General features: G+C 42.8%; 3 long non-coding RNA genes and 1 pseudogene across 3 annotated transcripts; 3 read left to right on the forward strand and 1 right to left on the reverse strand.

Annotated features, from left to right (window-relative positions):
• Window positions 1-10,640: 10,640 nt before the first annotated feature.
• Window positions 10,641-21,483, reverse strand: LOC114555388 (uncharacterized; annotated as a pseudogene).
• A 7,915-nt stretch (window positions 21,484-29,398) lies between these two features.
• On the forward strand, window positions 29,399-29,761 carry LOC114553302 (uncharacterized). The gene is made up of 3 exons (XR_003692349.1): window positions 29,399-29,464; window positions 29,551-29,592; window positions 29,677-29,761. It is a non-coding gene; the product is annotated as an uncharacterized LOC114553302 (long non-coding RNA).
• Window positions 29,762-30,552: 791 nt separating this feature from the next.
• On the forward strand, window positions 30,553-32,752 carry LOC114552756 (uncharacterized). The gene is made up of 4 exons (XR_003692234.1): window positions 30,553-30,784; window positions 30,856-30,964; window positions 31,087-31,170; window positions 32,695-32,752. It is a non-coding gene; the product is annotated as an uncharacterized LOC114552756 (long non-coding RNA).
• Window positions 32,753-47,349: 14,597 nt separating this feature from the next.
• On the forward strand, window positions 47,350-52,094 carry LOC114561392 (uncharacterized). Its single transcript, XR_003693354.1, has 3 exons — window positions 47,350-47,435; window positions 47,523-47,578; window positions 51,852-52,094. It is a non-coding gene; the product is annotated as an uncharacterized LOC114561392 (long non-coding RNA).
• Window positions 52,095-72,089: the final 19,995 nt, after the last annotated feature.

Below are 72,089 nucleotides of genomic sequence, written 5' to 3' on the forward strand. Positions count from 1 at the left end.
TGTATCTGCTGTAGGCACTGAACACTGACTACCCGAAGGAGCTGCAATATACCTTCAAAGTCATTCAATAGGTTCAAAGAGCACTGCTTTGCAAGACTTCAGGGCCTAAGAAATAGAATTCTTTGTGAAACTGTGTAGGCACTACACTGAGACAAAAGTTGTGTTAAAGCTACCAATGATGCATTGGTAGAACATGATCCCACATTTTTCTTATAAGTTGTGTTCCGGTTTACTAAATTCTCTCATGACTAATATTACACTTATACTGAGAATGTAGAGCAAGAAATGAAAAAGGCTGGGGATTGGAGGTCTTAATTGCAAAGTCTGTTTTACGCAGAGTCAAATCTAAAAATGAACATATTTTGTCCTGATTTTGTTTATTACATTTAATCTATAATAATAAAACATTGACATTTATTTAAAAATACATTTTTCTATCTTTGTAAGTTCTCATAAGGCCTTTTGGCCCCACATTTTAGAATGCATTTTTACATGCAAGAAAGTATAGAATAGAAAAAGTATGGAAATATACAATTACATATTACAAATACATAAAATATAAATTATTTAGAATGGAAAAGCTGTACAGATTCACGTAGGACGTGCAAAAAAGAAAATACAGTGTCATCAGTGTAAGGTCTTTTGGTTTTTGATTAATCACTGTATTAGAAATCACATGCACCCTTTTGGCCATAGAAAGAGCGCATGAAGAGCTTTATTTAAAATTTTCACCCAAAATGTCACTTACGCCCCTCGTGTTCTCACCCCTTGATATATTCATTTTTTCAAAACACTAAGCCCAAAGATGTATTTGTGCACATTCTAGACAGGGATGCTTTACCCACAAGCTTGAGTTGTTACAGGACAAAAGTTTGATTTTTGATGGGATCTGTGCTGGTGTATACTCAAAGGTGGTTTTATTGGCCATTTCATTAAACGTTTTGAAGAACTTGAAATGGGTTTACTTTCTTTTAAACAGCCAATAAACTTTAGAGATGAGACCTTTCTAAACCTAAAACTCAAACTAAAATTAAGTTGAGGTCTAATAAAAATAAAGAGAATTACTTATTAAGTATAGACTTAAGCAGAACTGGTTAACTCAAATAAAAATGTATATTAAAGTTGACAAAGAAAAGGTAAACTAGATATTGTAGGTAGACTGAAATGTCAATAAAGGATTTCCGCTTTGGAATCCCAGTAGAACGAAATTGAAAGATTCTTTACTCAACTAGAGAACTGAATTGTGATCAATTTACTTTTAAAACTAAAAGATTACAGTTGAATTAATATCAATTTTACATGACTAGAAAAGTTTAGTTGTTTGTAATCAATATACCATTACCTCAACTTGTCTTTTCAAATTCAGCCAACTTTATGGATGATTTGGCATAATTTCACACAGCCACAGATCACTCGCCGTACTCGTCCTTAGTGCTGCTATCTCTGACTCTGTCACTGGACCGTTGAGTCGACCTGACAAAAAACTGCATAGTTGGTGATGGCGCAGTGGATATGACACATGCCTTTGGTGTGGGAGATCTGGGTTCAAATGCCACTGCGATACATCAACCAATGTGTCCCTGAGCAAGACACTTAACCTATAGTTGCTCCAGAGCAAGCAGCCAGGGGCATCGGACTGGGGGGAAAAATGGGAATGAGTACCCAGGACCCTCATGTGAGGAGGGCCCAAATAGATGCTAGAATTAATAGCTGTGGATGCGGGGAGGGGCCCATAGAGAATTTTGTGCTACACCCCTGCGTGCAGCCTCTGACATATGTAGCAACTGTAGGTTGCTTTGGATAAAAGCGTCAGCTGTAATGTAACATAGGCGGAGCTCGGCTACATAGGCTGCGAGCCGAGCTTCAGAGCTAAGGCGGGGCTACAGAAGGTGTCCCTAAAGAACCTGCATATCTAACAGTAGTTCCGCATTATATTAGTTCTGCATTACATTAATTAATTTGCATGCAAGTTTTATTTATTTTTATACCGTGAATTCATGCACCGAACCGTGATGCACCATGCACCGAACCATGACGCCCGTACCGTTTCGGTGTATATATATACACACCTGAGAGTAATATTATCCTGTCTAATATGTCAGTGACTGTCATTGCTTTGCTTTAGAAGATGTTGCAAGTTTAGTCAACTATTCCCTCTTTATGTCAATCACAGTGCAGCTCTGCTCTAATGAAACCTCACAGACATTTAGGGTGAGAATGCGAGAATATTCTTTCATAGAGTTTCACTAAGATAACTTCATACAAAGTGACAGAAATAGTATGAAAAAGGAGAGCTTGAGAGACAAGTTTAGACTCTGCTTACGTTTTAGCTCTGCGCAGCGTGAAGTGGGTATGAATGTCAGATTATCTGTTTCCTAAAGTAATGGAAATCAGGTTCCTCCAGTAGAAGTTGACATGTGTTACCAGTTACTGCAGAAAGCTGCGAGTGTACACACTAAATGACCCAAACATTAGCAAATGTATTTGTCCAGCTACACCTGACTTCCCGCACTGAACTCCTCCAGCCCCTCTGAAAACTAAACCTGTTTGATTAGTGATTCACTCGGACCTTTAACCCGAGTCTTTAAATTGACTAACGAATTGTGAGTCTCTAGTATAATTAACTCGGATCAGTTGACAATTCAATCTAAAATGATAACAGCGCCACACACAAACCTCTCGCAACATTAGCTACTACTAGTCCTAGCCATTTTAGCTGCCAAAAACTTTATAACTTACAATTTCAAAGGCAACAACAACTCCACAAGTCAACTCAAGCGACTGAGCAGAAAGACAGTCCGAACTTCCCGACCCGCAGACTCAGAGCTGGAAGCTCTGCAGACCATGGGATTCACTCGAGATCTCATGAGTTCTCGATGACTTGTGAGTTGTTGATGACTTGTCAGTTGTCAGTGATTCATGAGTTCTCGCGTGAGTCAGTCAATCAAGCGAATCAGCCGGCTATGAGTGGATCAGTAGCAAATGAGCGAGTGAAGTCTCTCCTTGAGCTCAGGGTAAATCAAATCAAAACAAAAGCCACTCTTTCACTTCTGAAATAACATACAATGTTCTGCACGTAGCCTAGCTAGGCCTACTGTAGGTTTGGTGTATAAATGTAGTATGTTAAAATGCAATAAGGTCGAGCAGACAGTCCGAAACATTGCAAGCTTGCCTCGGCTTGAGCCGATATAGCATACAATACTGACTCAAGTGACTTGCACAACCCGGATCAGTTTAGTGAGTGACTCAAAATAAACCGAAGCCTTAAAAGGAATTGAGTTTGCCAGGCCTACTGAAAACACTCTTCACTCAGCCCAATCATTCCAGACGGCTTAAAGACGAGAGCTGGATTTGCCCTGTTTGATATTTGATCTGATTGGTCAAGTCATCCAACCCCAGTCTCTCTCTCTCTCTCTGCTGCTATGTCTCTCTACCACTGAGTGATAGGTAAGCCTGCTGGGATTCTCAAGCTCCTCTAGTCTGTCTGTCATAACAACCATCCCTCTCCATCTGACCAAAACCCTGTAGTAAGAAAAAATGTCCAAACACAATACGGACACTGCTCAATGGATGCTTACTTAATGTGCTCATATTATGCTGTTTGGCTTTTTCCTTTTCCTTTATTGTGTTATATATCTTTTTTGTGCATGTTATAGGTTTACAAAGTCAAAAAGCCCAAAGTCCACCCCAAAGGCACTTACCATCTCCAACAGAAAACACTGTTCACAAACTGCTCTAAACAGCTCTATTGTAGTCCAGCCTTTACTTCCGTGACAAACGTGCGTCACTTTGTAACACATTATAATGCTTGCCTAGCTGCTAGCGTGGCACGCCCTCATACTCTGCTTCTGACTAGCAGTGCTTACCTGGGTACTGCGCATGTGCGACTTCCAACAAAGATGGAACAGAAGTGAGATGCCTCACTCTGTAGATAAAACAGAGAGCTCGACACAGGGTTAAAAGAGGAGCTGCAGCAATGTATAGTACAACAAAAATGTTTTTTAAAAATTTAACCATTCTGGTACAACCTCAAAATCCAATTATGAAGCTGAAAAGGAGCATAATATGAGCACTTTAACTTCACGTGGATGCCTTTGCATCGAATTTTAGCATTTTCACACAGCCTGGACACAGCACTCACACAGTCCTTCAAAACTTCCCCATCAGCCTCATTGGGACTTAGAGCTGGGCAATATATCAATATTATATCGATATTGTGATATGAGACTAGATATCGTCTTAGATTTTGGATATCGTAATATTGTAATATAGCATAAGTGTTATTTTTTCCTGGTGATGTCATTTTCTGAACTTACCAGACTGTTGTAACTGTTCTATTATTTGCCTTTACCCACTTAGTCATTATATCTACATTGCTGATGATTATTTATCAAAAATCTCATTGGGTTAATATTTTGTGAAAGCACAAATAGTCAACCCTACAATATTGTTGTGGTATCAATATCGAGGTATTTGGTCAGATATATTGTGATATTTGATTTTCTCCATATCGCCCAGCCCTATTGGGACTGATATTAAACTTTATTCCAAAGTCTTGGCACTACACTACTGGCTTTAATCAGTTAACTATGTTCTATTTTTCAATATGTTTCCTGCGATTTCATGGCAGGGATGCCGGCCAAATGGGTGTCTATGTGAGTCATGCAACTTTCGGCCAGCATGTGACCTGAAGCTGTTCTCTAATTGGTTTCTTAAAGATTCTCCCTTCAGATGCAGGTTGCTGTGTCCCTGGCGAATCAGAATTGGATACATGTTATTTTATCCACTCCGAATGGTTGTCGACGCCTGTCATTCGACAGCCCAAAACCCGCCCAGATCTAACGTTTAGCAAGCAACTTGAACTAGTAGGCTAGTAGTGACAATGGCGACAAGTAGCGTTACACCTGCTGCAGCAGTGAAATAAAATTCAGTTGTGTCCTTAAAACAAATATCCTTTACAAGGAGGTCAGCTGGCGAAAAAAAGAGGGTAAAAGACTTCAGACCCAACCGTCCAGATCTCCACATTCAACAACAGACTATGGATCGAGGGAGATCTTATACACAAAGCTTCTCCAGCACTATGTATGGAAAAGCGGGGAATTGGCTAACTGGATGTGGTATGAGTAATCTCTTCTTTTGCTTTCCCTGTCTGTTATTTCAAAGTTCTGGAAAAGAAATGTTGTGGACAACCACAGGGGTACGGGACTTAAAACATCTCTCCGAGAAATGTAAAAGACATGAGAGCAGCCGCAGCCACTTTGATAATAGCATGAAGCTACATCTTTTTAGAAGACTTAGCATCGCGGAACAGCTAGATAAAGGCTGCAGAATTGGTATCAGAAAGCACAACGAAGAAGTAACAAAAAACAGACACATCTTATCAAAAATCATCGACTGTGTGAAATTTTGCGGAGCGTTTGAGTTGGATTTGCATGGCCACGATGAGAGTGAGGGCTCCGATAACCCAGGGATATTCCGTGGCTTGGTGGACTTTGTTGCTTCACTTGATAGTGCATTGAAAGAGCACCTTGAGAGCGCAACGGTGTTTAAAGGAACATCGAATGAGCTACTGTGTATGCTGTCTGTTGTGAGGGGACAAATCATCAAAGAAGCCCAGAACAGTGATTTTATCTCAATCCAGGCAGATGAGACATGGATATTGCTACACAGAACCAACTTGTGCTTGTGCTGCGCTACATTGATGATAAACACAATGTGTAGGAAAGATTTTTTTAATTCATCCCTCTGCAGTCAGCAACAGCTGAGTCCATTTCTACAGCACTGAAAGATCGTCTTGTTGCCATCCTTTCTGAGGAACAGAAAGGCAAACTAATCTGCCAGGCATGTGATGGAGACAGTGTCATGAGGGGGGCACTGCAGGTGTCGAGAAGAAAATACAGCATGTGTACCCAAATGCCCACTAAATCCATTGCTATGCACATCAGCTAAATCTAATAATGCAGCAGGCCACCTCTCACGTCTCCAAAGTGAGAATTTTTTTTTCTGACCTAGGTGGATTTGCCAGTTTTTTTTTCCAGATCTCCTAAGCAAACCAGTGTCCTTGATGAAGTAGTGGCTCATAGACTGGCAACATCCAGAAACGTGGGATGGAACTTTCACAGTTGTGCTGTCAATACTGTGTTTGAGCACAGAATGGACCTCATTCACTGTTTTGAAAGACAGTCCAGTGAATTTGACCCCAAACAGTCAGAATAGCAGGAGGCTATGCTAAGCTACTGGAAGATCCAGATTTAAACTTCTTCCTGGAACTTTTCCACCACATCATGCCAGATGTGGACCTCCTCTATGCTAAGCTCCAGAAGAGGAAGATAGATTCGGTCCATATAAAAGGATGCATCCAGCAGTTCCAACAGGACATTCAAAAGATCAGGTAATAACTGTATACCTGTTATAATGTGTTTATTATGCTTTGCTACTATTATTGCAATATAATAATAATTATGATCAGTGTTGGGTGTAACGTGTTACAAAGTAAAGTAACGCGTTACTACTGAAAATTTGGCAACGAAACGTAATTCCTTTTTCAATTCGGCGCAACGTTACTTTTCCAGGGACAGATTTGACAGCGACACTGCCTTCTGAGCTGCACGCTCACAAGCTCCACAAGGTATGTGACAGAGGCTAGTAGTAGCGGAGCAATGCTGCAGCCAACACTAGCTAACTTTAGAGATCATTTTTAGCTTTGTGGATTTTTACTGGATGGCGCTCTGAGCGGAGAGCTGTGACACACGCCACTACATCGCTGAGGACTGGCGGTTAAATCGGCCGTCCTACAAACAAGCATGCCAGGCAGACACAAAGCTGACAACCTCACAGATGTATGCGGTGGAGATGGGATCATACACACCGCTGTGGACTTGTGTCGGTCGCATGGACACGCAAGCACTTCCAGAAAAGAGGCTGCATGTGTCTATGACAATGCACGGACCATCGTGGCTGCGCCACCAGTACTACAAGTAGATATGGACATTACATATTAACACTGTGTAACGCCGATGATCTGCCGATGTGCATTCAACCCACGCTGGACTCGTTCATAATGAATCAGCCGTCACTCTGAGTAGAGAATCTGCAATGTATCCTAGTTCAGAAAATTCACTGATAAACCATAGATTGGCTTTATGGTCAAAGATAGCTTTTGTATAATTAATTTCAGTCTCTGCCAGAGACACCTGCTTTTAAAAGTAATGTAAAAGTAACGAGTAAAGTAAAAAGTTACTTTCCATAGGGGGTAACTAAGTAAAGGATTACTTTTTAAAGAAGTAACGAGTAACGAGCAAACATTACTTTTTAAAAGTAACTTCCCCAACACTGATTATGATGATTAATTAAAAAAATCTATATCCTTTACAGAGATTCTCTCCATGCAATGGGTGTGGGGCAAAGCAGTGTCTCTCAGCAATTGGGGAAACGTCTGGCTTTCAGTCAGCAGGACCATGAAAGGATTGCTGCAGAGGTGAGTTTATGTTGTAGAAATTGGTCACGGTCCATGTGTAACAAAAAGTGCCAACAAAGCAAAAGTATTTGTTGCTGAAAATGCTGCTGTTCACTGGGTGCTTGACTAGTATAATCATTGTTTTTTTTTATTTTTTTATGTGTTTTAATTGTTACTTTAAAATAAAGTATAATTAAGTACAGTAATCAAGTAAATGTATTTAGTTACTGTCCACCCCTGTTCAGGACTGAAAACGATTTTCAATGTGTCTTTTTTATCTCTCTGTCTGTAGGTCTGTGATACCATACTGGGCCACTGCAGGGAACAATTCTCCTTCACAAACCACCTTGTCAGTGCCACCTTGCTGGAGGGATACCGGTTCGTAGAGTACTGCTCTGCATTCCCTGAAGAAGCACACCTTGAAGGCCTATCCAATGCTCAATGGAACCAAGCTGAAGACCGAACTTGGTCTCATCTACAGCAAGGAAGAATTAAAATCCTGTTGTGGTGCTCTGGATCTCTCACAATAATCTGTCAGAGGTGTTTTCAGAGACTGTAACCCTCCTGAAAATCATCATCACCACACCCATGACCACTGCCGAGGCAGAGAGGTGCCTCTCAACTTTGAAAAGGGTCAAAACATTTTTGAGGAACACTATGACCCAAGAGAGGCTGAATGCCTTAGCCACCCTCTCAATGGAGAAAAAGCTGCTGACTGAAATAACTGAATTTAACCAGAGTCATTGACAAATTTGTCAGTTTAAAAGTAGTAGCCAATGTTTATTTAAATAGGCAAATGACTCAGTTCATGTTGTGCTAAAGCGCGCGCGTGTGTGTGTGTGTGTGTGTGTGTGTGTGTGTGTTGTCAGTTTAAGCAACATTAGTGTTTTTGGTTATTGATTTAGATTTGTGTGTGTTGTTCCTGATATGAGGTGCCTCAGATTGTTTGACTCGATCGCGCAAAACTGCGCCCTCATCACCAGCCACCACTTTAATGGAGAGGCTTGTTTTGGGAGCCAAATTCATTGACATGGTACGTACTTTATATGTAAATCCCATGGCCACAGTCTCAACCAATGGCCTGCATTCACAGCCATTACCCATAACGCAGGGCTCTAGACAGGGATGCCTGCTATCTCCCATGCTATTTGAGATCTCTCTTGAACCGTTAGCCCAGGCCATAAGGCAAAATAAAATATGTAATGTCCAGATTAAATACAATAACAACTCAATATCTTTATTTGCAGATGATATTTTGCTGTACATATCTGACCTTCAGGACTCTGTTCCAAAAATTCTTAAGCTCTTTGTCGAATTTGGCTCACTCTCCGGCTATAAAATCAATTGGAATAAATCTAACCTTCTGTTGAACAGACAGGTGACATCAGCTATTAGTGACACAATACCAACCCAAAGCAAAATTACATATTTGGGCATTACCTTTCACGCATCGCTACAGCGAGTTGTCCAGGACAACTATGAAACTATACTAAGTAGTGTTCAAAGAGATCGGACTAATTGGTCTGCGCTGCCAGCATTGCTACATTCCAGGATTGCTGTTGTTAAAATGAACATAGTTCCTTGTGTGAACTTCTTAAGAACAATGATCTTACACCCACCAATACATTTCTGGAAGAAACTTGATGCCGTAATCCGACAGTATATTTGGAATAGTAAACAACCTAGGCTAAAATACTCTACCTTGCAACGTACCACGAACACGGGTGGTCTGGCCCTCCCCAACCTTAAAGTGTAGATAGAGCCTTTCAGCTACGGGCCCTCAGAGTGTGGATAGACAACTCATTTACAGTTCCATGGAGAGGGTTTATGTTATACTAGGCTGCATTACAGAGCATATTAATATGTCAGAAAGCATGGCAATATCTAAAAACATCTCATTAAAGTTTGCTTGTCAGGGGACTGTCATGAAGGTTGTGGAGAGGAATAGAAACCAGTCTCTCCAGGCAAGCACAGGAAATATGGTCTGATCTACAGTATCTTTATTCTCCATGCCAAGTAGCACTTATTCTCTACTGGCACCCCAAAGTAAACATTTCTAAACTACATAGGCCTAATTTGGACCTACCTAAATTAAAACTTTAAATAATGTTGCTTGAGGCTGGTTGTGCAATAGCTTCATGATATAATGCATATAGGGTTGTGTGTAGGTTGTTCTTTGTGGAAGAATAGCAATAGATTGTGGCTGTGTGATGTATGATAAAACAATATGTCAAGTGTCATGTGTGAAGCATTCTGAGTTAAGGGGCCGTGTTCATTTCACAGAATTCTGTGAGACCAGGTTGTGTGGCTTCAGAGCACAGTTGTGATGGTCAGTTCAATGAGAGAAACTGATATGCTGAGGATCTTGAAAGCTGAGGCCGTCACAACTGCCAGTGCAAAATATAGGCGCAAAAGTCTGAGCACAGCTAAAAAGGTGAAAAGACATCAGGGGGCCTACATATAAAACAGGTGTGGAAAATTAGGCTGTAGAAGATATCTAGGCCAGGGTAGCAGTTCTACATGGGACAGTTTGTGTGTGTGTGTGTGTGTGTGTGTGTGTGTGTTTGTGTGTGTGTACACTGTTTTTTACTGGGGTTCTGTATCAGTTGGAGGCCATAAATGCTGTGTTTTAAGTGTTGATATGTTTTAATTGGTTTGTATTGTTGTTGCTAATGATTTGATTTAAGTAAATAGTTGTTTCTACTAAAAAAGTATGAATTTTTACAATACAAATCTTTAAAGGCCGTTTTCTCAAAATGTTTTTTTTCTCATACTCTGAGCCAGAAATCTCCACTTTAGCAGTACTTACATACACCAAACTTTCCAGTTGTGTTCCTATGTATATTAGAGGTGTGAATCTTCACTGATCTACCGATTCGATTTGATTCCGATTATCATGTCAGCGATTCAATTCGATTCGATATCTCAATGCATCATGATGCGTCAAATACATTTTTCTATTAAAGCCATGTAGGATATATAATTCATAGCTTTTCAAGCTTCAAAAACAAAACATTCTGCAGTGCTCTAATACTAAATAAATTGGATACATACAACTACAGCACTGAGCACATGGGACTTCCTGAATGTGCAAAACACTATGCAAGAAACATCTCATGGATGCACTGGGACGCATCCTCAGTGATGTATCCTGAGATCATTGGGTGTTTCGGGTCTCACAACATCATACACCCTCGCCCAGGCAACCCAGCCGGGGTTGATCAAGCCCCGACTTGCGTCCCAGTAGCAGTCCACGGATCAGCCCTCTTAATCCAAAGCCACCTTTTGGTTGTCTCTGAGGCTTTGCTTGCGGATTGAATGGCCCTCTTCTTGGCCGCCCCTGTCACGCCCAAACGACTTTGCAAAGTGAAGGTCCTGCAAAGCCTCTGCAGCCAACTTCTATAGGCTCATAGGTTTTCCAGCCTCTCTCCCTGCACTCTTCCACCAGTTCCTGGTACTTAGCATGTTTCCTCTCATAGGCTTCCTCAATACGCTCTTCCCAGGGCACCGTAAGTTCCAGCATGATCAGATGTTTTGAAGCCTCGGAGGTAACTATCATGTCTGGGCAGAGACTTGTTGTTGCAATATGCTGAGGGAACCTCAGGTCGACCTGCAGCAGCCAGTCAGAGGCTTTGTGGAGGAGGCCTGTTGTTAATTGTGAGCATGCCTGGGGTTTCTCTCCAGCTTTGATGAAGGGGACTGCCTTCTTTGGCGCATGATGGTGTTTGCTGGTGCTGATGGCTAAGGCTAAGCTCTCAGCAATTGCCTTAAGCACCTGGTTGTGGCGCTAACGATAGCGACCATCAGCCAGAGCCCTTGGGCAGCTGCTGAGGAGATGTTCTAAAAAACCTCTTCCAGAGCAAAAAAGGCAGCAAGGTGTCTCGCTCTTACCCCAGACATGGAGGTTAGCTGGACTTGGCAGGGTATTGTAGACAGCTTGTACCAGGAAACGGACCCGATGGAAATCTGCCTGTAAGATGTTTGCCCAAGTTATCCTACGCTGCAGTGTACTCTCCCACCTTGTCCATGCCCCCTGCTACCGGAGTCCCACAGCCCTGCTCACTTGCTCTTCCTCCACACCTGCTCGAATCTCTTCCTTGAGTAGATGGTGTCTTTCCTTGCCACAAGCCTGGCTGACCAGCGTCTTTGGGAAATAGCCCAATCCCACTCTGCCTGTTGCCACGGTGCCCACCAATGCCTTTTGTCTGAGGCGTGACTCTGCCACCTCCACTGCTTTCCCAGCCTTCCATTTCCTTTCCGTCCTCACCTCAATGCCGGCTGATGACACCTTACCGTCCCTGGAATGCCTGTACTGTAGGACTTCTAGGGTGCGTACCACCATGAATTCTTCAGTAAGGCCGCTGAAGGGCAGCTGCAGGATGCTACTTGTCCCATACAGTGCAGCACCGGTAAGACTGCATGGAAGGCCCAGCCACTTCCGAAGAAAGCCAGTGATCTTCCTTTCTAGGGACTCAACTTCCCCTTCTTCAGTGCCATGGACCTTGACTTTGGAGGGCTTAAAAACTCATCCTTGCAAATGTGATGAGTCTCTCAAGTCCTTGTAGGATCCACCTGCTCCCTGGGACCGATGTTGTTGTGATGGTAAGGTCATCCATTTAGGCTCTTATAGGGGGCTGTCGTACGCCTGACTTGGTTAAGGGCCCTCTACATTCCACCTCGACTGACTTGACCACCATGTTCATGGCAAGAGCAAAAAGAATAACATAGATGGTACAGCCTGTTATTATTCCTTTCCCAATGCAATGCCATTCTGATGTTCCTGACCCAGAAGTGACCCGCATCCTGAAATTATTGTAGTAATCCAGGATCAGGTCCTTGATCTTACTGGGAACATGATGGAGGTGTAGAGCGAGCTCGACCAGTTTGTGCGGTATGGACCCATAAGCGTTGTCCAGGTCCAACCACAAGACAACTAAGTCGCCTCTGTTCTCATGGGCCTCTCTGATGAGCTGTGTACCTACACCAGTGTGTTCCAAGCAGCCGGGAGCTCCAGGAATCCCCCCCTTCTGCACTGAGGGGTCGATGTAGTTGTTCTTGAGGAGAAACTCTGTCAGTCTTCGTGAGACTGAAAAACACCTTCCCTTCAACACTCAGTAGTGAAATAGTTCGAAACTGGTTGATGTTTTTCAAGTTCTCCTTTGGGGATCCACACTCCCTCAGCCCACCTCCACTGGTTAGCAACTCTTCCTCTTTGCCAAATCACCTTCAAGATCTTCCACAGGTGCCGGAGAAGCTCTGGGCAGCGCTTGTAGACCAAATAAGGTACTCCACTAGGGCTTGGAGTAGATGCCGAGCGAGCTGCCTTGATGATCCAACATCCCTCAAACTTGGCTCCCTCAGATTGAACTCTGTTGTTGGGGGAGCGGGGCTGATGAGGGCTTTGTTGGGCTCCAGCTCTTGCTCTCTCATTGAATCACTCACTGTATCCTGGAGGAAGTGATTCACTTCCTCTTTTGAGCCCTCAAGCCAGCCACTGCGCTCGTCTCCAAGCAGTTTTTTTGTGAATCCAAAGGGATTGGCGACGAAGGCCATTCGCTTCCTGACTCTCTTCCCCGTCTCCGGTGCCACTTTGCTCTGCGGAGGATCATCAGCTTCTTCCATCCATCCATCCATCCATCCATCTTCGTCCGCTTATCCGGTGTCGGGTCGCGGGGGGAGCAGCTCCAGCAGGGGACCCCAAACTTCCCTTTCCCAAGCAACATTAACCAGCTCCGACTGGGGATCGGCGTTCCCAGGCCAGGTTGGAAATATAATCCCTCCACCTAGTCCTGGGTCTTCCCCGAGGCCTCCTCCCAGCTGGACGTGCCTGGAACACCTCCCTAGGGAGGCGCCCAGGGGGCATCCTTACCAGATGCCCGAACCACCTCAACTGGCTCCTTTCGACGCAAAGGAGCAGCGGCTCTACTCCGAGCTCCTCACGGATGACTGAGCTTCTCACCCCTATCTCTAGGGAGGCGTCAGCCACCCTCCTGAGGAAACCCATTTCGCCGCTTGTACCCTGGATCTCGTTCTTTCGGTCATGACCCAGCCTTCATGACCATAGGTGAGGGTAGGAACGAAAACTGACCCGGTAGATCGAGAGCTTTGCCTTCTGGCTCAGCTCTCTTTTCGTCTGGCGGTGCGATAGATTGAATGCAATACCGCACCCGCTGCGCCCGATTCTCCGACCAATCTCCCGCTCCATTGTCCCCTCACTCGCGAACAAAACCCCAAGGTACTTGAACTCCTTCACTTGGGGTAAGGACTCATTCCCTACCTGGAGAAGGCATTCCATCGGTTTCCTGCTGAGAACCATGGCCTCCGATTTAGAGGTGCTGATCCTCATCCCAACCGCTTCACACTCGGTTGCGAACCGATCCAGTGAGTGCTGAAGGTCGAGGCCGATGATGCCATCAGGACCACATCATCTGCAAAGAGCAGCAATGAGATCCCCAGCCCACCAAACTGCAACCCCTCCCCACCCGACTACGCCTTGATATCCTGTCCATAAATATTACAAACAGGATTGGTGACAAAAGCGCAGCCCTGGCGGAGGCCAACCCTCACCTGAAACGAGTCCGACTTACTACCGAGAACCCGGACACAGCTCTCACTTTGGTCATACAGAGATTGGATGGCCCTGGTAGAGACCCCCTCACCCCATACTCCCGCAGCACCTCCCACAGTATCTCCCGGGGACCCGGTCATACGCCTTCTCCAAATCCACAAAACACATGTAGACCCGGTTGGGCATACTCCCAGGCTCCCTCCAGGATCCTTGCGAGAGTGAAGAGCTGGTCCGTTGTTCCACGACCAGGGACGGAATCCGCATTGTTCCTCCTCAACCCGAGGTTCGACTATCGGTCGAACCCTCCTTTCCAGCACCTTGGAGTAGACTTTACCAGGGAGGCTGAGAAGTGTGATACCCCTATAATTGGCACACACCCTCTGGTCCCTTTTTTAAAAAGGGGAACCACCACCCCAGTCTGCCACTCCTTTGGCACCGTCCCAGACTTCCACGCAATGTTGAAGAGGCGTGTCAACCAGGACAGCCCCTCCACACCCAGAGCCTTGAGCATTTCTGGACGGATCTCATCAATCCCGGGGCTTTGCCACTGTGTAGTTGTTTGACTACATCAGTGACTTCCGCCTGGGAAATCGGCGACAATCCCCGTTATCCTCCAGCTCTGCCTCTAACATAGAGGCGTATTAGTCGGATTCAGGAGTTCCTCAAAGTGCTCCTTCCACCGCCCCTATTACCTCCTCAGTTGAGGTCAACAGTGTCCCATCCTTACTGTACACAGCTTGGATGGTTCCCCTTCCCCCTCCTGAGGTGGCGAACAGTTTTCCAGAAGCACTTTGGTGCCGACCGAAAGTCCTTCTCCATGTCTTCTCCAAACTTCTCCCACACCCGCTGCTTTGCCTCTTTCACGGCAGAGGCTGCAGCCCGCCGGGCCCCGGTACCCTGCAACTGCCTCCGAGTCCTCCGGGATAACATATCCCGGAAAGACTCCTTCTTCAGTCGGACGGCTTCCCTGACCACCGGTGTCCACCACGGTGTTCGTGGGTTACCGCCCCTTGAGGCACCTAAGACCCTAAGACCACAGCTCCTCGCCGCAGCTTCAGCAATGGAAACTTTGAACATTGTCCACTCGGGTTCAATGCCCCCAGCCTCCACAGGGATGCACGAAAAGCTCCGCCCGGAGGTGTGAGTTGAAAGTCTGTCGGACAGGGGCCTCCTCCAGACGTTCCCAATTTACCCGCACTACACGTTTGGGCTTACCAGGTCTGTCCAGAGTCTTCCCCACCCCTGACCCAACTCACCACCAGATGGTGATCGGTTGACAGCTCTGCCCCTCTCTTCACCCAGTGTCCAAAACATACGGCCTCAGATCAGATGAAACGATTATGAAATCGATCATTGACCTTGACCTAGGGTGCTCTGGTACCAGGTACACTTATGAGCATCCCTATGTTCGAACATGGTGTTCGTTATAGACAATCCATGACTAGCACAGAAGTCCAACAACAAACAACCACTCTGGTTTAGATCAGGGAGGCCGTTCCTCCCAATCACGCCTCTCCAGGTGTCTCCATCATTGCCCACGTGTGCCTTGAAGTCCCCCAGCAGAACAATGGAGTCCCCCACTGGAGCCCCATGCAGGACTCCAGTCAAGGTCTCCAAGAAGGCCGAATACTCCGAACTCCTGTTTGGTGCATATGCACAAACAACAGTCAGAGTTTTCCCCACAACCCGCAGGCGTGGGAGGCGACCCTCTCGTCCACCGGGTAAACTCCAACACAGCGGCGCTCAGCCGGGGCTTGTGAGTATCCCCACACCCGCCCGGCGCCTCACACCCTGGGCAACTCCGGAGAAGAAAAGAGTCCAACCCCTATCCAGGAGTATGGTTCCAGAACCGAGACTGTGCGTAGAGGTAAGCCCCACCAGATCTAACCGGTAGCGCTCCACCTCCCGCACCAGTTCGGCTCCTTCCCCACAGAGAGGTGACGTTCCACGTCCCCAGAGCCAGCGTCTGCCGCCCGGGTCTGGTCCGTCGAGGCCCCTGACCTTCACTGCCACCCATGTGGCATCGCACCCGACCCCAACGGTTCCTCCCACAGGTGGTGGGCCCATGGGCTGGAGAGATGGGAGCCACGTAGCTTGTTCGGGCTGTGCCCGGCCGGGCTCCGTGGCAAACACGGCCACCAGGCGCTCGCCCGGCGAGCCCGCCCGTCTGGGCCTGGCTCCAGGCGGGGCCCCGGCTTCCTCCGGGCAGGGTCACTCCATCTCTACCTTGCTTCTTCATTGGGGTTTTTGAACCATTCTTTGTCTGGCCCCTCACCTGAGACCACTTTGCCCTGGGAGACCCTACCAGGAGCACAAAGCTCCAGACAACACAGCCCTCAGGTTCACAGAGACACACAAACCTCTCCACCACGATAAGGTGATGGTTCACGGAAAAGCTTCTTTTCTCATCAGCTTCTTCCGCAGGATGTTTTGCAGCTCTGCTATTGGTCGCCTCTCCTCAGCAGTAGCTTTCTTGTACTGTTTCTTGAGGGTGCGAAGCTCCTGACGCAGGTGATGTATCCTGGTGGCCCTGCGGTTCATGGTGTAGGGGGTGGTCTTGGTTTTTCCCTTCTCTACCTGACCAAATCTTTCTGAGGCATAGCTGATATGATGGTAGTCATCGTTTGGAGTCGGCTGTCAGCATCTCCTTTGGCTGTGGCTTGGATGATATTGGACACATCCTCGTCAAACTGCAGCCACTCACTCCGTTTGCTGGCTGGGGGCCATTAAATCCGTTGCTGCAGAACTACTCTGCTGGGATTGGGAGGCTCTGGTACGTGGAGGGACTGGGCTCTGTGGGTTGCCTCCTGGCCGGGCTCCTCCTGTGTCTCACCAGGTTCAGAAGCTGTGCATTGCACCTCACTCTCCCGCTCCAAGCATTTCATTCTGGCCTCATGGATTTTTAGGCCACGATGATTCTCGCACAGCTTTCCGCAAATGCATGTCACATTCGTTGTCTGTCCATTTGCATGGGTTGTTAACCTTTGATCCGTCCGATTGGAGATCTCATCCTCCCCCCACCCCCTCTCGGGATCTCCTAGGGGTATCTTTCTGTAGGGCTTTCCGTAGCTTGTTTTGGATTCTTTCTCACAAAAGACACAGGTTGGGGTGCTAACCCATACTGTCCCAGGTGCTGTCTTTCCGTGCCGTTAACTGTCTGTCCAGTAGTCGACCAAACTATTCTTGGTTGTCACCTTGTCTATTCCTAGGGGTTACTGGCTGAGCCAGACATTAACTATGCAAGAAACATCTCATGGATGCACTGGGACGCATCCTGAGTGATGTATCGTAGGATCATTGGGTGTTTCGGGTCTCGCAACATCATACACCCTCGCCCATGTGACCCAACAACAGAATATGTAAACAGAAATGTTATTAGGCCTACATTAAATTAAATAAAAACAGAAATAATCGATTATGAGCCTGCCGATTATCGATGCAGCATTGTCCATTTTTTTATGGCTGTTGACAGTATTTTCTGATTAATGGAGTGATAAAAAGAGATATCCAAAATACCCTCTGTAAAAACCTTTGACTCTAATATGTCAACAAAATGAAACAAGAATTTTGAATCTGGCTTTATCCAATCTTCTGGAAATATATGCAAATTAGCACATATTTAATGAGATAATACCTTATTTGCATATTGAAACATAAAAATTCTAAAAAATTGTAATACAAGATATTTGTCTTAATGTCAGAATCAACTGGGGAAGTTTAATGCTGATATCTATTAGTTTTTTCTTCTATTTCTTTCTTCCTATTCACCTGGGGTGTCTCCCCTAATATTTGTGCCTGTGTCCCTGCTGCAGTGTTAGTGCTGTAAATCTCCAGCAGGGTGGAGACCAGACAAACATGCTTCTTTTAGACAACAGCATCATCTTCCACTCCACTGGCAACAGGGAGTGAAACAGGAAGGTCCTGTCATTTATGTACGTCGACACAAAATAGTCATTTTTAAAACATAAAGAATTCCATATTGGATTGACACATTTTTTTTTTTGCCATTTATTTCCACAGGACAGATGAAGACATGAAAGGGGAGGGAGAGGGGGAATGACATGCAGCAAAGGGCCACAGGTCAGAGTCAAACCCGCAGCCGCTGCATCGAGGAGTAAACCTCTATATATATAAGCACCTGCTCTACCAACTGAGCTAAGCCGGCCATTGGATTGGATAGACACATTTTAGCGTTTAAAAAGTCTAAATTTGTTTACTGTACTGGTACTGTACTATCCCTGACTTTATTACAATTACCATTGCAATTACAGTCCTTATCAATGATAACATTCACAAAAAGTAGAACAGATCTGCAACAAGAAACTCTGCATCAATCTTGCAATGCTCCCATGTTCTTTGTCTTTTTGCAGCAGGCAGTGTGTGTTTGGACTGAGCCCAGCATTTCCACAGCAGCTCTGAAAGTCATTAAAGCCTCCAAGACACACAACTGGCTTTCATTTTGTCATTATGGCCCCCGTGAAGGCCCTGATTGTTGGAGGCGAGCCTCAGCCAGTGAAACAGTGCCATGGAGGGGGAGGGGGAAAAGGATGACGGAGGGACCACACATGTCTTCATGGACAGGGGATCCCCCGCTAACCCATGGACTTTACTGAGGCCTGTGGGAGTCAGCTGCCTCTGTAAAGTCATGCTGGACAGCACACGGTAGGCTAGTATGTGCAGTGTCTAAATGTGTTTTGTGTTTGAAAATGTTGGCGTAAGAGTTCCAGTGTTGGATCTCGTCCAGTTAAAGTTTCGGCAGCAGTGTCTAAACATGGTTGTTATTAAAAGTAGTCTTCTTGGAATGGATTGATCTTGGCTTGCCTCATAGCAGGAAGGACCTGGGTTGAATAACGGCCATAGATCTTTCTGTTTGGAGTTTGTATGTTCACCTTGTGTTCAGAAACATCAGGTCTGTGAAATATTGGCAGTTGTTCAGGTTTCCTGTCTGATAACTTTAGGCTGTGTATTTCTGTGCAGTGGAGATGGCTTCTTATGTTCACAATCACATCTGCACTGGCATCAGAAAACGTGTAGGATAAAACGTAGCCCAGTTTGACCAATCACAGTTCTTGTGGTCCCCATGTGGTATCGCTGTAGCCACCAGAGCTCCAACCAGTAGCTACATTTTTGGCTACAGGGAATGCACATCTGTATATCCGCCATGTAAATCATCTATTTCTTTCATTGCATCACATTAGCTCATGTGTGTAACCCAGATAGCAGTAGATAGTTATTTTTTCCTCCCCAATGTGTCTGTGTGGTTGTGCAATGTTTTTTTGTTTGTTTTTTTACTTCTGCTACAGCAGCTTGTACAGTACATCAGGACCTTTCTGGTCTGGTTGGAGGGTGTTAGTGTGGGAGAGTATCCGTTTGGCCACCGCCTCCCTCTGCCTCAAAGATAACAATGTTATCATGGGTGGAGGAGCCAGGAGGGATGAGGAGAAGAGAGGACAGGAGGGGTGGGACTCTGCTCCACCTCTACAAATGATATTCTTATTAGGGGTTCAAGCATGAATGGCTGAATTCCAATTGGCTTGGCTTAAAAAGTATTTCCTAATTAATCTGCATCTTCGCAATGGTCTTCTGCTCTAAAAATGTCAAATGTTACAACTTTTTCTTAATTTACTCAAATCCTATTTTCACAAACTGGTCTGAGATCGTTGGGCCAATCAGCCCCAAACTATGTCAGAAGCATCTACATACTTTGCTGATCTAAAGTTTTAAGAAAATGTTGATAAGTCAATCCGTTTTTATCAAAATAGGTAGTTTAAAAAAATAAATCATGAATGTCTTGAGATGTCAACCTGACATTCAAGAAACATGTTCAGGAGTTTTTACTAAGCTTATGTTTTTACTAAGCTTATGTTTTAAAGCGCGTTGCTTCACAGGGGCCAACACAAATGCGAAAAGTTTAGATCTCGTAATTGGCTGCATGGATTTGCATGAAGTTTGGTTTGTATGATCTAGGGCAGTGGTTCCCAACCTTTTTTCCTTGGCGCCCCCCCTACTCATGTCTAAGAAAAGCTGAGCCCCCCCCCACCCAAAACCGAAGTTGAAGTAACTCTCGAGATAGAGCCTCTCTTTCTTTTTTGATACAGAGGAGTTATCAGCACTGTTTCTCCGCCATGTTTCATTCATAAAATAGTGATGCCGTAGTGGCAGGAAAGACGAGGATACAAGAAAATATATAGTTTTCATGCAGACTTTTGTATACATTATATATTCTAGTGTATTATAATTTGTTTAACATGTGCAAAACATTTTTTTTTTACCTCAACCTCAAACCAGATAAAGACTCGCGCCCCCCCTGTGATCTTTGCCGCCCCCCCTGGGGGTGCCCGGACCCCAGGTTGGGAACCACTGATCTAGGGTCATGTCTCAGTGGATGCATAAAGTTTGGTAATGATTGCTTAAAGTGGAACAATTACAACAATTTTAAATTTCAGCAGAGGTGGAGGTGTGGCAACTTATGCTACTTCTACATTGACGTCTTTTTGTTAAGATATGTTTTCATCATAATAAACATTTGGTTATAGGACATTTCTATAGACCTCTGCTGGGAATTGGTACGGGTACAGATTCAATTATTGGCAAATTATCAAAGATGTTTTATCAATATTAATAAAGTTATGAATATGTGTATTAATAACTTTACTAAATTGACAAACAATCAAAACGGGGCACCACCCTGGAATCAGGGACCAATAACTGAGCTGTGAAACAGTCTCATTGGTGGTGTTCCCTTTAAAATACAAATCTTAATTTATCTGATTAATTTATCTGGTATTTTTGAAGGAACAAAAGAAGGGGTGAAGCAGACATGTCTCTCTCTGTGTGTGTGTGTGTGTGTGTGAGTGAGAGAGAAAGAGGGGGGGGAGGCGATGAGACCTGATGGTTAGCTAAGCCACGCGGTCAAGATCTGCTCTTCGTAGTTTAACCCAAAGCCTACAAAAATGGCTACTCCTGGTAGCTGGCTGTTCGAAATGGTGCGTGTATGAAGCTTTGTTACACACCACGTGACCAGGGTTTAGCCATTAGCTTTTCAGGCTAACGTGTTACAGGCAAAAAGCAAGGGGTTAGATTCTCCTCGGAACGCGTAGCTCCTATGGCAGCAATTTTTTTTTGATGCTAACAAGCCATCACCTCCTGTTAGCATTCCATTGACTGCCATTCATTTTGGCGCCACTTTGACAGCAAAGATGAAGCGTTTAAAGACTCTATTTGTTGTTTGTTTATTTCTAAAGAAACACAATGATGTATAAAAGGCTCCATTACTTTGTACCTCACGTTATTGCTGCGTAGCAGGCATTTTTGTAAAAATAGGCTAACGATTGTGTCATAACCACGCAACTTACTTTTGCGCAGTAGAGAAATTACCGTACAGTACAGGAGAAGCTTGCAGGCAGTTTTGACTCACATTAGCTGTTTAAGTTTAATTACTAATGTTAACTAGCATTTTAGTTAGCAATAATTAGCCTGTGCCTATGTTATCTCCTTACGCATACCTACGCTCTCCATCTCTGCAAGATTCTGAATTATTGAGATTTCTCTTGGCACAGCTACCAGAAGACTTACAACTTTCAGACAGGTTGCTCACATCACATCTACGTCTTCGAGCTCAGTTGGAGGCTGCGCAGTAATGCTCAGCCATCACCAGAAAAGTGCTTCTAATATCCTTCACTGGTCTCCGTCCAAAGCAACGGGATCTGTTGGTCCATTTTATATATGTCAATGGCAAAAAGGGATACACAATAGGCTACTTTGCTATGGGCTAGCTGGTTAGCCTATCTGTGTATGAGACTGTGGTAGCTAGCAAGGCTAGCTGTTCACAACACATGTATGCGTGTGTGTTAGGTTAGAAAAGGGAGAGACAGAAAGTAGGGAAACACGACTAGCAATGTAGCATTTCTAGTTTAGCACAAGCTACATATTCAACACAACATCAACCATGCACCATGATCAGTGGTGCTTTCACAGAAATAGATCGGACTCGGTGGTCCCAAAATCAGATTAATAACCAAACGCGCACCAGTAGCGCTTATTAATCAAATCACATTATCATAACAGGGTAGCAGTACAGTACAGTGGTGTGTTTTTTCATGGGATCCAAGGCGTTCACCAGAACACCGAAATAAATCCACTTTTTGCTTGCGCGCTCCCTGCAGCAACGGTGTTGCAATGGAAGACAATGAGAAGATGTGTGCTCAGAGTCTTTATTTCCCCGGTCACCGGATGCGGCGTTCAAAGTCCACTGACCAATGGGAATTCAGAGTGTTTTTGAAGGTGTGTGAACTACACGCCTATAGTTCGTAGACTATTTTGGGGACTTTTTCACACGATAGTGTGAAATCTCCAGGCTGTAGCTTCTCTGAAGGCCTTCTCTCTTTGTTTGAGAAAGGGTACTCAGGCTGTGGATTTTCCACAAAGGCCACATATTGGTCATGTCTCAGAAGCCTCTGTTTAAAAGATAATGTTTAATACACTGCTGTTCGGACCCAACACCTCTATCTACCTGGAGGATTTATCGTTAACATTAACAAATTGAGATCGATCAGATAAATAGGACTTAAACCAGCTTAGTGCGATTCCTTTAATGCCAACTAAGTGTTCCAGTCTCTGTAGCAGGATGGTATGGTCAATAGTGTCGAATGCAGCACTAAGATATAGTAAGACAAGTACAGAGACAAGTCCTTTGTCTAAATTCTGACTGAACGCAACTCTGCCCTGGGAACTACGCGCGGGGGAAGAGGGTTCGCCTTTGCTCTGGCTGCAGAACCGGGTATTTTCTGGCTAGAATTGGATTATCCCCCGTCGCAAGGAACCGGAGCGCAACCGTGGGACTTTGATTCAATAACGGGGGCCGCGACTGGAGGACTCAGCACCTGTGGACTAACGGTATTTGGGCCACTTTACCGAGTTTGACTGGAGGATGCTGTGTGTAAGTTTTGAAACCAACCGTTGGAGGGACATCTAACCAGACTGTAAGGAATGATGAATGCTGGCTACACAGTCTACAATCTATATTTTTGAGGACACATCATTGGGCAGAAAAAAAGGAACATGATGAATCCTGAAGATGTGTTATGTAAGTTTTGTAAGTAAGCTTTAAAGGGACACTTAACCAGACTAAAAATACATGATAAATGCTGGCTGGTCAGTTTACAGTTTAACAGTTAAGCTAGACTGAAAGAACATGAGGGATACAGTCTGTTCAGCTCATAGTCTGCTTATTGATCCAACTAAATTGGTCTGTTTTTGACACAGCTTAGTCCAGAAATTGTTTGAAGGTGTTTATAATATTGTTCATGTTTAACATAAGAATTCACTAGACCTGTTTCAATTAACCTATGACTTAAGAAAGGAGGTGTAGTTTTGAGCTGGAGTTTTGCGCAAACTGCATTTGATGTGGTCACACATCTTACAAATAGGGGAGGGGGTCTGCGGTCAAAGAGGGTTAGGGGATTTATTTTACTTTTTATGTTTTTGTCACACCTTGCTCAGAGCTAACCTTTGCTACAGATTTGTCAGCAAAATCCGGTAGGGTACTCGAGACACGTATGCGTTTCAATTTTGAAGATGGCTGAGCTATCAATCCTTTCAGTTAACATTTCAGTTTATCTCGAGCCTACTTCCATCTCTAGGTCGCGGATCATGCCTTTTTAGCAGGCTACTCTCCCTTAACACCTGGCTCCAGCTTACATGCAGCATTCACAAGCTAGGTTTTATTGACAATTTTAATCTGTTTTGGAAACGTGGCTCCCTGTTCAGCAGGGACGGGATCCATCCCAATACACGCAGAAACCAGGTGCTCCGTGAGAATTTGCACCACGCCTTGCACACTCAGAACTATGATTGACTGTGCTCCTCTGTGCTTGCTCCTTTGGAACAACCACCCGTTCGTAATCCCATAACCACGGTGTCTGTTCCCCGACTGAGATCGATTAAATTAAACATAAACAAAAGAGGTGCTATACTGAACAACCTAATTGGAATTAAAGTTTTTTTGGATTGCTTACACACTAAAATTAAAAGTAGTACACTATTAGCAAAACCTTACACTCAAGAAGCAAAACATCAGCCCATATTTGCACAACTATAAGCACATTGTCAACCTCACACTTGTTGCAAAACTCTACACACAGTGATATGCAAAACACTAAACACACTTAACATACATTACACACAAAAATCTAACATGAAGTCACTTCCTTGCAATACCAAAGCACTGACTGTCAAATTACCGCACCTTCCAACCAATTGGTTCAACACAGTCATCAGGTGTGCAAACACTTGTTTGCCTAATTGTAGACACACCAATCAGGTGTGTAAGCACTATAAAAAGCAGCAGGTGAGTTCATCGGTCTTCAAGTACAATGGAAAGAGTCAGTGAAAGAGTAAGACGGGGAGGAGAACGAAGAGGAGGACAAGGAGGAGGAAGAAGGCGAGGAAGAGGAGGAAGAGGAATCAACAGAGGAGGAATCAACAGAGGAAGAGGAAGAGATGGAGGCCATGCTAGAGGTAGAGGAAGAGGAAGAGGAAGACAAGAAGGTGCTCAAAGAGGACCGAATCTGACAAATGAGATCCGCGCAACACTGGTTGACCACGTTGTCAACCATGGCCTAACGCTGAGGGAGGCTGGAGTGCGAGTACAGCCAAATCTAAACCGATACACAGTGGCAAGTGTGATAAGAACATTTCGACTGGAAAATAGGTATTGTAAAAATATCATCATATCAAACACATCTGCACGGTTTCAGTAACTGCTTACAGTACTGTATTCTATGCACTATCAGCACTTCTGTTACCTTTTCCTGTGAAATTACTGTACTATTGTATACTGTTTTTTTTTCTACATAGGATTGAGGGTCAGGAACGACAAGGGGGAAGGCCTCCTATGTTCACAGAACAGCAAGAGAGGGGGATAGTAAACATGGTTTTGGCCAACAACACTCAATCCACTCCAAACTAACATTGTCAATGACCACGCCAGTTTCAACAATATCCATCAGGTCTCAACATCAACACTGGCACGCATCCTAAAAAAAAAACATATTCAAATGAAGCAAATTTATCGAGTGCCTCTCGAGCGCAATTCCGACAGGGTGAAACGACTGCGGCATGATTATGCAGAGGTATGTATTCACTTTAGCAGTGTGATCTTGCATACTGTCTCATAATCTTTTACTGTACTGTAATATGTATACTACATCTACACTGAACTACACAATTTTGCCTGACACTGTTCTTCAGAGAGTTTTACGAATGGAGAGGAGATCCAGCATGAGTCTGGGTTCAACCTGACGAGAGCACGAAGGAGGGGAAGAAACATCATTGGCCACAGGGCTATAGTCGATGTCCCAGGGCAACGTGGGGGTAATATAACACTCTGTGCAGCCATTACACAGAACGGGGTCCTCCACCGCCATGCCCATATGGGCCCTTACAACACAGCACTCATACTTACATTCTTGGACCAATTGCACAACATAACCGCAGCAAATCAAATCGATCATATGCAATACATTGTTGTCTGGGACACTGTCTTTCCACCGCTCTGCTCTGGTTCAGAACTGGTTTCAGCAACATCCACATTTCACCGTCCTATATCTTCCACCATACTCTCCATTCCTCAACCCTATAGAAGAATTTTTCTCAGCATGGCGGTGGAAGGTATATGATCTCCGTCTCCAGGCTGAGGTACCCCTCATCCAAGCCATGGAGGAGGCCTGTGACCAGATGGAGGTAGCAGCAATGCAAGGATGGATTCGTCATTCAAGACGTTTCTTTCCAAGGTGTCTTGCTAATGACAACATTGCCTGCGATGTTGATAAAATTCTCTGGCCAGATCCAGCTAGGCGAAGAGACAATGTCTAGTTTTGTTGTTTGTTTTTTTTACAGTAAACTTACAGTACAATACGTAAAGTGACATTTTGTTACAGTATTATGAATCTCCATGTCAACATTTTGGGCGTGTTGAGAAATAAATGAGTTTCTTTAGTCTGCAACATTGGTCTTGTGTAGTGTTTGGTGAATTTACATTATATTTGTACTTTGTTGATGGTAGCCTACGCTAATCATAGGGAAGTAGAAGTACTAAAAGTGTTTTAGGTTTATCACAGAAGAGTGTAACTCATGCAAACAGAGTATAGTAATGTGAAACGTGTGTGTTTCCTATGGTAACAAAGTGTGGTTTTTAAACAAAAGTGTATAGTTTTTACAAGAGTGTTTAATTATGCAAAGTATCTGTAGTGTTTTGCTAATTGGGTGTGTGGTTTTGCTAATTGTGAGTAGTGTTTTGAAAACATGGGCCCTGTTTTGAAAATTGTGCTTAAGCAATCCAAAACTTTAAAACTGCACTGACAACAGAATAGGAAAATCAAATGTGGACTATTAAACATTAGATATCTGTCTTCTAAAGCAATATTGGTAAACTAATTGATATCAGATAACCAAATTGATTTATTTTCTCTCACTGAAACATGGCTGAGCCACAATGAATATGTTTGTCTAAATGAAGCCACTCCTCCCAGTCATAAATACTCAAATTCCACGAGGCTCAGGCCGAGGAGTGGGAGTTGCAGCCATATTCGACTCAAGCCTGTTTTTAATCCTATTAATCCTAAACCTAAACTAAATTATAACTCATTCCAAAGCCTTGTTCTTAATCTTCAACACCCAACGTGGAAAACGGTACAGCCAATTACATTTGTTGTTTACCGCACACCAGGTCCGTATTCTTAATTTTTATCTTATCATGTATAGTCCTTCAATCAGACAAAGTACTTATTGAGAGATTGAGATTTTAATATCCATATGGACGTTGACAGCAATAGCCTCAGTACTGCTTTCAATTCACTACTAGATTCAATTGGTTTCAGTCAGAGTGTGCATGGGGCCACGCACTGTTTTAACCACACCCTCGACCTTGTGCTAGAATATGGAATCAAAATTGAAGATTTAATAGTATTTCCGCAGAATACTTTATTATCAGATCATTTTTTAATAACTTTTGAATTCCTATTACCAGACCATAAGAAATTAAATAAAAGTCTCTACACTAGATGCCTATCTGACAGTGCTATAGCTAAATTTAAGGAAGATATTCCAACAGCATTTAACTCAATGTCGTGCCTTAACATAACAGAGGACCTTTATGTTAACTTTAGTCCCTCCCAATTTGGTAATTTCGTAGACGCTGCTACGGCCTGCCTACGGACAACTTTGGACTCGGTCGCTCCTCTCAAAATGAAGACAATGAAGCAAAGGAAATTATCACCTTGGTATAACTCCCAAACTCAAATTTAAAACAAATCTCATGAAAACTTGAAAGTAAATGGCGTTCCACCAAACTAGAAGAATCTCATATAGATTGGCAAGATAGTCAGAAAAATTATAGGAAGGCCCTCAGAATTGCCAGATCAGACTACTACTCATCACTAATAGAAGAAAATAAGCACAACCCAAGGTTTCTTTTCAGCACTGTAGCCAGGCTGACAGATAGCCACAGCTCTACTGAGCCTTCTATTCCTGCAGCTCTGAGTAGTGATGACTTCATGACCTTCTTTAATGATAAAATTATAAAAATTAGAGATAAAATAAAACCAGTAGGGCTGTCACTTTACGTTTGAAAATTGATTGCACAATTGATCGGACCAACCAACACAAGTTTTGAAAACGAAAATAGGGAATCGATTTTAACGGTCTTTTCTCGGAGCGCGTCCAGCTCGTCACGATACGCCCGCAGCGAACGCGCGTCACACAGCAACGGCAGGCTCTGACAAACACAAATAACAGCAAATTATATTTCTGCATAATGTTTCTCTTTTTACTACAAAAGTGTGAATTCTGCCAGTATTCACACAGTCTCATGCATACAGATACATATTCGGGTTACAATCGCCTACGTAGGCAAAATTTGTTTGACATTTCTAATCGTAAACACAGCCATGTTGAAGACTGCAGTAATGTTTTTCATTGATGTTATGGTAGTCCACTCAGCTTATTGTTTTTCTAGAATGTTGCACTCCTGTTTGTCATTGTGCACGAAACTTCACGCCAATAAATCATCAGGAATATTGCTGACTTGTGCGCGTCTCAAGCGCCGTCTTTACATTCGTCCTAATGCCTGTTAGTTGTCCGTGGATTTGTCCATATTTGGCGTTAAAAATGGAAATGTCTTAAGACATAGAAAATCGATTTTACAATCGATTCAATGAACACTTATGTCTCAAAAATCAAAAGTGACAACCCTATAAAAGCATATTACCCGAAAAGGTGCCACTGCTCCTCTTTTACCTTGCTCAGGTTTTTTGAATACCCCAACCACAATATCTTTTGCTGTAACTCCCAGATCCCACATATATCCATTAGATGCATTAGTAATATATAAATGCAGATATATTGCCCATGAAGTTCAGCTTTATTGGAAACATGTTTAATATTTTATTGTAGATTAATTTAGTGTAAAAGTCTATACTATGAAATGTACAAGTCATTATCTATTTTGTTGTAGCTTTCAACAATAATACTCCCTGAAGACTACAGTGAATTTCTCAGGGACAGTCAGAGAATGCAAGAGAGCACAAGAGAAAAGGTCGAGGAGAATATTGCACGGTCACAAAAAAAAATGACAGAGGCATTTGCAAAAAGAGTTCAGAAATAGTACAGAAATGTGGAGTTTAAAGAGGGAGATGAAGTACTCTTACTGAACATGAGAAAGAGAAACAGGAAAGGAGGGAGAATGGAAGCAGACTACACTGGAACCTACACAATTAAGGAGATTTCAGGAAAGACAGCAACTTTACAAACACCACAGGGTGTCTGTCTTAAAACAAAATATAACATCAGTCACCTGAAACCTTTTTAAAAAATAAGTGCCAGCTCTCAGGTCCAAGCTCAAGCCAGCTCTCAGGTCCCAGCTCAAGCCAGCTCTCAGGTCCCAACGCCAACTAGCTCTCAGGTCCCAGCCACAGCCAGCTCTCATGTCCCAGCTCAAGCCAGGTCTAAGGTCCCAGCTCAAGCCAGGTCTAAGGTCCCAGCTCAAGCCAGGTCTAAGGTAACAGCACAAGCCAGGTCTAAGGTCCCAGCTCATGCCAGTTCTCTGGTACCTGTTTGGAATAGTGCTCAAGAACAAGGTGCAATAGAAACTCATAAGTTACTTCCGACCTGTTGGTCGTTGGTTTAGACCGGTTCGTCATCAAGTTGCATGTTTCTCCCATGACCCGTTCCTGGTCATGGTTGCATGTGTTCTTTGTTGAAAATGTAAATGGTACAGTTTTTCATCTAAATATTAACAAGACTAATTTGAAATGTTCTGTGTTGCAGTCCAAAAACTTTGGTCTTCTAAAGATACAGGACAAGTGGAAGCGGTCGTGGGACCATACAAAATTTATGATACCTCTTTTAGAACACTATCGGGACACGGCTGGCTTTCAGATGAGGTGAAAGTACATCCATGTGATATACAAGTTTAATGTTTCAGTGCTGTATCAAATTAAATTACTAACAACTTTTTTTGGTTACACAGATCATTGATGCATACCTGCACTGCATTATGAAATTAGTCAAGGTAATAAATGAAATTTCACTCCTTATCTGTGTTTTCATTCTGTTGTTAGAAATACTGGATTTTAACAGACCAATACTGTTACAGGTACCTGTGCATTGTTTGGACGCTGTACTTGGGTCCTCTGTCTTTCATCGTGGCCATTTCAGAGTTGTTCAAAAGGTAATATGGTTTTATTACAGACTATGTAACCTTATACACATGCATGTTGGAACTTTGGATTTTAAGTGCTCTCTTCTATTTTTAGATGAAGTTACCCACTAGCCTCGTGAGACCGTCCTGATCTCGTGAGCTCCAGTTTTTCACTCGCAGATCAGTCTGGCATCTTGAGATAGAGAAAATTTGGAGCCGTTAGCCGCTCTAATTCTGTTAGCCGCTCGCTAATGCTTTTTTTCTCTTGGATCCTTCTTTTGGAATATGGTCCGGGAACCTGAAATGGTGCCTTTTATTCCTAAATTAGTTACACAAATGGCAAATATCCTTTACCGACATGTTGCTTGCATGCTGAGCTAACGAGCTATGCTTTGCCTGCAGCAGCAGGGGCAGGCTTGTGGTTGTATTTTCATACGCTTCGTGGATCTGATTGGTTGATTTGGTCCGTCTATCACCAACATAGGTGATAGACAGATGGTTCATCTAATCAACTAACCAGTATTTCCGCCCCTTCCCAAAAGTTCTCCAACGGAAAGTTCCCAGATGGATATGCCGAGCAAATGCGAAGCAATCCATCTGGCGGAGTCAGGTTAGTTACCCACAGCCTCAACTTGGATTTGTCCTGTAAATGTTGGTCACTGGATTTTAGTGGTACTTTTCTTGATTCTGTATTTACCACAAACTTTATTGGTAGTTTTTGGTGTGTAAAATCTTTAGGGATTGTTTTAGGATTAACTAATAATTTTTTTTAAATTTCAACAGATTGTCAAAATGGATGAAAAATCCCTCCTTGTGATAGACCCCCTCGGTAATGAAAATATGTACCAGAGAAAAATTCTTCGGAATTGGAGGTGATATAAAACAAGCCTTTCTTACTGTGTTTGTAGACTTATGTATTTGAATATGTTTCTGAACTAATGACTTGTACAATAACAGAAATTTTTGGAAGACAGGAAATGTCAGTGAAGGGCCGTGGACAATCCAAACTGCAAAACACAATCTGCAGCAGGACGGCTCTAGTTGTGGAGTCTTAATTTTGATGGTATGGATATTATTGATATATGTAATTGGGGTGAATGTGTGTTACTTTACACCTACCCTGACTCTTTGTAGTTTGCAGAGCTCATTCTCCAAGGTAGAAGTATCTGCGTTGCTCAAACAGACACAGAGGAGGTCTCAGCCGCAAGAGTCAAAATTGCAACCACTCTTCTGGAATGCAAAGGTATCCATTAATTATTCATGTCAGACTTGTCCTTTGACAATAGACTATATTCAGGATAAATTGTGCTAAAGTCTTGCAGCAAATGTCTTTAAATTAACATTGCTTGTGTTGCACAATTTCAGTTTTTCATTTAAGATGGTGTGGAAGATCTCTGTGTTTCCTGCAACATGTTGCTGTTTGATGCTGAGGAGGATTTCACAGAGATGGTAATAAGACAATAGGTTATATACTGACAAACTGGCAACTTTCACTATCCATCCACTCAGCTTTTTGTCTTTATCGGATTTAAATCAATTCTGATACACCCGACAGTTGCAGAGTCGTCTGAGTATTTCTGCAAATAACAGGTCTCTGACTTAAACTGGAAGTCAGTACAGGGTGAAAAGGAATGGTGAGAGTACGGTCCCCTGTGGTGCTATTGTGCTGCTGACCACCTGGTTAGACACACAATCCTTCAGTCTCACAAACTGTGGTCTGTTTGTCAGGTAGTCATTGATCCAGGCGATTGTTGAGGGCTTCAACTGTGTCTTCTGGAGTTTCTGACAAAGCAAATCAGGCTGAAGTGTGTTAAATGCACTGGAGAAATCAAAGAACATGATCCTCACAGTGCTGCCTGCTTTGTCCAGATGACAGTGGGTTGGTTGAAGCAGGTGGATGATGGCATCTTCAACGCCAACTCCACTATGATAAGCAAACTGCAGGGGGTCCTGATATGTTTTAGTTTGCTTACTCAGGTGGGGCAACAGGAGTCTCTCCAGGACCTTCATGATGAGGGATGTCAGGGCAACAGGTCTATAGTCGTTGATGACTGATGGGCGACTTTTCTTTTTACTGGAACAAGGCAGGATGTCTTCCACAACACTGGAACCTTCTGGGTTAGGCTAAGGTTAAAGAGGTGCTGTAGCCATCCATCTGGACCTGCAGCCTTGTTCCGGTGTTGTGCCGAATTTTGACCCCCTGCCAAATTATTACCTCCCTCGTTGAAGTCAGTACTGATTGCCTAATCCTAACCCCACCCCTAATCCTAACCCCTCCCCCACAACTAATCCTAAACCTACCAATACTAGGGGGGTAATAATTTGGCGGGGGTCGAAATTCGGCACAACACCGGTTCAGTCTCTCCAGCTGCCTCTTCACCTGACTTCTAGAGACAGTGGTAGGTGAAGGCAAATGGAGCAGCAGCATCTCCTGGTTTGGTTCAACGATGCTGTGTCCTCTTTTTGCTTACCTGCAAGCATTTTAGTATAGTGTTGTGACATTTTCTTCATAAGGGATGGCAACAAAATCCTTTGGTCTTTTTATGAATTGATTGCAGCTTGTTAACAAGCAGAGCAGAACGCAAAGCATTTTGTAAGACTCTTCTCCCTCACTCATATCCGCTCCCCAATCCAGCCTACATGAACATTAGATAAAATGTTCTCAGGACTGGTATGGCCTTGTAAGATGTCATGGTGTCTTCTGGGACAGTCCACTGTTCTGTAGTAGTCAGTAATCAGCAATCTGACATTCATAACTGCTTTCACTAAAGCAGGCAATACAGGCATCCTTGAAAAAATTTACATTACAATAGTCTTAACTATGGCTATTTAAGGCTCTTGTAGCAGTAAGAAGAAATGTATTTCTTCTTACTGCTAGTACAGCTGAAAAAAGTTCGTAACAATTCTTCAATGCTTCATTGATTATATATTGCACTTCTAAAGTGAATTTTTTTTTTTATTTTGTCTTTAAAGGTGCAGTGTCAAGATGGACGCACAAGGAGTGTACCCCTGCAACCCTTGCCTCAGAGCATTTCAAGTGTAAAAAGTGTATGTTAAATGCATAATGTTTGCCTCAAACTGTTGAAAAGTTCTATGTTGTACATATTGTACAATATGTACCTATTTGAAATTTGTATTAAAATATTTTTCAACCAGTCTATAAACAATGAATGTTTTTATAATGTATTTTCTTTTAGTAAGATACACAGAAATAGGTTATGAAGGGGTATGCTGGTAAGTGTGAAAACTAACAAAAAAGGATACCCCAACACCCCTTTATAAACTGTATTTTTATTAAACAAAAGGGGCTATCAAAACAAACACTGGTATGCTGTTTTGACAAAGTATGCTACATCGACAGAACACCGGTGCTCGGAAGCTCCAACGGCGGCTACGAGTTCATGTCGCTGACCAAGCCGTTCAACCGGTTCTCGCTGTCGCATCTCCTCCAGCGGCAGGGCTCCGAGCCGGCCACGGAGAGCCCCACTTGGTGCGTGTGTGTGTGTGTGTGTGTGTGTGTGTGTGTGTGTGTTGTAGTAAAGAGAGAGATTGGGAGAAGGAAGTTTGTGTGAGGTGGACCTGGACACCACAGACCCAAATCTTCTCAGCTGTTGCTATTGTCATATTCTGAACTGTCTCTTCATGTGGCACATTATGTGTGGCACATTATGTTTGGCACATTGTATGGGTCACTTCTTATATATAATATATTATATATCATAACAAGGTAATACAATGTGTATCATCAAGTGATGACTGATTAACAGTAATGTAAATGTTAAATGTCCTAATACCTGTTGATACTACAACAATGCAAAGTATAGGCTCTTAACCTTGCAGTTTTGCACATATGTAAGACTCAATTTCTCCATTTCTTTGCAAAAAACTCTCCAGAAATTGCAATTTAACGGATTATTTAAAAAAAAAAATGTCCCTAGGGCGAGCCCCCCCAACATAACAAATCCAAATTTGATCTCTGTACGTAAACATACAATTTTGATTCCATGGTGTGGAGCTGTGCCTCAAACTCACTAAGCCTTGCCTCCAGAGTAGCGAATAAACTACATGTATTACATGTATCTTTATCACTAAAGGAGGCAGAGGAATAGCTAAACATTTGACAAACAGATCAAGAGAGAGATGGAGAGGGAGAGGAATTAGCCAGTGCTAATGGCTAAGCTGAAGTTGCTAACAGCATTTTTACAATAGTGAGATCAGCGTGGAAGTTGCTGTAAGAGAAGAGAACTATAAGTGCTTGAGTATAACTGGTGTAGTTTAAATTCAAACCAGGCAAATAGTCACTAAATTAAACAATAAAGCAGAGTTGAGTAAGTTTTTGATGGAGCAGCAAACCAGCTTCCGTAACACGGGAACACCGGAAGTGAGAGAATACGCTTACCGTAAACGTCAGCACGTCAGCTCCCAAAGGTTCCTTGACTGTGCTTTGTTGTTTGGCAAACATTTGGCAAACATTTAGCTGTTCCTCCAAACTCATCAGTCATCAATTACACAGGGATTCCTCACTTCAAGTGTCAACAGGGAGATAGAGACCATCCCCCACATTTTCTCATTACAGTATATACTTTAACTATCCTCTATATTTAAAACAGCTTTTAGTTCCATTCAGATCATCATATTCACTTAGAAACAATTTTTTTTGTTGCTGTATGCACCACGTTCACTGCTGCTGTAAAGGAACGCGGCTGGGTAGGGAGGTGGTCGGTGTGATGGGTGGCCATTAAAACGCAAGATTATCAAGCCAGGGAGCGGAGTTCGCTTCCTGGGGAAAACGTAAGACTTTCACCCAGGAAATGAGTGTTCCTTGGGAGTGTTTTAATCTAAACCACGATCTTTTACCTAAACTTAACTAGTCGTTTTGGTTCTTAAACTTAACTTTCGTGGCCGCATAACGCTTACTATTATTGTCTTTTTTTTTAAGATTATTTTTTGGGGCTTTTCCCTTTATTAGACAGTAACAGTGGATAGACAGGGAAGGGGGAGAGAGATGGGGGATGACATGCATTAAAGGGCAGCAGGTCGGAATTAAACCCACGCCACTGCAAAAGACTCAGCCTACATGGGGCGCATGCTCTTACTTGGTGAGCTAGAGGCCGCCCCATAACGCTCACTTTTTGTCGCCTAAACTTAACGTAACGTCCGCCGAAATGACCGGCCGTGCTTTGTTCCCAGCTCAAAGTCACCTATTCTCAGGTTAACTGAACCACCAACTACTGCTGACCTGACGGAGCACCATGGGGAGCAGCGGAGCCGGCTCCGCAGATGTCTGTAGCTGTTAAACACATCTACTACAGTAACTGCTTATACACAAGTTTTCGTATGATATCTTATGTTTTGATGTGCATACATTTTCGTACGTTATCATACAAACCCGTTTATGAGAATGCGTTGATGAGATAACTTCAAAGTAAGAGACAAAAGAAAGAAGCAAAAGCAGGAGACAAAGAGAAAATCCAGTAGAGAGTACTTGAAATCTGCCTCCATTGAACATACAGTTCTAGAGAATCAAAAGTCAGAGTCCCCTCAGCAGGGGCGGATTGGCCATCTGGCGTACGTTTTTGCTACATATTCTATTGCATTTCATGCTATTGTTATTACTAGTTTGTATTCATGTGTATTCTAATGTTGAGAACAGTCAGCGAGAAAACCTTTAGCTGCAATGTTTACTTCTTCTACTGTGTTCCTTAACACAGTAGCAACACACATGTTACTGGAATCACTACAGCCAGAGACCCCTGGTTTTCCAGTACCAGTGCTGTGAGGAAGGATGCTACAGTTTGGGTTTGTAATTAACTCTACAGTAAAGGGGAACACATATGACAATAATCCTAATGATGTCTACATGTAGATACATTTAAACTTAACTGTACATTAGGTCATAATTATTAATAATTAATTATTTAATTATAATTATTAAAATTGCAGAGTTAGTCAAAAAAAGATCAACAGAGTGTGTCAACAGAGAGAAACAAGGAGAATCAAACAGACATTGACAACAAAGAACAACATACTGTAGAGAATGACAGTAACAGCATACAAATGGCATAAACAGACAGCACACAGACTCTACAACATCCTCAGATTCTTTTTCTTTTGTTTTTTACAGTATGTGTAAATTTGTTATAAACGTGTGCTCTTTAAAAAGTAGTAAGCATTACATTACTTCACAGTCACTTACATTAAATGTTTAAAATTCTGTTACATAAGGTACTGCTTATATCATCTGTACACAAATGTAATTAGTGAATGCACATCTCCATGGGTGGGGCTGCATGGGCGTGGTAATGTGGGCTGATTTTAACCTGTCATAGTTGAAAAACGACAGTTTGGTGGGTAAATAGGACATACATAGAACCTCAAAATCCCATTGACACCTCTTTCCTCTGCAAATCTCACAATTTGAAACTGCTGCTGAAAACGGGCGAATCTCAACAAAGCAAAAAGTTGACGTCAACTTCTCAACTCCTCCTCATCTGGCTCTTTGTCTGCGTCTTTGTCACGCCCCAACATTTACATAGGCTACACAACTGACCTCAGGTCAGTTAGTCGTCTGAATCTAGGTCACGCAGATCTCTGAAATTGTATACATTGTTCATCTGCTATTTTACCACAAAATTCACTTTTGAGACTTTTTTTATGCGAGAAATCAAAATTGATGGCTAATTGAAAATTTGGTAGGACAGTATCGGACTTCACAAGCTCCACAATCTGCCTGGACAGGCGGCGCTATGTAGGACTTTAGAAAGAACAAACTTTGGAAGAACCTCGGTCGTAAATGCAGTGTTCCAGACTGTAAAACGGAATAGCCTACTGGCCCAGAGAAAAGTGTTTAGAACGAGTATATTGGACAATGGAGCGGGAGTTGTGGATCTAACGCAGCGCTGCAAAGGCACTGGCAGAGGACATTGCAGGTGTTCACTCTCCGCTCCCCGCGCTGGTGGAGGTTTTTTATGTTCCATCAATTATAATGAAAGTGTCAAAACATTTTGTCTTGGCTACAGCCACTGCAGCCCGCGTCCAGGCATGTAACAGACAGTGTGTGTGTGTGTGTGTGTGTGTGTGTGTGTGTGTGTAATAAGAGACTCCAATGTATGCGTATGTGGGTCGCTCAACCAATCAGCGCACAGCTCATCTAAATATTCATGAGCATACCATATTTGGAAGAAAAGCTCTTGTTCAAAATAGGGCCATATTCACAGGGTAGTTAATGGCCCACAGAAAATCACTTGCGCCATTTTCAGCCCAACCAATGTTACATACCCTATTAGGAGACCTTAAGGAACAGTGTGAAATACCCTATATAATCATTCTATCACCCCTTTAAGACTGACAGACTCTGAGAAGTTTGGACAAAGCCTGACCCCACACAGTGATCCAAGTCACCCAGCAGTCCTCTTTGATGTCTAATACTGGACTGCAGCAGGCAGGAAGCACCCTGATACCAATCTGATCCTTTCTGCACGGCAATTTAATCCCCCTTCCACTGTTTCCTGAAGCACAAGCTACCCAAAAGCGATATGATAGGCGCTTGATTTTCAGCCCTAAATTGAATTAAGGTTTGAGCCAGAGACGTGTTTCCTTACTGCCTTAAAGCTTCTGGTTTGAGTGAAAAGCCGTCCTCTTTTTTTATTTCAACAAGCTGTCTTTCATTTCTTCACAGCAAATTATTGTCTTTTGAGTCAATAATGGTTCTACTTGGGTACGTAACATTCTCTATAGAGTAGCCATTGTTTCTATATGACTCTATAGTGGGTCTTCAGAGGTTTTACATGGAATGAGACTGCATAGGTGTGGTGGATAGCTGGTTTAAGCATTTACATTTGAAATGGACCCTAGTCCAAAAGTGCCCCCAAATGCATCCAAAACTTAAATCTGTGGAACTGTGTAGAGTTTCAAAAGTCCGAAGGGGGTACATTTTGTGATTAAGTGGTGCGTTAGGGTTCTAAAAACGAGGGAGTTTACCTTTAACAAATTTGTATTCCCTAAACCTAAAGTTGCATTAAAGCTTTAGTGTGTAATTTAAATTGTGTGAATTGTGTCATTATTTAGAATTCCTCATGGGGGAGACTGAAACTACGCACTATGGCCTTAATATCTGGGGTAATATCTTTGTATTAACAATCAGTCAAATGACTATTTGTAATGTGAAAGGGGTCACTCATAGTGATGAACCCACCAAAAATTATCACCCGACAACTCTGCAGTTCCCTTCAGCTCTATGAAGCATTTTAGCACCTTTAGCTCATCAAGCCAGCTTGTTTTGGTTTTACTGCCCGCAACTGTTTTTGTAGATATTTCCCCCGATATAGACCAAAAGCAGAGCTGAAAGAGAGTGAATAGTGGACTCAAACAGCAGTCCTAATGAATTATCATGTTGCTCTGCAACTGCCAGTGTAGGGATGTACAGTGTAATACATTAATTATCTTAAGTAAAATTTTGAGGTAGGCCTACTTGTACTTTACATTTTATACAACACGGATGTCTCCTCTTTTGAAAGACAACACATCCCATCAAACAGTACACATAACCTGTATTTATGTTACCTGTGTTACGAGGGAGACAGAACAGACCTAAATGCACAGCTCAAAAAAAACAAGTTTATTTAAAATAATAATAATTGGGGAAGGAGGTGTGGGGAGGCGGACAGCAAGGACAGGAGTGAGGGCACGGAGACGGGGATAGGATGGCGAGGGATCTCGGGGAACGCGGGGGAGCCGAGGCCGAGGGAACCGAAGAGGAGGCACTGGAGTCCGGGGAACAGAGGAGCAGGAGAGGGGAAGACTGGAAGCAGGAACAGAGGCAGGATGGAGCAGGGAGCCGTGAGGAAGGGACCGAATGGTGAGGCCAGCTGACTGGAGACACGGAATGGTTTGGAGATGATGACTGCAGGGAAAAAAACACAAAGAGAGGTAAGATGTAAGGTACAGACAGAGACAGGTAAGTACTAAGCTTTCTAAAGGAGCTTGTAGCAAGTTTCACCCGAGTGGCTGAGAAAACAATCAAGTGAAGGTGATGAGTGGATCCGGAGTTCAAATACTGGGCTTGATTGTAGATGGCTGGCAGGTGTGTACCGCGGGAGAGGTGATGGTGGAATGCTGAACAGGTGTGTGTAATCAGCTGGCAGTAGCAGGTAGGAGGGAAGGGGGAGAAACACAGGAGACACAGAGAGAGGCAGGGCCAACAGAGAAACTGACAGTGGAAACAAAATAGGAACTAGGAATCTGGAAAACAAAACAAAAACTCACAGCCAGCCGACCCCAACCATCACAACCTGTGTCTTTATACTAACCCATTTTTATGTCAAGAGCAGCAGGGATCTTCAACAGGGGGTCCAGGATACTATGCAGGGGGGCCTCCAAACTATTGTTAATCTTTGAACGTTTTTTTCAAAATTTAAAAGCCTAAACATAAATCCAACATATTATTAACAAATATAAATCCCCACTGCTAACTGGCCTATTGGGTAAGGTGGTCACTAATGCCATCCACAGATACAGTTAATCCTAATGTAACCAAGGTTAAAAATCTATATTAAAAGAGCTAAGTTTATATTAAAAAGTAAATTCATGAAGTACGTTATTAATGTTAAAGATTAAAAACTGATATTTGTCTAAATAGCAATTCAACCGTGATAAAGAGAAAATAAATAGGAAGTTTATTTTGAAGGAGATGGGTTGGAGACGTGCTGTCAGCCAATCAGAAAGAAGTTCGGACTGTTGACCTGCACAGAGTTCACTTCCCCTTGAGCTGCTGGAAGAACACAGAGCAAATCCCGCGTCGAGAACAATACCTACCTTGTGAAGATATTGCAATAAAAGTTGTTAAAATTGATTAAAAACACTTTGAAATAATCCAGTGTGGAGCCCTGGACCTGTGAACTGACGTCACCCTCACGAAGAAAACGCATCGGTCAGGTTTTTTTGTTGGACCCTTTGAACCTTTGATCTACCTGGATGTTAGAGCCTGAATAGAGACGTTGATGGCGAGCCACAGCCCAGAGGAGAACTAGAGATACAGCGCCTGCAGAATTCGACACTTCCTTACACACACTCACCACCAACTGCGTGGTAGGACAAACTCTCTCCACTTCCACAGTGGACTGAACTGAACTGAAACAGAATTGAAGTGACTGAAAACGGGGGAAATTCTGAACTTTAAATCACAGCTGTGAGTTTTGTTTACATTTTTTATTTTTCTACTTACCCGGGTAAGATTTGTGTCATTTGAAGACTGTGCAATTTTTATGTTTGCTTATCCTTCCCATCCATGCAATAAAAAGGGAAGCGTTTATTGTTTCTCAAAGAAAGTACAACTGTGTTTGAGTCTTTCCTGGTGTATTGTTTGGTTAATACTGGGCTCCGTAGTCAAACATAGAACTACTGGTCCCACTGGCCATAAATAATTATTATATAGAGTAATCCATTTCTGTTTCCCACCTCTAAAGGGTTACACTAAGGATTCACTGTGCCACATGTATGTTTTAACACTAAAACCTGATTTATAAAATCATGCCAACAATTATTAGCCTATTTTAATTTTATTTGAATTATTATTTTATTTGAATTTTTTTGATTTCTTTATTTTAAAGGGACAACACACATTAATGTAAATGTGCCAGATTTAGCCATGCAGGCAAATTTTCATCTGCAGCTGTACAACAGTACAACACATAAAACAAGAACACATAGGCATAGACAAGTAAAATGACACAACCACTATTCCAGATAATGACAGAGAGGTTGATGGCATGAGGAAAACATAACACAAGTAGCATATACAGTAGACGGGTAAAAGTGCATAGATGCACATTAAAACACATCAACAACACAGAAGCACGGAGCACATAAGCACACACAGAGACATTACTACAGCGACAAAGACAAACACTCCCTCATTTTTGGCCGGATGTCCGTCAGCTTCCTCTTTCTTTGTGGATTCATGAGGACTATGGTTAACTGCTAGACTATCAGCTAGACTATCTGTCCAATCTGAGTTTTCCGTTACACAACTAAAACAACTTTTGAACGTACACGTTACACCATAACAAGGTTCTTCCTGAGGCTATTTTGCAGAAGCACCGTTACTCTGTCCGGTGCTTAGCACCGCCCAAGACGATTGTAATTGGTTTAAAGAAATACCAATAAACCAGAGCACATTTTTCTCCTATCCAGGAATGCTGTTTGGACTAGCCAGACCCTGCATGCTAGTAGCAATGATGACATTTTGAAGGTTTATGCTAATGGTTACCATAAGTATGCAGGAGACAGGAGAATACGGTACGAAAAGCTATTCATGGAGGGACTGATAAACAAAAAAAAACGTTTCTATCAAATGATACCAGTTTCCAGTAGCGATGGCTATTACTGTCCATTCAGGTGAGTTCGGGTTATAGTCATATTGTCAATACACAATATGACTGTGTCCAGCTGTGCAATGCAGTGTAATACTACTCATGCTTTTTTTTTCAAAACTTTATTTATTGAGTTTTTGGTCGTTATTAATAAACAATAAAATCCCCTCCCTCCCTTCCTTAACCAACAATCCTCTCGGAGGAAAATAAATAAGTGAGTAAATAAGATTAAAAAAAGGATAAAAAATATATGGTAATAATTAAAAAAAAAAATAATTAAAAAAATTGCACATCATTAAGTACATTGAATGGAAACAAACAATGGGATAATAATAACTATACTGCTCATGCTTACTAAGGAGGTGTTCTTATTTAAAGCTCTGCTGCTGGATTTATAAAAATCTTCACTTCCTGTATCTCAGAGCTCAAAGATCACCTATACAGTCTGTTAAGAACAACAAATGTGAAAGCTCTCATGAACTGATAATCCATTCACGCATGGGTTTTATTAAATGTGGAATCTGGGAAAACATTTATAGCATTTTTACTTTAAAGGTGATCTATTATGCTTTTTCGTATTTTCTGTCATATCTATAATGTTAAAATGTCAGATTTTCATGTAAAATGTGGCCAAAGCTTCAAATAATGAGATAAACGTATTTCAGAGAAATCCCTGTGAGCTAAAACGTTCAGATTTTCCACTGTTCTGAACGGTTATAACGTTTTCACAAGGAGCCGAGCTTCTATGATTGGTCATCTGCTCCAGCGGAATGAATCTACTGCAGTGTTTACATTGTCACACGTAGCTACATGCTAAGTCAGGGAAAACTGTAATCTTGGCTGCCAATGTTCATTTCTCCCTAATTCTCAGGTCACATTACTGCTGAAACATGTCTGGTTGTGTAGTATTTGGTTCGGAAGCCTTTATCTGTGGTTTTTGACGGTAGAAATTGCTGCTATATCCCATTACAATCTATTGCTAACTACAAGTAGCTGCTTGCTAACGCCAGGGAAAGCTATAATCTTGGCTGCCAATGTTGTTAATTTCTTCCCAATTTTGGGTCACATTCCTGATGAAACATGTCCAGTTGTGTCATATTTGGTTTAGAAGCCTTTATTGGTATTTTTCACAGAACGAAGTCATGCTATAAAGAGACATGCGCTCCTACAGAGCGTCTCATACAGAGGGTGAATACAGGTGCAGCAGCCATGGGCAGTATGACAAAAAGAAAGTGTTTCTTTAACATTAAAGTATGTAAACATGTTCTAGTACAAGTATTAACCTGAAAAGGCTATATAATAGGTCACCTTTAAACAGCTTTTCTTCCCACCTTTAAAGCTCTGAGTGGTTTGGATTGAAACATCAGCCATCTAACACACACACACACACACACACACACACACACACACACACACACACACACACACACACACACACACACACAGTCTGTGCTCTGGATTGTTTCCTCTCTCTTCCACTTGTTACATCGTTAAGCCTGTTAATGCTCTCACTATTCCTCTCCCACATTATCTTTTCCTCCCTCCCCCTTTCCCTTCCCTCCCATCACTGTTTTGTCTACTTAGGCAATAAAAGCCTGCCTCCCCTTCAACACATGAAACCACCACCATCCTGCCATGGGAAGAAGTCCATTTTTGTGGGCGGAGGCTGTGGAGGAATCTCACTCTGTGGACTTATTAGAAAGACATTGACACTCTCAGACACACATGCTAACGGCATTCTCTGCAGGCTGGCACTTGATGACAGACAGATCAGAGCAATAAAGCTTCCTCTGAACAAAACCGGATGGGCTTGCAACATACTTCTTCCCATGCCCTCCAATTGCAGAACACAGTGTAAATAACTAAGGGATTGTTCGTTATTTATTTTAGGGGCCACTGGAGGAGTTTTGGGATCTTTAGTCAAAATTGACCTGACCCTCCCTTCACCATAAATAAATTTTGGATGACCCTCCAAAATGATATGGAAAAGAGACATGATCCTCTCAAACAACTTATTGATGCCTTGTATACTGGTTAGCATTTTGCAAAGATGTACAGATTCCCATTGTTTTTGTACAGCCATGACATATGTGACTTAACCTCTACATTCTCATCTTACGCATCACACTCCTCTGTTATGGTGGTCATTTCAGTAGATTTACTCACTAACATTGTTGTGGAAACACAGTAAGCATGGAAACACACACTTCCTGCATTACTGCATTACTTCAAATACTAAGTTACTCATCTAGTAAACCAGCATTTACATGAAATAAAACAATAAAACATTGAGACCCAACAAAGCACACTGGGTAATAAGAAATTGGTTGCTGGTTGCTATGGACTCATCACTAGGCATTGTATATTTTAGCATAGGTAAAGCTGTCGAAGACGAGCGTCAATTCGGGAGCTTGCATGCTACCACTCCTTCCTTCTCAAATGCCTCGAAAAGGCTGTTGTTTGCACAATTTCACAAATAATGACCGGACCGAAAGGATATTTGAGTCAGGTATTAAAATTATGAATCCCACTATGGTCACGCCAAGACCCAGTGAAGCAGCTTGATTGGTTGGAGTTAGGCATTTGACCTTGAGTGGTTAAGGTTAGGATAGCCAATTGGTCAGGGGATAGGAGTACAAATGGGGTTACGTTACCTCGCGTAAGCATGGACGCCTGGCCAATAAATGCTATTGAAGGGTCTTGGCGTGGCCATAGTGGGATTCGGAATATCACAGCCTGGAGACCTCCCGTCTCATGCCCTCCCGGCTTGGTGCTGTCCGCAAGCTTTGACTTTTCAAAATAAAAGCTTGCGTCTGGTCCACTATGTTTTCGTACAGTGTTTTGGATGTTTTTGAACTAAACAGTATGGCAATCATGCTCAGATGTCTTAGTTACAACACGATGGAGCTAGCAAAGCAGTTTTGTGTTTATATGTGCGAACAGGATTTATTCAGTTTGGGAAATCCCACAGTCTCTAAAGCGACTAGACAAGGAGGGATCCATCTGCTAGCAATAGGGACCGAGACTGAGAGAGCTACATGGAGCTACATGGATAAATATGCACCAAACAAGCCACTTTGAAATGTTGCTGTTTTCATGAATACAAAAGTTGGGTGACCCTTCCACCTAGACTAAAAAAAATTGGATTAAAGACATGACTCTCCCCTATTTTCCGCCAGTGGTCCATTCCATAAATACCAAACGGTCCCTAAACATCTGTTGGAAAATAATTGGCACCGACCTCAACAGCATTGGGTATGTGTATGAGGCCAGAGCCTCACAGAGGGAAATGGCTATTTTGGCTAACATCACTCACCCACTACACTCTTGAGTTTTGCCTCCTACCATCAGGAAGGATGCATACCTCCCGAAAACATGGCAGGTCTAACAGATACCTGAGATCATTTGTACCATCAGCTGTTGGGTTTCTCAACAAGCTATATGTCATCTGCCATCCCTGCCCATGTCACAGCACATATTATTTTAAGTTTTTTAAGTATAGTGTATCTCATGTTTTTGTGTTTTTGTGCGAATGTGTTGGCTACTTGTGAACCAAATTGCCCCGTGGGGATATTAAAGACATTTCAATTCAATTTCAATTTCAATTTAATACTGTGCATATATCATTAAATGTCAAAGTCTGGAAATACAGCTGTTAAGCTCTCGTGCAATCGTTACACTCAATGGCCCTCATTTATCAACCTAATGTAGAAACCAGCGCAGATATGAGCGCAGAAATCATCTTACGACAGGCTTCACGTGGGATTCATGAAAAGTTCGTATCACACCAATCAGAGCGTAAGAACGGTCGTACATTGATAAATGCGGCGGCTGGAAACGATCTTAATTAAAATGTTACGCCCCAATATATTCTGGGTTTTGAGGCCTCGCCCCTACAATTTACGACATGGCGAGACGTAATCCGGCTGAGAAGCGGAACTTTTCAGAGGTGGAGCTTGAAACCCTGATATCTCTGGTTCATTTGCACTAACGTGTGTACTATTTGGCAGCCTGAAAACTGGTATTAAAGGCTGTAGAAAGAATGCGGGATGAAAAGAGATCACTGATGCGGTCAACAGTGTTGCCGTAGTAAATCGGACTCCAGCTGAAGTTTAGACTATTTAATTTATACATCCTTGACACATTTTCTATAGTCCTAATAGTAATATACAGGCTTCTATTATAATCTATTAGGCCTACATGTAGGTGTACCTATAATTAAATAAACACACGGTAGCGGAGTTTATGCAGTGTCTTTTATTTTACTCGTGTTCGTCGGAACGAGGCAACAGCTGAGGGACAGCGCGTGTCCTCCGCCCCCCCGTGCTGGACCCTGACCCTGTCTCCTGACAGCAGAGGGGCTGGAAAAACAAGCCAAAATAACTTGGTCAATGGCAGAAATAAATCATTCACTTGAAAGAGAAACAAAATCCTGAAGAATAAATAAAAATGTTGTGCATCGTCATGTTTCCTGTATTGAATATCATTGCCAAACATAACACTATAGGCTACCTTTTAAAAGAGAGGAATAATATCCTGTCTCCTTCATATAGCCCTCAGTTGGGGTTGTTCTGGACACTGCTCTCTGGGCATCGGGTCATCTGGCTCCATCGCTACATTTATGGCACTGTGTTTTCCTGTGCGATGTTGTGCAGAACCCCACAGGCTAAAACAATGTTGCAGACCGGCGCATAGAGGTCTTCTAAAAGAGCCAGATCTGCCATTGCTGATACGTGATCAACTGATGACTTCTCCTTCTCCTGTTAAACTGATTATATGCTGCACCGCAAGTCCACACTGACTCGAAAACTTGCGTACACGAGTTCAGACCTGAGGCCTGTACTACGAAGCAAGATTTGGCGTTAACGAGCTAACTTAAGGCTCAACCCAGGATTTTCTGTACTACGAAGGTGGATCAGTTGTTATCGGGTTCAATTGCTGTGGTAACTCATGCTGAACACCTAACCTGGTCGGGAGCAGGTTAAGTTGGAGATCAGAGATCAACCGGTGTAAAAGCACCGCCTACTGACCAATCAATAGGTCGATTGATAACGGCGTCACTATTCTTAAAGAAGATCAGGCGGAGCTCAGTGCAGAGAGAGAGAGAGGGGGAGAGAGGGGTAGAGAGGGGTGCGCTCATAAAAGTTAAAACATTTAGAGACCAACAACCCTGTTAACATGGGTATTTTTATGAAATATAGCCTATATATTTTAATGGGAGGGAATTAGGCTACATATTGGCTTCTTGAGCTGTGTATCGCTAATGCGCACATCGGTTTGAATTATGTTTTTATATTTTTTATTTGCACTCACGATCGCTTACCACTGCCAGGGTTGCAACTGAAATAAAAGGCTAAAGCAACGACAGTTTATGGAAAGCCCAAGTTAGATCTTGGTCCTGACTGATGGGGAAGTGGTATTGGAGTTGTGATTTAAACATCTACAGCGTCGGCTATTTTTTTTTTTTTGCCATCTTTCCTTCCTGTTTTAGGAAGCAGCGACTGTATTGCGTTTTGCCTGGAAAACCGAGTCTGTGTCCTTCATATTCATGTAGAATTATAATTTGCTCTCCTTATATATAACATGCGGCTCTGGTAGATGTTTGCGATTGGTCGTGGTGCCCAAACACCGCCTCTTTTATGTGAACGCGCGCGTCTCTAGATTGGACAAACCTGGATTGATTGAACTAGTTGATAACCACCTTCGTGACACTGGTTATCCGGGTTATAGGTCGTACGCACGTTTCATAAATGAGGGCCAATGTCCTCATTATCAGTCCAAACTTTAGTACAGTTCTTGACAAAACCTGCATGAAGAAAAGTGTGTTTGCCTATTAGATTTTCGTCTTCAAATTGTATCTCGGGTTGGGGGGGGGGGGTACCACTAGTTGATGCAGTGATTTTGGCAAGGTGTTAACAATCACAAAGTGGGTGGTGATGGCGCAGTGGATATGACACATGCCTTTTGTGTGGGAGACCTGGGTTCGATTCCAACTGCGATACATCAACCAAGCCCAACCAAGTCCCTGAGCTGACACTTAACCCATAGTTGCTCCAGAGGCGTGCAACCTCTGACATATATAGCAATTGTATGTCGCTTTGGATAAAATCGTCAGCTAAATGACATGTAATGAAATGTAATGTAATGTAATTGTTGTAAACATATGTAGCAGGTTGATTGGTCACCATGCTTTCAATCACACTCACTCTTTGACCAATCAAGAAGTAGCTCCATGTTATATAGGCAGGGGGTTTGTCCTCTTGACACTCTCTACTCTTTGTAACCGGAGCCACATTTCCGCTCTGGGCCCCTCGCTTCCGCTGCGCGGTGAAGGGAATTCGACAGGTAATGCCGTGTTGCTAATTTCTTTGTGTTACCTATAGGCCTCTTTTGTGTTAGGATGGGCATTACGTTGTGCATTGTCTTTTGCAGTGTCTCCCTGTCACAAACCCGACTCCTGTAACGGGACCGCGTTGAGCATGCTGTTGGTAGGTTGGGCAACTCTCTTTCTCTTGGGTATTATCATGATAAGAGTGTTTAAGTAACCAGCCATTCTATTGTAGGCCCTGTGTAGCTGAACTAGCGGCACTTCTGTGAAGGTGGTGTATTAGTAAGATAAGACAGTCTCTATGTGCTTTTCAATTAAAAGAAAGGTCAATGAAAATTTTAGAATAAAGATTGATGAGAAGGAGATAGATGAGGTACATGAATTAAACTTTTTAGGGGTTACTTTAGATTTTCATCTTAAATTTGATAGTCATGTAAAGAGACTGTGCAGAACTGTCAAAACGAATTTAAATTGCTTCCGATTAATAAGACAATATATACCCATTAAGGCAGCACAGCAGTTTATGCATTCATGATATTTTCTCATTTATTGTATCGGGGTCAGGCCAATCAAACAACAATTACACCCATTAGGTCATTATTTAAACAGGCATTAAAAGTAAGGGACCAGAAACCTGTAAGATGGCACCACTGCTTCATTTTAAGGAAGCATAATATATTGAGTTTTGACAGTTTTGTAAATTATTAATTTCTAAAACTAATTTTAAAAGTGTGTGAATAACCTTGCACCAGAAATATTCTGTCAACTAGTAGTGAAACAAAAGAGCGGAATAAGAACTATAGGGCACAATAAGTGGTAACTGTATAGCGGCAAAACGTAGAACATTTGGTCAGACATCATTTTCAGTAAGAGGCATACAATTGTGGAACGCCTTACCATTAGAAATTAAAACATTGACAGAACTCAAGGGTTTTAATACACATTTAAAGCAATGGCTGAAACTGAAACAACTCTGTGATCACTGACTGTACAAGATACAACACAATTCATACAAACATAATGTTGCATATGTTAGCATGCACAGACATATGCATACTTTTGTGTTCTTGTATTGTTAAATGTGTCTAAACTCTGTTTTATAGTGATTTCTACATTCATTTAAGTCCATATTTTATTTCATGTATGGGATGTATTTATTGTATGTGTTTTAATAGTTACAAATTTTTATATTAATAATAAGCCTAACCAGGGACAGGGGTTGCAAATTAGTCATGGCTATAAACCTGTACGCATGGCATCTACTTTGTATTTTTATAAAGCAATGTTGCATTTGTCCCTGTCCAATAAACATTAAATAAATAAATAGTGCAAAGCTCCCGGACGGGTATGTATGCCCATCTCATACCTTGTTTTGTTTATTCATAAACTGTTACTGAATTCGGTTTGTTTTGCGTACACCAGGGTTTGTAAACTGCTTCGCCGGCGCTGGTGTCTGCACTAGCCCCTCTTCCTGCGCCACGCTGCTGTTTTGTCTCGACTGATGTTTCAACGGGTACAGTTAGTATCTACATGCTTGCCGTTTCCTGTTAAACGTAAACCCTCTACATCAACGGGTTATTTGTATGAGTTCACTCCAGGCTTTGAACGCCTCTGCGCGCCTTTCAGCGCTGCATTTGCAATCGGCTGGTGTTTCTGGTATTATATTCAACATGTGACTGTTGTAGGGCCCTATGATTTCCGTGATGTGGAAAACATGGACGGAATCGCGGAATCTACACATGAAAATGGAATTCTGTTATACACGTGGAATCGCACGTAATTTGTATATATTTTGTTGACATATTAAATAAAGGATTTTTTTTTTACTTCCTTCTCATTTTTCAGTTTAAAACAACAAGCATAGAAAGGTCTCAACAACAAGCAGAACAGGTCTCTATGTCAGTACCCGATCCGTTCCACCTGCACAATCCGTTCTGCGCATGTGCAAGATGTTCACGCATGCGCAGATGGTAATACTGTTTTACGACCTGCCCGATCTGTTCTACATTAGCCTCCACCCAAGCTAACGTTAGTTTAGCTAACAGCTAATTCGGCTAACCGCTAGCCGACAAATAACGCATGCGCCGAACGGATCGTGCAGGCAGAACGGACAGCTAGATTCAGTCTAAAATAACATTAAGTCAAACATAATGGGAAAAGCAGGCTACAGCAAAATTAAGACTTTACAGTAGTAACAATAAAGATAAAGTATTGAGTGATTGTATTTTAAATAAGCACAAGTAAAGTAAAACTGACGTAACAGCTGTTATATATGTTAACGTTTGTTTTCAAGTTTTATTTTGAGGGTCTTTTAAAGTTTACATGCTGTCTCAGCTAGCGGTTAGCCGAATTAGCTATTAGCTAAACTAACATTAGCTTCCCGGTGGAGGCTAGTGTGGGAACAGATCGGGTAGTGTCGTAAATCCTCGTACCACAGCGCATGCGCGAACATATTGCGCATGCGCAGAATGGATTGTGCAGGTGGAACGGATCGGGTACTGACACTCTACCTAAACCGTAGCCAAATGGCACAGCCTGTTGCCTAGTAACCATACGTCATCACGTTCACGTTGAGTTTGTTGTGAGGGAAAAAATGTCGAAGAGAGTGGCGCCTCCCGATAAGACAACGGTGGCAAAAAAATTAAGAAACTCTGAATTAACTGCTAAATACCGGGCTGAACAATACCCCAACGACTACTATGAGTCTGGACAACGACTGTTTTGTAAGTTTTGTCAACATACTGTTGACTGGACCCGCAAAGACACATGTAACGTCCATTTGAAATCAAAAGCTCATCTCAAGACCAAAGCTAAAAAATCCCTCCATTGAGGCAATAACAAAATCAATAGATGCAGGCGTGAGTTTGTGGAAGATTTTGTTGCAATGTGTGCTGAAGCTGACATACTGCTAGAGAAAATGAAGAGGATACGTCCGTTTCTTGTTAAACATTGCAAGCAGGGAGGTGCGCTTCCAGAAAACGCCAGCAGGCAGACCCACCTGCTACGGGTCTTTGACCAGCACATGCAAAAAGTGCTGCAAGAGATCCGTGGAAAGAAAATCTTTTTTGTTGTTGACGAAACCTCTGACAACCGAGATTGCAGTGTCCTCAACATTGTTATAGGTGAGCATCCAATTAGCTATCATTTAGGTAATTTTGAATGTGCTTTGCTGAATATATTAACAGTTTCAATAAAAAAGCTGAATTGTGAGTTTGTGTCACTGAGTTTTTAAAGGTAAATACTGCTTAGAAGTGAAAAGAAAACAAGCAATTCCGAAAAATCCGAAACGGCTAAAAATAAAATAAAACACGGAATTTGAAACAAAATTAAACGGAATTTGAAAAAAAATAACGGATTTCATAGGGCCCTACTGTTGACATGGTTGAAGTGGCAACATATTACGATCAATAAGCCTTTTAACATACAGCTGCATGTAAAGGTCTGGATACCAGTATTACATTCTGATTTTGTTTTTCTTCCTTTTTTAAAGCTTAATACTGTAGATTCAAGCAGTGCACTAACCAGTTACAAAAACATGCAGACATTATGACAGGACATTTTGTTAGAAATAGCTCAAACTGTTTTCAGGATAAAGCATTAGTAATAGTGAAATTCATCTGGATTCTGGTTCTACAGTATTCAAAGAAGGTAGCAGACATGAGAGAATATAGCAGAAATAAAAAAGAAGAGAACATAATTTTGAGAATGAGATTTGGACAAACTGGACTAAATAGTATGCTTAAAATAATTGGGAAACAAAAAACTGGTATATGTGAGCACTGTAATAGTCTAGAAACAGTAGAACATGTAATTATAAATCGTCCTAGGTACCAGCAGGAAATGATGATTCTGAAAGAGGCTAAATAGAGAACAAATGAGATTTAATATTAAAGAAATATTGCAACTGAATTCAGGGCATGTGGGGTATGGAGCAATATTTTATATTTTTGGAGAAAAATAGCTATATAGTTTTATTTTATACAGGCCTATTTATTTTAGTAGTAGTGGTGATTGTAGGATATTCTGATTCACACTCCATTTCAGAAGGTGGCGGTACTGCCAAAAAACGTCAAAAGAAGTCATCATAACAGAGCAATTTATCTGTAGATATGGATTTAGCTAGTAATAAAGAATCTTGGTGACACGGTAAGTTAAGGTATACTCATCATGGTCCTTGGTTATACTATCTGTATTTCGTGATGTTGGAATGTTTAGTCTATGACAGCTAGCTATAGCCTAACGTTAGCTAGCTTGCTGTGTAGCCTATTTATTGTTGCTGAATGCGATCCCATTTACACTGTCAATGATTATGCTGTGACAACTCACAGATAATCATGTTTTTGTGTGAACATCTGTAACAGTATTCACCACTGATGTGCCGCTTTTAACACATCCAATCTGCCAGTAACAAATTCTCTCTTCTGTCTTCACAGGCAAACAAGGGACGACGCGGCAAGCAGCTGTAACATTAAAAGATCAGACACAAGTGAACTGCAAAGCCTACACAATCAATCAATGCATTTTTGAAATATCACATGTTTATTTAACCTATATACTAGATGTATACTATTATGAAAATATATGCATCAATTCGTCAACATTCATAGTAACATTACATGTTTCTTATTAGCGTCTAACTGTGTTTGTTTTTTGTCTAATAAAGACCAAATAATTTCTTGTTTTGGTCTAACTTGATAGAAAGTAAGGCTTATTATATCTTATTTATGTACTATCCATCCATCCATCCATCCATCCATCCATCCATCTTCGTCCGCTTATCCGGTGTCGGGTCGCGGGGGGAGCAGCTCCAGCAGGGGACCCCAAACTTCCCTTTCCCGAGCAACATTAACCAGCTCCGACTGGGGGATCGGCGTTCCCAGGCCAGGTTGGAGATATAATCCCTCCACCTAGTCCTGGGTCTTCCCCAGGGCTCCTCCCAGCTGGGACGTGCCTGGAACACCTCCCTAGGGAGGCGCCCAGGGGGCATCCTTACCAGATGCCCGAACCACCTCAACTGGCTCCTTTCGACGCAAAGGAGCAGCGGCTCTACTCCGAGCTCCTCACGGATGACTGAGCTTCTCACCCTATCTCTAAGGGAGACGCCAGCCACCCTCCTGAGGAAACCCATTTCGCCGCTTGTACCCTGGATCTCGTTCTTTCGGTCATGACCCAGCCTTCATGACCATAGGTGAGGGTAGGAACGAAAACTGACCCGGTAGATCGAGAGCTTTGCCTTCTGGCTCAGCTCTCTTTTCGTCACAACGGTGCGATAGATTGAATGCAATACCGCACCCGCTGCGCCCGATTCTCCGACCAATCTCCCGCTCCATTGTCCCCTCACTCGCGAACAAAACCCCAAGGTACTTGAACTCCTTCACTTGGGGTAAGGACTCATTCCCTACCTGGAGAAGGCATTCCATCGGTTTCCTGCTGAGAACCATGGCCTCCGATTTAGAGGTGCTGATCCTCATCCCAACCGCTTCACACTCGGTTGCGAACCGATCCAGTGAGTGCTGAAGGTCGCAGGCCGATGATGCCATCAGGACCACATCATCTGCAAAGAGCAGCGATGAGATCCCCAGCCCACCAAACTGCAACCCCTCCCCACCCCGACCACGCCTCGATATCCTGTCCATAAATATTACAAACAGGATTGGTGACAAAGCGCAGCCCTGGCGGAGGCCAACCCTCACCTGAAACGAGTCCGACTTACTACCGAGAACCCGGACACAGCTCTCACTTTGGTCATACAGAGATTGGATGGCCCTGAGTAGAGACCCCTCACCCCATACTCCCGCAGCACCTCCCACAGTATCTCCCGGGGACCCGGTCATACGCCTTCTCCAAATCCACAAAACACATGTAGACCGGTTGGGCATACTCCCAGGCTCCCTCCAGGATCCTTGCGAGAGTGAAGAGCTGGTCCGTTGTTCCACGACCAGGACGGAATCCGCATTGTTCCTCCTCAACCCGAGGTTCGACTATCGGCCGAACCCTCCTTTCCAGCACCTTGGAGTAGACTTTACCAGGGAGGCTGAGAAGTGTGATACCCCTATAATTGGCACACACCCTCTGGTCCCCTTTTTAAAAAGAGGAACCACCACCCCAGTCTGCCACTCCTTTGGCACCGTCCCAGACTTCCACGCAATGTTGAAGAGGCGTGTCAACCAGGACAGCCCCTCCACACCCAGAGCCTTGAGCATTTCTGGACGGATCTCATCAATCCCGGGGCTTTGCCACTGTGTAGTTGTTTGACTACATCAGTGACTTCCGCCTGGGAAATCGACGACAATCCCCGTTATCCTCCAGCTCTGCCTCTAACATAGAGGGCGATTAGTCGGATTCAGGAGTTCCTCAAAGTGCTCCCTCCACCGCCCTATTACCTCCTCAGTGGAGGTCAACAGTGTCCCATCCTTACTGTACACAGCTTGGATGGTTCCCCCCCCCCCTCCTGAGGTGGCGAACAGTTTTCCAGAAACACTTTGGTGCCGACCGAAAGTCCTTCTCCATGTCTTCTCCAAACTTCTCCCACACCCGCTGCTTTGCCTCTTTCACGGCAGAGGCTGCAGCCCTTCGGGCCCTTCGGTACCCTGCAACTGCCTCCGGAGTCCTCCGAGATAACATATCCCGGAAGGACTCCTTCTTCAGTCGGACGGCTTCCCTGACCACTGGTGTCCACCACGGTGTTCGTGGGTTACCGCCCCTTGAGGCACCTAAGATCCTAAGACCACAGCTCCTCGCCGCAGCTTCAGCAATGGAAACTTTGAACATTGTCCACTCGGGTTCAATGCCCCAGCCTCCACAGGGATGCACGAAAAGCTCCGCCGGAGGTGTGAGTTGAAAGTCTGTCGGACAGGGGCCTCCTCCAGACGTTCCCAATTTACCCGCACTACACGTTTGGGCTTACCAGGTCTGTCCAGAGTCTTCCCCCACCCCTGACCCAACTCACCACCAGATGGTGATCGGTTGACAGCTCTGCCCCTCTCTTCACCCGAGTGTCCAAAACATACGGCCTCAGATCAGATGAAACGATTATGAAATCGATCATTGACCTTCGGCCTAGGGTGCTCTGGTACCAGGTACACTTATGAGCATCCCTATGTTCGAACATGGTGTTCGTTATAGACAATCCATGACTAGCACAGAAGTCCAACAACAAACAACCACTCTGGTTTAGATCAGGAGGCCGTTCCTCCCAATCACGCCTCCAGGTGTCTCCATCATTGCCCACGTGTGCGTTGAAGTCCCCCAGCAGAACAATGGAGTCCCCCACTGGAGCCCCATGCAGGACTCCAGTCAAGGTCTCCAAGAAGGCCGAATACTCCGAACTCCTGTTTGGTGCATATGCACAAACAACAGTCAGAGTTTTCCCCCCCACAACCCGCAGGCGTAGGGAGGCGACCCTCTCGTCCACCGGGGTAAACTCCAACACAGCGGCGCTCAGCCGGGGGCTTGTGAGTATCACCACACCCGCCCGGCGCCTCACACCCTGGGCAACTCCGGAGAAGAAAAGAGTCCAACCCCTATCCAGGAGTATGGTTCCAGAACCGAGACTGTGCGTAGAGGTAAGCCCCACCAGATCTAACCGGTAGCGCTCCACCTCCCGCACCAGTTCCGGCTCCTTCCCCCACAGAGAGGTGACGTTCCACGTCCCCAGAGCCAGCGTCTGCCGCCCGGGTCTGGTCCGTCGAGGCCCCTGACCTTCACTGCCACCCATGTGGCATCGCACCCGACCCCAACGGTATTTATGTACTAATTACAGAATAATTTAGGCGTTTGACCTTTAATTAGGGTATAACTGTTACATTATTTCTAGTTATAGTCTAATTTGATACAAAGTACGGCTTATTACGTCTTTTTAATGTACCGAAAAATAAAGTGCGACCCAAAACTCTCCTCAAACAAAACACTTTAACAAGCATAGAATGGAGGGATCCCTCTACCAGGACGGACAGACATGCAATGGATTTGTGTACAGTATAGACCATGGTTTCTCAACGGGGGCGTTTGGACATTGTTGGGGGGGCGGTGTGAACGAGGTACAAGAGCGGGCACAAATGCGGGGGCGTTAATCACTGTTATTCATCAGAACTTTTAAGCCTCTGACAACACATACAATGTTCATTTGAATTTGAAATAAAATTAAGTCTGTTATTATTGAATTAATATTTCAATGTTGCTAGTAGCCCACTCCGACTTATCCTGCTAGCTTTCTCTCCCTATGGCTCTGGCTACCAGCAAATGATCTCCATAGCAACACCTATAAACAAATCCCGCTGCCGGCAGCTGTCAAAGTAGTAGAAAGAACGCTGTTGAGGACTTTGACAGCAGCCTCCGAACTCTGCTTTGTGGTTTAAGATTAATGAGTCCAATCAAAATGTACACAAGCACAATTACGCAGGCTAATACGACAATATTTTTATATCAAAACACATTCAAACATCATGGTGGAAAACAAAAAGAAGTGCAAACAGTATAGTGTTGAGTACATTAGATATGGCTTTATTCCCTCACCCGCGATCATCCAGCTCCCAATGTGCCTGCTTTACCAGCAGGTTTTCTCTAATGAGGCAATGAAACCGGCAATGGCACCTAACTAAAATTCACCCCGATAAGGCATCCAAGGATGCTGCGTATTTCCAGGACCTCAAGGAGCAACTTTCAAAACGGTCCATCTCCTTCGTTAGGAAGGTAAACTAGACAGAGAGTGGGTTAGTGGCCTCCTAACATCTCTCTCCTGATAGCAAAGTCTGGGTTGCCATTTACAGTGGGGGAGAAGCTGGTTATCCCAGCGATTAAAGAGGCCATCTCCACTGTCATGGAGAGAGACCCATCATCAGTGATGCAGGCCATCCCGCTCAGCAATGACAGTGTGGATAAAGGAGATGGCGCTCCTTTAGCGTCTCGGTGACATCTTTTACCTGGCAGATTTTCGGGAAGATGAATGAAGTGTCACTCAAACTCCAGGGAGATGCCGTGACACTAGTCCATTCAAAGGCCACCATCTGCAGTTTCCTCGCCAAGCTGGAGCTGTACAAACAAAATGATCATTATTATTATTATTAGTAGGCCTATTATTAGGTATATATATATATTAGGGCTGTCAATCGATTAAAAAAAATTAACTAATTGCACAATTTGCTGTAATTAATCGCGATTAATCGCTTTTTTAAATTGAGACTGAAGCTTATAATAATGGATATTTAAATGCTAAATCATTTAACTTTGCAAATATGAAGAAAAAAACAAACAAGGAAAGGTTCTGCTAAGTTCAGAATGTTTAATATCTTTCAGAACAACAGCAGCAACAATTTGGCTTATTTAGTCCTGCTGAAGGCTGCTGAAACGGCTAGAAACTGTCTGACTTGAGAGCAGATTTTTGTCACCGTCCCCGGCTGCTGTCGCCTGCTCTCGTCTACTTTACAGGCGAGGCGCAGTTCATCTCCAACGAGCCTATGTTCAGTTGGCGGCAGGGCAGTCGGGACTCACCCGGAAATGGCAAGTGGAATGAGGTGACTAGTCTCCCAAAATCTGACGAAAATCTTCTAAACTGACATTTGTTGAGCTGAAATGAAGACAGATTCAGCAACTGCACGGCCTATTTCTCGCTTAAAATGTTTTCAGAAACATGTTTCAGTGAACTATCTTAGTACAATATGAAATCGTATTCTGAATGGAGAACATGGAGATCCATTTCAGGGACCTCGAGCAACTGGATGTCCCTGAGTGGGTGATGAAGCCATTTCAAGTGGAAGTGTCCAGGAGTGAGGCCGAAATTCAAGAAACTCTCATCGACCTCCAAAATGATGAGGAGGCCAAGGCAACCTTACGGGCCTATGTCTGGCGTGTGATGTGGGCCACGCATGGTCAGCGTTTCCCTCTTTTGTGGAAGAGGATTCGTCTTCTGCTCCTTGCTTTTCCGACATCATACCTTGTTGAGCAGGGGTTCAGTCAAGCTTTGCAGTCTGTGCAGGCTGGTGGTGGTGGTGTAATGGTGTGGAGGATCCCTTTCGCCTTCAAAACTGCCTTAATTCTTTGTGTCATTGATTCAACAAGGTGCTGGAAGCATTCTTTAGATATGTTGGCCCATATAGGATAGGGTCAAACACGGTATTAGTATGGTGTTCCTAATAATATGCTACAACACGAGTCATAGATGCAATGCTTCCGGTAAATTAATTGCAGTATGCAACCTTAAAAGACGTTTTTTTATTATGAATACAAAATATAATATATTCAACTATTAGATGATAATGTATTGTTGTAGATTGAGCTACCCAGTAGTATAGGAAATAATCAGGTTTTCCTCAACTTTCGCCAGCTGCAGCATTGGGGTAATGAACACATCTAACACAACGAGCTGTAGTGCAGGCAGCAGTGTATAACTTTGGCGCTGTCCACTCTGCATGATGAGTACTGTTGTATTCAGTGTTTTAAATGTCACGTAACGGGCCATGGTCTGCTCAATAACTTAATACAGCTCAATGTTGAGACATCTTTAATTATATATCTCCCAGGAAGTCCTTTGTTTTTTATTTTTTTTATTTTTACTGACTAAGATAAGATTCCTTTATATTATTATAATATAATGAGATTCAGGTGCACTATCTGAGACGCAGCTCAAAAATATACCTAATAAACATCTCACATTCACATACAGTACATGCAACTCACATACACAGTTGTCAACATATACATGTTAAAACGTTTATAAAGAGTTCAAGTTTTGTGTACTGCACATTTGTAATAAAAAATGATAAATGTAAGAAAATGTATATTGCACAGTTGTGTCTATAAGGTCTTTGATTTCAGTGCAGAGTTCAGTGTGGTAATGGCTTTAGGATAGAAACTGTTCATCCGTCTTGTGTCTCTTCCCTGAGGGGAGGAGTTCAAACAGTTGATGTGGCCGATGTGAGTCTTTCATGATGCTGAATGCCTTCCGCAGGCTTCGGGAGGTGTAGATATCTTCCAATGTGGGCAAATGACTGTTATTGATTTTTTTCTGAAGTTTTTTATGACTCTTTGCAGAGACTTTTTGTCAGTTGCACAGTGTTGCCATACCATAAGAGTATCCCATAGGTCAGGACACTCTCAATGGAACAACAGTAGAAAGATACCAGAAGCTGTTGTGACAGATTGACCTTCCTCAGAGTTCTCCGAAAGTAAAGTCGCTGTTGTGCTTTAACCAGTGACTTTTTACAGTGGCTGGTAATCTACCTGCTTCTTCCTAAAATCAGTCAGTTTCTGTACTATCTCCCTGTTGACAGTCTCATCTCCATCAGGGATCAGCCCTACCACTGTTGGGTCAATCATATGTGTACAGTAAGAAGAGAAAAGGGCTCAGCCCACAGCCTTGTGGAGCTCCTGTGCTGAGTGTCAGTGGAGAGCTGGGTAATGTGTTGTGTTTTGTGTGTTGTTGTTGTTGTGGGGGTGTGATCTTTTTGTAATTGTGTACTGTCACGAATAGAGTGTTGTGTGTGGAGCCCATGAAGAATAGCTGTTGCTTCGGCTACAGCTAAAAGCTTGATAGTGTTTTAAGCCCCGAACGTCGACTTCAGGGCAGCGCTGCGACCGTCGACTTGAAGACACCTAATCCTAGTGTCTTCCAGGCAACTGCCTGGAAGGCACTAGGATTAGGTGTCTTCAAGTCAGACACCCAGCTAATGTAGATCCTAATGAATGAAATGACGGTCTGTCTGTCTGTCTGTCTGACTGACTTAACAAAGAAAGACTAACACCAAGATAAGGAACACCAAATATCCTTTTCAACTGCTCAACTAGTAAGCAGTTGAATTCCTGATTGAATGGGTTGATAATGGTTGGTGTTGGACAGTTGTCTGTTGGCTTCAGTTAGGTACTGATTCATGTCCATGATAACAATTTTGGATTCCTTGTCAGCTGGTTTAAAAATTATATTTGGATTCTGACGGAGTTGTGACAGGGCCCTGCGCTGTCTGAGTTTTTTTAACTGTATGGTCAAGTTGGTGATGGAGTGGTTCACAATTAGATGGTTGAGTGAATGAATGAGACGGGCGTGACTAGGCCTGGGAGTGAAAGTTACTGATGAGTTTGATGCATCTGTGGTATTTATGGAGATAATATAATTTACATTCCTGGTGCTTTTATTCCTGGTGCTTTTATTTAGTTTTTTTACTTGCCTCACAACTTTTACAGACAGCCAAGAGTGTGGACCCAATCCAGGGCATTAGATGTCATTGATGATGCTGTACAAGCAGCCTGGGTGACCAGATTTACCCAGTGTGCGCCACAGTGTACATACAAAGCCAGTGGCTGCATCTCCCTTATCCTGGCCTGTGCTCCCTTTTTGTTGCCTGACATGTTCTCTGCTCCATCATATGTTTGTCCACACAGACCAGACAGTGGAAGATTAAAGCGCAACTTTTGCTAGGTTTTCCCCAGTTGTGCTTGAGACTTGGTAAAACCCCAAGAAGACCTTGTGGGGGACCAAATTATGGTCTACATATTTGACACATATGGCTTCCTGTTCAGTTCCTTCAAAGTCCTGTTTCCATCAATAATAATGGAATATTGGTGGAGAGGCAGCATATGAATTGAGCTAATAATAGATTTAAAATGTCATTCTGGATTTTGGGGGATTTTTGTTGACAGCCATTTCTCTAAGCCAGGGTCATCTTCAGATCTTACTTTCAGTAACTGGTTTAAGTTACCCTCTTCAGCTCCCTGGCGTGCAAAGAGCTGGACAGAGCCCAGAATTTTCATAAAACACCGTCTGGATTTGTGTTGCTGTGCAGCTTTAGCCAAAAGATAAGTAGACATCTACTGTTTGTTTTTTGGTAGTGGGTAGTAGGGCTGAACGATTAATTGCATTTGCGATAATATCGCGATATGTTAAAACGCGATTTCCTAATCGCAAAGGCTGCGATTTGGTCTCAATTTGGTGACTCGCGAGAGCAAATCAGTCTGCACTCCGCAGAGAAAGCATCAACTTAGCACGCTAACGCTACACCGTACCTTGAGCTGATCTCTGTCATTCAAACAATTCTGAGTTGAAGTTTAAATCTTTTACAGCTATTTTAATAAAATGAAGGGTTTTGTTCAGGCTCGAGTCCATACATGCAGTTAATGGATACAGGCACACAGAACTGAAAGCTCTGGTTAGCGGTTAGCTCCGGTTAGCGGTTAGCTCCGTTATAAAGATATGGAGTGGAGGAGCTGCCACTGAGAGGGGTATCAATCAGACTGATAAATGACGGCTCGGGGAGCTTTCACAGCAGCGTGGCCGCGGTATTTCAACGGTTTTATTAGTACAGTTAATCCCACGGCAAGACCACCAGCAACTAACGTAACAATAGCCGCTCTGAGCTAGTGCAATGTTGACGGTGTCATGCACACGGCACGCAACTTCACGAGGGGGAGGGGCTGGAGGCAGCTCCTCTCTGTGCACTGTAAAAAACTACTTGTGTGTGTGTGTGTGTGTGTGTATATATATATATATATATATATAAACTATATTTTTACTTATTTAACTGTCTAGTGTGTAATTGTGTGTTGTTCATACTATACAATGATTTATTGTTTGTCTTTGTTGAATAATACAGAAGACAAAGAGTTTAAAAAATAATCGAATATTGAATCGCAATCGCAATATTTGGGGAAAAAATCGCAATTAGATTATTTTCAAAAATCGTTCAGCCCTAGTGGGTAGTGACGGCAACTTTGTGTGCATTGCTTTGTACATGTTCTGCAAATTTTCCAGTTTCGGAAACCAGTTTCGACAAATGTTGGATCTGCATTCTTGGTCATATTGGATTTTTAATGCCCAAAAGCTTGAGCACAGAAAAAAAACATAGAATTCCATTGACTCCTGAACTGTAGTGGAGCCAAGGAAATTCACAATACCACTTTTCTTGGAACCGCAGCGTTTTGTTGGTGAGCTGCTGCACTTCAGTGAGCTTTGAGTTATCGTGGTTGGGTTCAGCTTCCTGCTTGCCGGCCTGCATGTCGCCACTTCCGGCAGTCCCCTTAGGTCTCTCCTATGAAATATTAAAATTTGCTAGCCCGTTTCTGATATGAGACATAATTGAATTTACCTGACCCTTTACACAGAGCACATACCTGCAACTCTGAACTGCTTCTCCCTGTCTCACCCTCCCTGTCTTGAAACCTCTCCCCCTCATCTGGGGTCTCATTTATAAAACTGTGCATAGGATCCTTACTAAAAGTGTACGTACGCCCAAAAGCCCATAATGGCGTACGCCCAAAAAAGGTCAGATTTATAAAACCATGTTCCCTTTATAAATCAGAGATTACCTACAAGCGTGCATACGTGGATCAGCCTCTTATCCCGCCCTGTACACGCCCATTTTTAACCATAAATAGTCAATGCAAAGCACCTCGTAAATGCCGATAAATATGTTAATGACCCTTGCAGTTGTTCTTTCGTTACACCGAATCATGCCGAATCATGATGACTGGCGGAGAAAAAAAAGAAAAACCTCTCAGACGCTCGGGAATTGCTGCCAATTGAATTATAATTTCGGCCTGTTGTCGAACAGTGTAGGGAAACCTGATCTATAGACTACCTTTATTAATAAAATCTTCCAAAACAGCAGGCATTACGGCACTCAGGGACAGCTTCGATATACCAGATGTATGTAATAAGATTTAACAGAACTATATATTATATCCAAACAAGCGTTAGTGATGAAGTTGAAGATTATATATAATATTTATTTAAAAAAAAAACACATAGCTGTCTGACATTTCCCTCTGGAAACAGCCGATTTCACCCAGAGTGGCGAGGACCTGTATTTGGACCGGGATGGCACTCTTCCGGCGCGTTGCCCTCTGTACTGGACCCAATTCAGTACATAGATCCATAGAGCGCAGCTAAATTACTATTACAGCTATATTAGGGAACTTAAATCGGCATATTAGCCAGTCATCGTCATGGTCCCTGAAGTCTCTTTCTCCTGATTCTTCCATTAGCGTAGTCCTCCTGCAGGGCCAGCAGTGCCATCATGCAGCATTACGCACGGGTTCACCGCAGTATTTATGTTTACAACAATTTGTGATTGTTAACACCTTGCTAAAATCACAGCATCAACTAGTGGTATCCCCCACCCCGAGATACAATTTGAAATCGAAATGTAATAGGCAAACACACTTTTCTTCATGCAGGTTTTGTTATGAACAGTATTAAAGTTTGGACCGATAACGAGGACATTAAGTGTAACGATTGCGCAAGAGCTTAAAAGGTCCAATATGTAATATTTGTACTTTAATAAATCCAAAAATGACACCAATGCCTCATCAGATATTAATTCAATTCAATTAAATTTTATTTATAGTGTCAAATCATAACAGAGTTATCTCGAGACACTTTACAGATAGAGTAGGTCTAGACCACACTCTATAATTTACAAGCCCCAACAATTACAGTAATTCCCTCAAGAGCAAGCATTAGCAGTGGCTATTGTGACAGTGGCAAGGAGAAACTCCCTTTTAGGAAGAAACATCGGCAGACCCAGACTCTTGGTAGGTGGTGTCTGACGGGGCCGGTTGGGGGTGTGATGGCAATAATAGTCGCATTAAAGATAGTGGAACAGTGACTTTGAAGGTAGTCGTTGTAGTTAATGTCACAGCAGGACGTTGCGGGATGAAACGTGGCGCTGCAGAGCATGGGTGGGTGCAGCAGACGCAGCAAAACATAAGGACTCCGGGGAGTAAACTCCCCAGAGCTAGGTTAGTAACAAGCAGTTCTGGGACAGGATGCATACAAAAGGAAACAAATGAAAACATTAAGGAAACATGTTAAACTGAAATACTATCGTTTTTGACAACAATGCTAATGTCAGTATTTTTTCTTTTTGAAATTTACATTCCGTGACAGAATTTATGTTTATGTTTTGATCTGTGTGTTGTTATCAACGGCCCAGTTTGACAGGCAGGCCGGGTTGCCAGATATACCTGTAAAAACGTAAACCCAGCGCGCTACAGCTGTAACAGTAGTACAGCCATGAAAGCAGCAAACAAACGAACAGGATCAACGGAGATAGATTCTACATGACATAAAAAAAGAAATATTTCTAACAGTTGCGTGACCAGACACGTTACAAACCCCGGGTAAATATTGGAGATGTATTTGAAAGATGAAGACAGCTGCAGCAGAGTTGGCTTATTTTCTCCTGAACAGGTAAGCATTAGCTTCAGGCTAATTTATCACAGCTACTAGGGATGGGCATTTTTTGTCATTTCAACATTTGTGTACTCACATTAAATTATATAGCTGGAGTACCCGAGTTGGTTACTCGCAAAAACAACTGAGACATAGCTAGTGATGCACCGATGTGAAAATTGTGGCCGATACCGATAACCGATATTAATATTGCTGTTATGGCCGATACTGATATTTACCGATGTCGATATCTCTGTATAGAACACATTTTTTATGATAATCAAATAAGGAACTATTTTCCAAAAGGCATTTTTTTTACTTTTGTGATTTATGTTCAGAAATCACTGATATTGGACACCTTTACCTGTGTGCAAAATATGACTGTCATCAGATTTTCAGAAGAAAAAATAAATATTTATATAAAAATACATTTTTAAAAGGATACAAGTGTGTCCTGAATTCACACTATGAATAAGCCAACCCTGAGTATTCACAATAAAGATCTAACTCACTTGAGACCAAGTCACTGTATTCTGTGAACATTGTACAACAGTTCAAAACTTTAAAGTACAGTAGTAGGCCTTAAATGGCCAAAGCCAAAAGTATTGAAAGAGGTAAAATGTGAAAATGGAGCCAGAACAAACTGGACTGAACAGACACTGGCTTTTGCAGTCTGAACTGGAAGTACAGTAACTGCCAAGTACTTAAAGGTTAGGCCTAACCCTTGAAATTATAGAAATTGGTGCCTTCTAGGCCGAGATAAGCCAGAAAATGTGTTTTTTGCTCATATGGATGAAAGACACCAAATCCCAGAATGCACTTGCTTCGCTGCTTAGACTATACTCCCAAGCCACATCCACCTACAGACCGACAGTGAGGCAGCATTCAACTTAACCCAAATGTGTTTTATTGTCATTTCAACCATATACACAAAACAACATTTCACCGTGGCTGTAATGGTTACACATTTAAAATATATAAAAACGACATACGAAACAGGTGTTTACAGTCAACCAAGCGCTAATGCTAGTATGCATTAGCTGAACTTTACGTTTGTGTGCAATAGCTAAATGTAGCAGATTATAAACAGTTGTAAATTTGCGTCACAAACTTCCCCAGCAGTTAGCATTTAGTTGGATACAAGCAGCTAAGTCCGTGTTAACAAAATCTCCACTCTTACCCGGCGACGTGTTTCCACAACAAGAAAAACACAGTAGTCTCTGAACTCGCGATGGGAGTTTTGTTTAAGTTGGATGTACTCCAGTTTGTTGTCTAATGAGCAGACACTTGCAACCAGGATTGATGGAACAGGCGGCTGGCTAGCGTTAGCTTTCCACCTAGCTAGGTCCAGCCCTTGTTTGCGTTTCACCGCTGAGAATGTCCCCCCATGATTGCGGCTGCTGCCCACTTCGGCCGCCGCTGCTGCCCGTTGGGCAAACTAACCTGTACGGCGGGCCGCAGCAACCGAACAGCAACCTCTTATTTCCGAACATTCATCTCTCCCCCGCCCACCGAGAGCCGGTGGTCTACTAAAGTTTCCAGTGTCCGGCCGATATTATATCGGCGGCCGATATATCGTGCACCACTAGACATAGCCAGTAAAGTGATCCCGACTGGTCCTGGCTAATGCCGCCATGCTAACCCTGTTAACTGCTAACGTTACCGGGAGGACCAGGCAAGCAGCCCATGGCTGTTTACAACGTGTAGTTCAGCGGCTGGAGCCGACAACGGTGAGTTATTTTAAGCCACGAGAGGGGGGCTGTAAATCCGGTTCCTACTGTAATTTTAATCCGAAAAAGTGTGTCTGTCAGTTGGTTACAGAGCTCCGCGTGAGCACGGGCTTTTATGACTGTCAATATAGCCAGCATCTACCGTCAGCTACTGTGCTGTGGAGTAATGTCTGGCAATGTGAAACTAGCGTCTAGCAACTTTGTTGTGAATGCTGCAGTCTCAGCCTGGCAACCCCCGTGAACTTCGAGTCTGGGCAGGAGGGGGCGGGGGAAACAACTCTCCAGTATTTTAAATTGGTAGTGCAGTAACTATTTTAACCGCTAGCTGCCAGTATTACATACAATATTACATATTGCATCTTTAACGGCTGTATTTTCAGACTTTGACATTTGATAATATAGGCACAGTTTTAAAGACAGATATTTAGTTATTTACACTGTGTTCTGCAGTTATATGCTAGGGTATTTGATGCTATCCTGTATTCCATGCAGTCAGGCCATCTCCTCCTCCTGCGCTCCGTAGCGGACAATGTGACTGCGAGACAGCGCCGATTAAATATTAAGAACGAGTTTTTATTTAAGATTTGAGTTGGAGGTGTGTATGGAACAATTATCACTCAGTACAAGTGCAAATAACACCGCTGGATTTAATCTTCATGATATGGTGTGCAGAAGAGTAGCCTAATCGTTATTCCCACATGTACTTTCTGCAGTCTGACTTCAGTTCACCACCTCAACATCTGCGTCGCCAATTCCTATTTTGTCTCCAAAATGTGCGTATGCAAGGTTCAGAATTTGCGTTGAGGACCGCACATTCTCCCGTCAAGTTTGTTTTTTATAAATCACAACCTTTGCGTGGCAAGTGGTGTACGCCCATTTTCAGCCCCGTTTTACGTTGTACGCCACGTTTATAAATGAGACCCCAGATCTCTGATATGAAAGCATTACACAATCAAAAATAAACAAAAGTTTACACATCACAAAAATAAACAAAAGTTCATCACAACTGAACATTTAAAATCCCCTGGCTCTTCATACAGCCCATTTCCTAACTGTAATGTGCTGCTGCTTCTCCCTGTCTCACCCTTTCTGAAGCTCCTCCACCTCATCTGTCCTCTGATATGAAAGCAACCAAAATTATGTTGATAGGAAAGCCGCAGCTATATCTAAATTGGTTGAATCATTATTGCCGTACTTTTTTAATTTGTAATTCTTAAATTAAGCTGTATTTTTAATTCAAACTGTATTCACTTCTTATCACGTGAATGTAGGACCTGCAGGAAAAGTTTACTTATTGTAATGTATTCAAGTTGAATCATTATTGCCGTACTTTTTTAATTTGTAATTCTTAAATTAAAAAACTTTTACAACAATTATGTGCATTGAAACTACCACACATGTGTACCACTGGGATACGTTGGTACGGATTGGAGAATATGCAGGAAACTTTATTACAGACGGAATACTCAATACACTACGCAAGCTTTGCCTGCTATGGAGACCAGCACCTCAGCCTGCGGTCTCACTCTATGCCGCTAGCCGGTAAGGGGACATCCTCAGTGGTGAAACGCGGAATGAGGGCTGGACTATGAGCTAGCTAGGTGGAAAACTAACGCTAGCCACCCACCTGTTCCATCAATCCAGCTTGCAACTGTCCACTCATTAGCCAACAAACTGGACTACATCCAACTTCAATAAAACTCCCAACGCGAGTTCAGAGACTGCTGTGTTTTTGTTGTTGTGGAAACATGGCTGAACAACAGTGTACCAGACTATCCAGCTACCAGGCCTGTTGCTCTATCGCCAGGTAAGACTAGTGGAGGTGGGCTGTGTTAATACGGACTAGTGCAGAAATGGGCTGCTTGTGTCCAACTAACTGCTAACTGCTGGTCGAGTTTGTGGCTGTTAGATGCCGACCATTCTACATTCCACATAAATTCACGGCTGTGTTTATACTCGGTGTTTATAGCCCACCAAACGATAATGCTAGTATGCGTTAGCTGAAATTTACGGAGCCTATAATGTGTGTGCACTAAATGTAGCCTGTTTTGTATGTTGTTTTTATATAATGTCGTTTTTATATATTTTAAATGTGTAACACCACATGACCCACGGTGAAACGTTTCGTGTATATGGTTGAAATGACAATAAGTTGAGTTGAGTTGACTGTCTCACTGTCTGTCTGTCTGTAAACGATAGGCATGGCTTGGGAGTGGACTCTAAAGCAGCGAAACAAGTGCATTCTGGGATTTGGTGTCTTTCATCCACGTGAGCCAAAAACTAATTTTTTGCCTAGAAGCCACCAATTTCAAAAAAATTTCTACTACATAAGTGACCCAATTTAAAGATATATTCATCTTTCCAACGGTGAAATATCCCTTTAACGTTAGCTTGGTCAGCGTTAGCCTAACATTAACAGGTGTGACAAAAAATATACAATGATTATCCTGACCTAAATCACTGAATCAACAAACTCACATCTCGACAAACATACCTGCTTGTTAGAAGTTTCAGTGTGCATGCGGCGTTCCTGGACACAGATGCATGAATTGGTGTGCGAAGAGTATTATCTGCGCATGTTATATAAATATAATTTGTTCACGTTTTATTGCGGTCGCAAGACCTGATAGCTCTCGCTTTGGACAGGGATTGGATAGCCCTGAGAAGGGACCCCCTCATCCCATACTCCTGCACCTCCCACAGTATCTCCTGGGGATCCCGGTCCTATGCCTTCTCCAGATCCACCAAACGCATGTAGACTGGATGGGAATACTCCCAGGCTCAGGAATCCACCCATCAGCCCCTCCACACCCAAAGCTTTCAGCATTTCTGGACAGATCTCATCAATCCCCGGGGCTTTGACACTGTGGAGTCAGCCTTGTCTCACAGAATTCCGTGAAATTATCACAAACTGTTAACACCGCATTGTGTGGTGGTAGCACAGAATGTGTGAAAATTCTGTGTGGCCGCCATGGAAAACAATGCCAACGTAAAGTCAATGAGAAGATGACGTAGCATTAGGAGCGACTACGGTAGCGAGTAGTATGAAAGCCTGAAAATCCACGTAGGGAGGTTGGTTGGGGTGGTGGATGGGTCAAACACAGGACTTTCACCCAGGATACCGGGGATCGTGTCCCGCGTGTCACATTTCCTAAACCCATCCGTAACCGTTCTGTTCTTTTTCCTAAACCCAACCGTCCCGTTGTTGTCCCACGTGTCATGGAAACGTAGGCCCACCCACAACCTTTTCCTTAACTTCTTCCGTGGGCCCATCACGGAATTTTCTGCGATTCCGTGAAACTGCCACTGATTTTGAGTTAAGGGGCCGTGTTCATTTCATGGAATTCTGTGAGATCAGGTTGGTGGAGTTGATTAACAACCTTAGTGACTTCCAACTGGGAAATTGATGATGATCCCCCATCAGCCTCCAGCTCTGCATCTACCATATAGTTAGTTGAATTCATGAGTTCCTCAAAGTGGTCTTTCCCCATCCCAATTACCTCCTCAGTTGAGGTCAAAAGCATCCAATCCTTACTGTACACAGCTTGGATGGTTTCCCAGATCATGTAAATACTGGCAAAAGCTTTCAACGTGTTGTTTAAACGCTCTGAGCGATAAAACAAAACACATTCTTTGTAGCATTACATCACATTACGACTTAAAGCTTAATTAATTAATTTTGTCCTGAAGAGATCCAACATATGGGAATATGTAGAACATGTAAAAGGATCCTTCTGTGGCTCCAAAAGTTACGATGACTAACAAGTTTGGGGTGCTGTGGGACTATTTCTACTTCTGCTTTGGAGTAATACAATGGAATTTGCTTAACTACTTGAATCTGTTTGTATTTCCTTTTTTAAAGAATGTTGTCCTTCTTTTAGCTTAATCCACCACAGAGTCAATAGTGCAAAGGCTTCATATCTGGACTGTGTTGTATTGATAAGTGCAGCAGCTTTTCAAAGCATTTCCGTAGCGAGTCGACAGCTCTATCTTTCTGGGTTTCCTCTGTTTGGACAAGGTCAGGTGACAGGCTCTGCCAGATATTTGTGAATGAACTTTGTGTGTGTGTGTGGTGTGTGTGTGTGTGTGTGTGTGTGTGTGTACGTGCATGCGTGCGTGCGTGCAGACACGTGCATAGAAGGCCTTCCATTCATACATTCCTTCCTGCCACAGTAACCTGAGCTTGGGGGGGAGGGGAGCAGGAGAGAGAGAGAGAGAGAGAGAGAGAGAGAGAGGGTGGAGCCTCTTTGACTATTTCCGTGGACAATACACATTTTTCTGACTTATCTAATGATTTCTTTCTTGTGAAATAACTGACAAACAAATCAAACGAAAAGGGAAAATTACTGGGATGTGATGTGGTCACACACATAGACATTGCTTCATTTTAAGGGGACACAAGCCAGAAATGCTGGGAACCTTGCCATTAGTTTGTACTCCACAACCCTGAAGTACACGTCAAAGACACCTTTACTGGGAACATCTGGGAAATCAACTCTTGTCAATATGTCAACGAGTTCTGGATCATTCCTGACAGCCACAGACGATGAAGATCCAAACTTGGAGGTCATTCAGACTTCATTCAAACCATGGGGACATAATAACATGTTTGGAGTTGTAATGGAGAAGCAAAGCATACTCCTATCTTTTTCTTAATATTGTTATTAATGTTATTGGTTGAGTTTGTTGCACTTTCCTCTCTGACCATGCTATTAATTTTGGATTCAAGACATTTTACTCTAAATATTTACAATACAATACAGTACAGTACTTTCCAGTTGGCTTTGTTCAGCCTTTAATGCACAATTTTATTTATGTTGATTATAACAGTATTATATTCTTTCTTTTTCTCAGTCCAAGCCCAGACTTTGACATCAGTAAAGAGGGTTTACAGCCATCTTCTTGTTTTATTTCTGCAGTGAATAATCAGGCTAAAAGTATACTAATACTTGACAAGCTCCTCTCCAACAATGACTCCAGTACTCTTTAATGTCCAGAAGAATCCTGACTGGGCTCTACAGCCCGTTGCACCAGCTGTGTGTAAGTTCTCTTTTAAGTTAGGGTGTAAAGTCCAAACTAAATGAAACGTTGAAACTAGTTAGTTTGACACTAGTCTCACATTGCCAGACCTTCCGCCGCTGCGGAGGAAGGTCTGGCTAGTCCACACAAAATTCCTGAATGGGAGAAAAACGTGCTCTGGTTTATTGGAATTTCTATAATCCGATCACAATCGTCATGGGCAGTGCTAAGTGCCGAGCGGAGCCCCGGTACCGCTGCAAAATAGTCTCGGGAAGGAACTTGTTTTGGGTGGATCATGTGTATATGTGACAGGTTAAAGAAAATACTCATAGCCTGTTATACACTAAAAGGTATTGGTACATTCATAGCATGTGAGGATCTTAAAATAGCTCAGGATAAAAGGTTCATGCACTCAGTACATAGTTCATAGAGATTGATAAAATTCATATAATTGTATTAAAAAGTTAAAATCTGTCACGCATACAAAGGGTAAAAAATTGTAAGAAGAATGTGTAAACATTACATTGATTACTTTATTTTGTGGTGCATAATTTAAGAGTAAAAGTATTAATCTGTGATCTACTAAGTGCTCTTAATCTATTAGCCTGAGATCGATTGCTTTGGTCTCCACCCAAGTTCCGGGGAAATCGCGGTCGTTTCCTCATTACACTAAAGTTCTCAGTGAGGAAACATCAGCGCATCACTCTTGTGATTATTTCTCCCCTTTTTGTTATTGATATAAAACGGAGTTCATTTAATAACTTGCTACTTTCTAACGTGTCAATAGTGTTTAAGGTGTGTGTTACTAACAGTTTGAGTAAGTTAGAGTTAAGTTTGCAGAACGTAATATATGTGTGTGTCAATTGTGAATTAACATGTACGCAGTTAATAATATATTTCACAGTGTTATTTGTATAATGTGTTTCAAGCACTTTATTGATATTTGTGATAAATGTAGTTACGGTTTACTGAGCTAAAACTAATTTGTGCTTAACAGTTGTATTGAAAATGTTTTATATGTTTTAGTGAATTACACTGTATGCTATTGTGACTTGAGTAAGCCTTGTACTTCCTGTAGAAATGTGGTACTGTTGTAAGATGAAATTAATGTGGTACTGTTGTAAGATGGAATTAATGTGGTACTGTTGTAAAATCATTACACTAAAGTTCTCAGTGAGGAAACATCAGCGCATCACTCTCGTGATTATTTCTCCCCTTTTTCAGGGGCATAACATATATTTAAAAATTGTTTTAGTCGTGCAACAGAAAATACGATAGATAGTAATACAAATAGTCTAGCTAGCTGTCTGGATTTACCCTGCAGAGATCTGAGGAGCAGTTAACCATTGTCCTCATAAATCCACCGGAGTTTAAAATGCCAACACAAAGAAAGAGGAAGGTAACGGACATCCGGCCCTAAAGAGTGACATCCAGTGGAATTTCCGGCAGCACTGGAGCAATCTCGGAAGTGGAACGACGTGGATATAGACTAGTTTGACACTAAAGTTGTGTCGATGTTTGGTTGCACCACGGAGCCGTAAGCTTCATCTCAGTTACACTGGCGTAAGTCCACACTAACCATAATTTTGTCGCAGAAAAGGACATTTTCACTTCCAATCAGTAACAAGCACTATTCTTGATGCAGTGTTTATATTAATTATTATATTATTATTACCGTGTTGTCTCTTTTGCAAATTGTCTTTTAACGCTTAGCTCCGCAATAGTGAAGAAGCTAACAGCTAAAAATAGCAAATGTTGGTAAC

This window comes from Perca flavescens, chromosome 1 (assembly GCF_004354835.1).
Source record: "Perca flavescens isolate YP-PL-M2 chromosome 1, PFLA_1.0, whole genome shotgun sequence".
NCBI lineage: Eukaryota > Metazoa > Chordata > Actinopteri > Perciformes > Percidae > Perca > Perca flavescens.